Source organism: Mastigoproctus giganteus, chromosome 12, assembly GCF_048544385.1.
Source record: "Mastigoproctus giganteus isolate SK-2022 chromosome 12, ASM4854438v1, whole genome shotgun sequence".
Taxonomy (NCBI): domain Eukaryota; kingdom Metazoa; phylum Arthropoda; class Arachnida; order Uropygi; family Thelyphonidae; genus Mastigoproctus; species Mastigoproctus giganteus.
The window spans coordinates 9,103,082-9,175,170 of NC_143586.1; positions in this window are offsets into that span (position 1 = coordinate 9,103,082).

A 72,089-nucleotide genomic window follows, 5' to 3' on the forward strand; every position below is an offset into this window, starting at 1 on the left:
TATGGAAGTGAAACTTGGGCACTCACCAAAAGAATGGAAGAGAAGCTGAGAACTACACAGCGAAGAATGGAACGCATTATATTGGGAATCAGACTGTTAGATAAGAAGAGAAACACATGGATTAGGAAGCAAACTGAAGTAAAGGACATTCTTATGAAAACTAAAGGACTAAAATGATCTTGGGCAGGACACATAGCTCGAAGACATGATGAGAGATGGACTAAGAAAATAATAGAATGGTACCCAAGGGGAGCTAGAAGAAAACCTGGAAGACAAAGGCGGAAAGGGATAGATGAAATTCATGAGTTTTTGGGTAGTAAATGGATGGCCAGTGCTCAAAACAGAAGGAACTGTAAAGTTGCTGGAGAGGCCTTCATCATGCAGTGCATTGAAAATGGCTGATGATGATGAATACTATTACGTTAACTTGTCATTTCAGTTTGTACACGTAAATTCAATAAAATGTGTGCTTGGGTTGTCATAATTGCCGTTTGCATAATTTCTCATATTTCCATTAATTACGAATTTTCCCTTTGGGATCTTCTGCAATCTGTTTGTAGGCTAAAACGGTTGATGAGAGGAAATAATAGCGTTTAGAAACCAGCTCTTTTTCTGGTTTCTCTCTCTCTCTCTCTCTCTCTCTCTCTCTCTCCTGACACTAATTTCTTCGTGCCGAAATGTTGACAGAGTCTATAAGATTAGCTTTAGGTATCACTGCATGACATATTAAGTCAATGTGCCACCCCCGCCTGCGACTGCCAGCTTCGAGTCATCCAACGGCCCGCCCTCTCAAAGAATCTTGCAGACGACGATGGCTTGCTATGTTGAGTACTGGAGTTATGGCTATCCCACTGAGCAAGCCAGAAATCAGCAATGGAGTGGTGTGCTCGCAGCCCGTGATTTTATAGCCATTAATAATTTGCATAATGTACGCTTCTGTCTGGTGGTTGATCGATTCCTATTCGATACTCGGAATTTGCATGCCAGGATGTCTATTACATCAAATAATATTCGCCATCGGCGACACTGTTCACAATAAAATATTAAAACAATTTGTTTCTGATTACTGGACGAAAACCTCAAGTTTCCAGAAAAACGAAATCCAAGCTACCCCTCTCACGAGCCCGACTAACCCAACCACTTTGTGAAAAAGCCTGGTAAAAATTACTCATGTCATCGACGGAACTCGAACTCAGAACATTTCCACCCGGTGTGGGGAGGACGGCGAGTCTGCTATATCTGCCATTCACTAGGGCATAACCTGTGGGAGTTTGTTTTTCTGGGCTGTGTGTTCAGAATAACAAAAAGCACACCAAATTTTAGATACAAAATTGTTTGTTTTTATATTTCCAATTTTTATATACATTAACACAAAAGATATACTTTAAACACATTGACAAAATTATTAAATCTCAAACGCAGGACGTAATAAATATCATCTTATCTATTGTTATATATATCTATATCAATCATCATCAAGAATTTTCCTTTCAAAAAACTATAATTTTTTTTTCTTTTTGAATAATATTAGATCATAATACATATTTACAATTTATATATCAAAACCAAAGTGATTAAACACAAATACATGACAACATGATCTAATCTCATCTGCTTATATATATATCATAATAAAAATTCCCCTTTCAAGAATTGATAATGTTTCTTCCTCCTTACACCTGAGCTCAAATAATTTTCAAAAATCTGTTAACATTCTCTTTCCATTGCAAAATGAAATTCTTACTCCAAAATTAGATTAAACTCCTATTCTCTTAATTTCTGGATACATCGTTACCACCTTTTCTAACAAATTATAATTTACAACCTTCTTCCATCCAGGTAATCATGCCACTACCAATTTCCACAAATAACTACTTTATAATTTGATTTGATAGCTATGATCATTTATCCATCTCTTCACATTTCTTTCCAAAAATTTCTTTAATCATAAATGTTACACAGGGACTACTAGCGAATATCAATCTTCTCCTTATTCCTTCCTACATATATCTAATCATGCATCATTTAAAACCATTAATAACAAATATCAATCCCTTTCTATTCCTTTCTACATATATTTAATCATGCACCATTTAAAACCACTAATAACATGTATCCATCCCTTTTTATCCCCTTCCAAAATATCATATATCTAATATTTTCCCCTTTGTTAATGTCTTTCCTTCCTGACTCTTCTCTAGCCTATCTTTACAATCAATTATTTCTAGTACATATCTCACAGTATCTTTTAAAAGTCCTGCTGATCAATTATCGGGGTTCCTACAGTTCTTTGTGTTTGTGAGAGTACTTAAGTAAACTAATCACTTACTTCGTTATCTTGACGGGCTCTGCGGCATGTCTTTCGTCTTTCTTGGGGTGAATAATAGGTCTGTTCCATCTGGACCGCATCTCACAAATCCTTGGACTGTTCGACAGGAGTTATCAGGTTTGCTTCTTGGGTTTCGGTTACCTTTGCTCCTTAAAAGCGATTCATTTCATCTGGTTAGAACGGTTGTTCTCACTTTTGTTTGGTTCCGGGCTTTATCGGCTTCAGCACCATTTATCTCCTGGGTATGAGACATCTCGTTACTTGATAATGGATTTTATTTCTTCTCATCCTTTGTGAGAGATCCTGCAATGAACTGACTTCTACCGTATTCTGCCTCCTCAACTATTTTAATTGTCTTCTGCCCTTTACTGGCAATGCGTCGGGCTTCCTTTCTCGTCAAACAATTTTAATTTTTCTCTACGACCCTTTTTCCGCCCCTTTCACTCCTTCACTCAAAAATACTGTCTGCTACTGACTTACTGACGGATTGACTGACAGACTGACTCACTGCTATATTTTAACTTAATATTTTAACTCTGCTCTGCCAAACTCTCTCCTTCCAGCCCGTCATTCCCTCACTCCAAAAAAAAAAAAAAAACTCTGTCTGCTTCTGACTGACCCCCATTTACTAACACGGACAATTATCTCAACCTTGTCTCTGAATAAACCATTCTCACTAGCACCGACCAAAAAATCTCAAATTTGTGTCTACTAAACCATTTTCACTCACAATGAAAAAAATTTCAACTCTGTGTGTCTACCCAAATCCTTCACTCTCTTTTCGTTCTAGCTTCCTTCATCTTACTCCCGAGTCCGCCACGCCTATTACCAGTGACTCCTTCGAATCCTATACTCATCCTCGGATTCTTCTCCGTTCATTTCTTAGAAGATCCTTACTCAGCCTGCCCGGTAGCGCGTGTTACCGGGCGTATAATACACCCACCTTTACTGTTTTACCGGATCTGCTAACATACGGTGTGTCCTTTGATGTTTGCCGATTATCCCAAATAAGAACGCTCCCCTCTGATCTAACGCCTTGACCCTGTAACGTTTTAAAAACACGAAACTCCCATTTAGTGACCACAGCATCTATTTAAAGAAACTTAGATGCTGGTCAAGAAACCACTTCCTGTTTGCGCCTTTGAAATGGCTTTCACCTCTAAGTACGACCCCGAATAAATCTTAATTCGTCTGTTTGTGCTTGGACGCATGCTGCTTTACAGTAGTTTTCTACATTTATTCCCCGCTTATAATAGGAGTTAATGGATAACGGCTCTTGCCTTTATTTCTTACCACCCGTGAAATTTATCTTTCATACAGAATAATTCGTATTATTGACATCAGACGATATTACTATTTAATTCCGCTAGCAACAAGAATTCCTATTCATTAATTAATAAAACCCACTTCTATTCTGTAAGATTTCGTGTCTTACAAACCCAACGAGTATAATTGCATAGTGGATTTAAGAGAAACAGCAAGGTTAAAATAGTTTGTATAAAAATATAGATAACTTCGATAACCAACACCATTCTCAGTGCACTAGAAGCGAAAGCAGAGCTTTCTGTCACCTACATCGACCTGGAAGCTGCCTTCGACTCCATCAGTATCCCCTCACTTGTTCACCTCCTAGAAAACTACTTCTACATAAAAGGTGACATGTTGTGGTTTATCACAGCCCTGCTCTCTGACAGAACCATTCTTCTCAAAATGGATCAACATACAATCCGAGAAAGATCACTGCGGGAGTCCCCCAAGGTGGAGTTCTCTCCGGAGCATTATTCACCGCAGTTATTCTTCCGTTTGTGCAACAGAGAGAAGACATACTCTGCTATGCCGATGATATTAAAATATACACTCAGATTAACCCTGGCGAACATCTCTCAAACATCAATAAAAAGATCTGTGAAAAGTTACACGACTTAGGATCCTATCTCCATAAATTTGGCCTCCTGATTAACCCCGCCAAATCAGCCCAAATGGTCTTTTCTCTGAAGCGCCAACCCGCTGAAATCCAAGCTCCTCTAGACGGCATTCCCTTCCCAGTGGTCAAGATGCATAGAGACTTGGGAGTCGTCTCCGACTATAAACTGAGCTTCAACCCCCACATCGACAAGCTCATAGCAAAATTCTGTCAAATGCGCTGGACCTCAAAACAACAACTGCTCCACGTTAGGGATCTGGATGTGACTCGTCGGTACGTATACACCTCAGTATACTCCGTCGTACTGTATGCCTCGGAAATTTGGGGGTCCGCGGCCCCTACCAACATCAAGCGCGTGTACTCCGCCGAATACTGGCTCCTTCGTTGGATCACGCAAAAACATCGTCGTCCACCCCAGCAAAGGACAACTGCGATGGCAACGTCACTTCACTTTGCCCGACTTCCAGATCTTGTATTTGAAAAACGCCTTGTTCTCACTGTCAAGATGACAACCGGAATGGTCTCGGAGCCAAGCATCTGGGAACTGTGTGGCTGGAGGATCCCTCTACCCGGACTGAGGTCAGCTCCCACTCTCACAGCTAACTATAACAGACTATCGCTTAGTGACCGCTTTCTCCCCAGGGAGATGCTCCCCACAATCCTTTCAATTGACGGCGACCTCTGTAGGTTTGTGAAGGATCGGAGGTACCGAAGAGAGATCCTTAAGAGCCTGACCTTGGCCAGGCAAAATGCACATTGATAAGGGCAGCATAATAATGCCCAATGTATTGTAAATAATGTTCAAAGCACGATGTCTTTATGAATGTGTTGTAAATAAAGTCAACAATATCTTTATGAATATAAATATTAATATAACATAATGTAAATACGAATATCTTTATTATTTCATTGTAAATACTGTCAAAAGCATAAAATGTCCTGTAAATAATCGGACACTGATTCTATTTTATTGTTGGCTCCGGGGGATGAGCCCGAACTTCGATGTGGGCCCTGTCTCCCCAAGGCCATTATTCTCCACAATCCAATGTAAAACCCCTGGCATTGCTGCTGTGAAGGGTCTATTGTATATACCATGTTTGTATACAATAAAGATTATATATATATATATATATATAAACTTTGAGTTTATTGAAGTTGGAATCACTGTACAAGTTAACGAACTCTCTATTTGTGAGAGCCGAATTTTTTGAAAACAGACCATTGAATGTGAGACTTGTTGGTTTAAATAATAATAGAGGGGAAAAGGAAAAATATTATTATTTAACTAGTTTTGGCGTTATGGGTTTGAATTTGAAAGAGGGAACATGTTGCTTAAAGTATATACCGTACTAAAGGTATGCCATCTACTCTTGGTTCAGATAAAAAAAAAACATATGATTATTGTTCATCAGTGGGCGGAATCTGACTTGATGCAGATAACCACAATGATGAGACACCTGAAAAATTTTATGACATCACAATAGATACAATAGATATATTTTTTCAGAGTTTTACGTCACAATCAAATGGATTCTATAAAAGAACGAACTCACGAATAGAAATTCACTCTGGGCTTTCTTTCTTGGTGCACTGTCCAGGGTCGTAAAATTTAATATTTTGATTGAAGAATTAATTTTAATTCAAACTACTTTTTTAAATTTAAAATTCGGATTTAATTTTGAGATAAAGTCTAAGAATCAATTCAGTTCAAAAGTAATTGTTAACTAATATCGAAAATTAATTTTAAAAATTAGATCGAAAGCCGGGATGCTAACGAATTATACGCACTGTGGGAACATTCGCAGTTTACGAATAGAGATATACGCAAATTGCGAGTGTCGACCCAACATTAATGTTGCGTTCACTTCTTCATGAACAAGTCTAGGCAGTTTCCTTGTGCACTGGTCCACAGGACGAACGGACAATGCAATTGCCCAGAGTTAGTTATACATAGAAAACATTTGCGCTTGCATCTCACGAATAGTGCTGGATCACCACTCTTGACCGCTCTCTATGCTTAGTTGGGGTCAGAGATTTTGGCCCGTTCAATAATAAGAGAAGACGGAGGAACATTAAATTTTTATTTATTAGATAGTATGAATCAGAACTGTAAATTGCGATTATTTTACGATTATTTATTTATTATCTTATTTTTTTATCATTGCTTTTTTTTTTTTTTTCCGCCGGTGCAGCGAAAGCACCATGCGGTCATTATTAATACTTGCACCACGCGACGGTTACTAATACTAATACTTGCACCATGCGACGGATACTAAATACTAACGTTGAAGGAGGTTGACTTATAATTGAAAATTCCGGTGAGAAAGGTGGTGAGGCAGGGCAGAGGTCTTATCGGAGTGCCAAAGGAATTGGGGTGGTTTGAAAGTGCTGGGATGAGGCGAGATGTTCAGGTGGGTATGTGCGGGTGGGATTTAACAATAGTTGCATTACATATCTGGGAACTCTGAACTATAAAACGAAAATTTATTTTTAATTTTTGAGAAAATAATGTCGTTTAATTAGCTTTTATATAATAAAATAAATAAATATATAAATCTTTATTGAGGTGTTGTTTTGATACGTACAGAGTAAAAGCCCATCACGGCGAAAATTGTTAGGGGTTCACATACACAAAGTTGAATAACATAAAATGATTACAGAGCATTAACACTGAGCGAACATGGTCTTCATAAATTCCAGGTGTCCTTCAGCCGTCGAAGTCAGCATCTAGTGTCGGAAGGAACCTGATAGGAAATGCAAGCCTGTTATGGTGGCCACGTAATACGAATGTCACTCGAAAGCGAAGAATGACAATCACATCCACTCTAAGGTGTCTTGTTAACAAGATCTGTATATCCGTAGTCTTTCTTTGTATGGGCGCCCTTTTCCGATCTCACCAAACGCGTTTCCCATCTTTGGATCCATTCAAGAAGCTCGTTCTTTTTTCTTTAGGTGAGTATCCAAAAGCATGGGCCTTGAGTGCCAAGCGTTCTTCCTGTGCAATTTATAGAGCTGAACTTTCTAGGCGGATTAGTTACATTTCCTTTCTAGCGTCTTTTCTCCCTGTTTGGTCCAAGTGATTCTTTATTTAAAAGGTTTCAAGTAGAAATTCGGAATGGAAATACACGTTTCATTTCTTTTACGTATTTATCACCCGTATTAACCCAACTAGTTTTCTCAACTGGTTTATCAAATAGCCGCAGCCCTCCTCCCTCATAAAGGGGCGGTAAACGTGGGAGAAGGAAATGCCTCTACGTGGACTAAACCAAGCAATAATAATAATAATTAATATTATTTTTATTTTCTCCCAAGAGACACCCGCTTATGGCTATTAACCAGGGCGTGCGCATTCATACATATAAATATAAGTTATATACATAATTATCCATTTTTAAATTATAGTTAACCTTGTCTTAATAAATTATACAAATTTTACTAATTAATTAGCATATCATTGCCTTATTTTTAAATGACAGGCAGATAGAAAGAGAGCATAAGCATAATTTGCAATTTTACAAGGAATTAGAGAATGGTCGCATCTACACCACTATTTACAGCGAGATAACAGAAAGACAAGACCTATAAGGTAAGCATAACGGGAGCACCAGTGCGGAGCGGAAACAGTCCCGACCAGTTCAATCTTCATTTCCTTCATTCTCATTTGTTTCTATCCGTGCGCTTCACTTCCTCTCAGCATTTATAGGTGGAGTAATGCATTCTGAAACATTTCAATCCTGTACCTCTTCTCTGTGCAAGATTTTTCTGTACCTCCCTGAAGATCGTTGCACATCTTAATGGGGTTAGAAGGAAAAAATCGCTGAAGGCTTCCCAGCTGCGTGAGCATGCTACTGAGTGGAGGAGTTGGTGTCCTGTTCGCCCACCTTTGCGTCATTCGGGGCCGAGACAACAGGTAGTCAGTTTTCGGCGAGTCGAGGCTCCCGGTCAGCAATTTTGCAAGCGTGAGAATGTTCTTGGTGACAATAATGTGAGGCCAAGGCGTGAAATTCAAGTTGCCATTTAAAACAGCACTTGAGATTGTAAATGGCTGCGTAGTGATGCTGTTTAACCATCTCAGCATCGAGTACTCTAAACCGAGGAAAGCCTTTGAGTGTAGTACCTGGGACAGAAGACCAAATCTGAGATGCGTAACGAGGGATGGGGATGATGCATCTTTAAATATATTGTTTAACGATTTCGGTGTTGCTGATACCTACCAACTGTCTGGAGGTCCATAGCCGCGTGTGATTTCTTCTTAACATGTCCAAAATGCGGTGTGAACTTTAGGTTTTTGGACCGATTTCAGACCAAGATCGGTATGTGTCCTGACTTTCATCACTGCCATTCACGCTTATTGATATGTGGTTCTTTATTACGTTGTTTGTGAAAACCATTTGTGCTGTGTTGTGTTCGTTTATTCGGTGCCCCATGCAATTCAGATATTCTTGAAACTTGGCGATTTTGGAATTTGCTTCGTTGTTGCGTTGTTGGGATGTGTTTTGTTCATTCAAAGTGGTGAAGAATTTCAAGTCGTCTGCATATACAACAAATCGTTTTCGATTTTGGGTCAGGAAAGGATGAAGTGCTATTGCAAAGAGGGTAGCAGAGAGGACGCCACCTTCTGGGACTCCCCTGCTGAATTCGAAGGTCTCTTTGGAAATTCCATTTATAGCAGTGATGTGTCTCTCCCTCAACGAACTTGTTATTATTGCTAATACGTGCCCAATTATATGGAAATATTCCTCCAAGATGCATGCAGGCCAAACTGTATAGTTCGTGCACTTGTTTCAATAGCAGAGGCCGTCTCAAAGTCCCATTTCAGATCACATTCACTGGCATGGCGATTACGAAGGCGTTTCAGTTTATATAAATACAGCCTTGGAAGAGAATACACGCTCATTAGTATTCTGTTTTTCTGCGTTGAAAGCAGGGCTGCATATGTTCACTTGACACCAAGAAAAAAGTGTAACCCTCCCTGTGTCCCAGCAAGGGCTTTCTGCGCGTGCTGTCGCTCATAAAATAGGCTGCCACCAGACAACAGTATCCTGGGGGCTGAAATTAAAGTGTCATGGCTTGGATCAGGCAGTAAGAGAGTTACTACGCCTTCATAATATCGATATTTCAAACGCCTATGCCTCCGTAATCGCCATGCTAGTGCTCCTGATCTAAAATGGGGCTTTCAGACGGCCTCCGGTTTTGGAACAAGTGCATGCCTATCGGCCCAACAAGAAGCCTTTGTTGATCCAACAAATGAGGAAGAAACGACTTGCTTGGGCAAAAACGACGCATGTTTCATGGACAAAAGAGCAATGGAATACCGTCATAATTTCTGTTGTATTGGGCGGCGCCTCGCATCTCTGTGAAGAACGGTACCACTGCAGATGGGCCAGATATGAATAGTGCATGTTTGCGTGTATCATGTGTGTTTTGTTGTCGTGTCTGACCTTGGATCAGGCCGTAAGAGAGTTTCTACTCCTTCTCTAGACCGATATTTGAAATAGCTATGCCTCCGTAATCGCCATGCTAGTGCTCCTGATCTAAAGTGGGACTTTGAGACGGCCTCTGGTATAGAAACAAGTGCACGGGATATACAGTGTGGTCTGCATGCGTATAAGAAACCAGCATAAGAAAGGACTGCAGGTATCCTATTATGGGAATTACTACAGACACAGTTAGTAACTTGAAGGCAGAGTGGAAAAGAATATGGAGTGAAATAGTTAGTATTTGGCAAAGTAGATGGAATAAGTCTGTGCATGATGAAGTCACAAAGAAGTATATTGAAAATGTTGTTTGCTTCTATTTTTAGGATAAAAACAAATGATACCATTAATGTACTTCACCCATGAGGTATGTTTAACGAGAGAATGTCCTGTTGTCAGATATGTACTTATTGTTAATGTACGACCCTGTCTTTATATTTCGTTTTTGTGCCCTCGGCGCAAGGTGAAAAGATTAAGGGTTTCTCTGCGAACAACAGCTCTGACAGTTTGTTGTGTTTGGAAGATAGCCACTAATGTTACCATCTAGGGGGAGTCACCGAGTTTAGGTACAATATTAAAAGAAAAAATGCGCAAAAACATTTAATCGATGATACATTCCTGAGGTGGTACTTAAAAGAGAAAGAAATAAAGTTGTTACCCGATCACTTACAAAGCCAAAATCTTTTACATATATATATATATAGCTTTTAACCAATTTCCAATCAGAATTGGATCGCTACATAGAAGGTTCGAAGGCGTCGTAAAAACCTGGTCATCTTGGGTGTTAAATTTATCGCATTTGTTAGCAGAAATCTGGTGTTTCCCTAGAATTTTGGTTTAAAAAACACTGTTGTGAGTGCTGCTTAAAGTATTTGTATATATAACTTGAGTACTGCATACTGAACTTCATTTTAGGAAGGATGTAGAATGCTTAAACGGGTACTGAGAAGGACAATGAGACTGGTGAGGGGAACAAAGGTGTACTCTTATCAAGAAAGGCTTCAGTTCTGCAAATTGCAGCTGTTGTTGTAGTGGGGTTTTAGCAGCATCGGCAACTAAGGCCATATTGCTCCGTCTGTACTATCTGTAAATTGCATGTGTTCATTAATACACCACAATTTATATAATATAAATTATGGTGCATTAATTATTATTAAAATATTTAGTAAATAATTTAAAAATAACTTACTACCATACTATAAATTTATTATACACAAGTTATTATATACATAATATATAGAGTAAATATCATTAAGTATAAATTAAATTGATAGATATAAATTGCGTCTTATTGCATAATCGTTTCAAATCTAAAATCTTCCATCTTCCCATATCCATTAGTCTCCGAAATCATCTATCATAATTTTCCTCAAGCTCCCTCTGGGCCTCTTTTCCTTCTCTTACATCCTTCATCAATCCCTTATCCCCCAACACGTGTCCAATTCAATTTCTCTTCTTCATTGATTATTTCAAACATCCTTTCTCATCCACCTTTATTTAAAACCTCCTCATTTCTCACTTTATCAACCCATCTTGCTCCACACCCAGATCTAAAAACTTTCCCTTCTTTTAATAACTTCCATTTTCAGCGTCAATCTTCCTGCTGCATAAAGTACCATTCTCCAAACTGGAATTTTTAATTTAATTTTAAAATAGCTAATTGTCAGTAATATTTTAAAAATCAGAGTTTATTTCTTTCTTTCTCTAAAATTCCTCTTTCTGGTAACAACACTCCCTTTTTCACGTGTTCTCGTTTTTCCTCTTCCTCTGTGAGTCCAACCCTTCGTTGTCATCCTTCATCTGTGTCTCTGTATGCAGATCAGATCGACAGCGCGATAAAAAGAAATGGAAGAGCGCGAGAGGAATTCACTGTGGTATGGAGTGATGCGTATGTGTGCACAGAAGGATGCAATCAGTGATTGTCAACAGTTGTACATCTGATCAAAACGAATTAGCAGATGGATGTCGTATCTATGCTTCATCACAAGAGAAGGTCACGCCAAAGGAGAAAAGGTCTTCTGTTCGAAGTCCTAACGTAGTTATCATCGGACTGTTGTAGAAGGTCTTCGTTATTAAATAAATCCTCTCGAGTTACAGGAGAAGTTCACCACCTGCGCACAAGAACTGGTTAGCCGAGAAGATTCTTTACAATACTGCCGAAACGTAAATTTACGTTTTAAAAGAATAGAACATTTCTTCTCGCGTTTTTAACTTCTTTTCTTAACTTTTTTATGATTTCAAAATTTTTTTGTGTCTTTTTATGATTTAAAGAAAAGGAGTTCTAAATGTTATTTAAAATTTAAGATCTTTTTAACAAACTTTAAAGGCGAAGTGTTAGTCAAAGAAGACAAAGTTTTGTCTACGTAAGCCTGAGACAATGAGTTCATAGGCATTGGAGATCCCCAGTTTAATGAAGCACAATATCAACAGATGTGTTATTCCTATTCTTCTATACGTATCACAAATCCAGTGTTCAGCTTCTGAAAGCAGTTTAAAAGCCTTTCTAGGACTCGAATGAGACAGCTATACAATTACAGCTAAGCCTTTTTCTATCACCCGTGTTGCCCGGTGCTCGGGCCAGTACTGCTCCCAAATGCTCCAATCTATAGAAGGAAGAAATCTATGCAAGGAAGGTCCCAAATGCTCCAATCTATAGAAGGTAGATAGAAATCTCTTATGGATCAACAGAAGAAATCCATGGAAGGAAATAAAATGCGCTAATAAGACATTCAACTTGATGTGCGAACACAGAACGTTGAAGAACTATTGTTGACAATCGAGCTCTGTGATACAAAAGACAATCAAACATATAACAATATAATTTCACTGAAAAACAAAAATTCCAACAATAGTCAAGGGAATTGATTGTTGGCATTGTTGTTGTCTTGTATAAAATGAAAAAGGTCACGATGAGTGTTGCAGACGCATGAGGGTGGTTGGAGGGATTGTCACCATGAGTGACAGGTACATGAGAACTACCGACCAACCGTCACGATGAGTGACGTTCTGAACTTCATTTCCAGTGTGGAAACACCACCTTTCCTGCAGAGTGGTTCCATTTACCTACGTGTCCAGATCGTGGGATGCCTTACGTCGGTGAGCTTCTAGTAGGCTGAGACCATATTTCAGAGTTTCAGGCTCAGAAACATGATCTCTTACTCTCTGCACTGTCAACTTTGAATGTGTGGGGGTGGGGCTTTTTATTCTTATTTATTATTTCTTTTATTTTAATAATATATCCCCTTAATCACCTCTCCCACTTTGCCACCTGACTTGTTTTGATTTCAGAAAAATCCCAGACTCCAGGGGACCCCAATTATATTAGATATTCTTCCACTGGAGTGGCTGAGTTTCGGAATGACAGACACACACACACATGAATGTAGAATAATACAATGTTTATTAACATATCATACATAAAAACTTGCAATAACATCTAACTAAACATAATATTTGGTTGGAAACTTGTTATTTTACTAATTTTTAAATGTGTATATATCGTGATCTCAACCCAATTATTTTACCAACAATTATCCAATTCTAATACATTTTATTATACATTATATCGTGGTGTCTCTTCATGTTTTACATGGGCTTCGATAGGTCGTAGTATTCATCTCACACAATCCGTCTCACTCTACTCCTAAACAGTCTGTATAATTGAACAACAAACTACCAGCCAATGAACTGGCTAAAAAAATCATTAAGAGTTCGTTTTCCAAAATTGTAAGGAAAGTACATTTATTCAATCAAACATTTTCTTGCAGCCAGGTTAACAGTAAACATTAATCAACTCAATTAAATAGTACCCTTCAGATCAATTAATCCACAACTCCTTAATAGTTCACCTGTTAGTCAGCTCCTACTCCAATCAGATATACTCACAATAAATCAACACTCATAATAAATTAAAGTTCAACCTTTAACTTCACACTAGTTAGAAAACCTTTGCCCAATCGTTAACAATTCTTAGTTACTTATTAGATCCTTTCTTTCTATCAAACATTAATATATAGGACTTCACTTCCAATTACAGACTAGTTACGCCTTAATTACATTACACTTATTTCACCCACTAGGCTGATTATCTTTCTTTATGTATTGCGTTAGTACCCTTATATACATATATTCATCACTTAGACATCCCTTCTTAACTATATAGCATTCTCCTATAGTCCTTCCCTTATTAATTTAGGTACATTTATTCTTAGTAAACTTCCTAACACTCACGTGATTGTCTGGACCTTTTCTCCCTGCTCGGTTTCCTTTCCTATCTGCCCTTCGTGAACTGGAATGCAGAAGGCGCCCATCCGGGGATCACGGTAATCTTTCTGATGTTTCCCTACCGGGTACTGCGCGGCTGGATTTAAATCTGGATCCTATATTCCTTCCTAGTCGTCATTTTTTTCTTCCGTGGACTGAGGTGCTTTCCGAGTAGGCCAGTAGTTCGACTACTCATTTGATTAACTTTGCCTATAGAATTCTCAGAGTGTGTTTCTCCCTTCTCTCTCCATACTGCTTCAATGTCTACAGGTGAACATTCCTTCCTACTGTAGTCGTACGCAGAGTTCTTATGACTACTTCCATCTACCCCAGGACTGCAGCCACCACCCAAACTAGACCACGACTCTGCTTCGAATCACTCTCCAAACTGATATTTTCGACCCTTCTCTACGTTCCCTCCAAAATTCCCTCCACTTTCTTCCTGGCCAATAGCAGATCTGCACATCATTTTCCCTGTATTCTCATTTGTCTCCACTCCTCTTCCGTGGGCGTGTCTTCCATCCTCTTTCTGTCCGAACTTCCGTGGGTCTCGAAATTACGGGAACATTCCAGAAAGTAAAACGGAAGTTCCGGTCAACTAAGACAGTTCCAGGCCTTCTTTGTGACCTCACTCTCACATCCATTACTACGTCGCCCACACCTGCTAGTGTCGCACCGTGAAATTTTTAAGAGGGCCACTTCCGCACTCAGTGCCCTTTCTACAGGGTGTTTCAGTTAAACGTTTCAGAACTTCTAAGAGGGGTAGGGTACATCCTGACAACTCGAAATCATATAGCAATGTGGGGTCGGAAATGCTTTCCTGAAGCGGTGTTGTACACAGAAGCACCATAAAGAAAAGAGACCCGTAAGTGAGAAATCGTTTTTAATAATACATGAAAAGAAGCAAAAGGTACATGGATTAAAGTAAGTGTTCGAAGTTTCTTCCACGGGCTACAATGCACGCCACACATCTCCGACGCATGGACATCCGAACATTCTGGAATACTCCAGGCGAATTTCGAATTTCTTTGGCAGCTACTGCGATTCTTGCAACCAGCTACAGGGGAATCCAAGAACGAGTACACGAAGTCTAGCAAACGCAGTCGGGGTTTCCCATTGCAGCGTCTAGAGGATTCTCCGAGAACAAGACATGCATCCGTTTCACGTGCAGCGTGTCCAGACACAGCAACCGGAGGATTATGCACCTCGTATTGCTTTCGCACAGTGGTACCTTGGAAAATGTCCTACAAATCCCATTTTTCCTGCTGAAGTGTTGTTTTCCGATGAGGCATCCTTCACAAGGGAAGGAATTTTCAACACGCATAACGACCATATCTGGGCGGTCGAGAACCCGCATGCAATACGACGTCGTGCAGCTCAGATTCGATTTTCGGTCAATGTATGGGCCGGTATTATGGGAGATCACCTCATCGGACCTTACCTGTTACCGAGTCGTCTAACCGGACCTATCTACTTGATCTTTCTGCAGCAAGTATTGCCACAACTTTTGAGAGATGAACAGATTTCTGCATCAACGCAACAGACAATGTGGTTCCAACACGATGGAGCCCCTGCCCATTATAGCGGGGATGTTCGGAGCTACCTGGATGTCACATTTGGTCAACAGTGGATCGGACGTGGTGGTCCCGTGCGTTGGCCTGCTCGGTCACCCGACCTATCATGTCTTGATTTTTATTTCTGGGGTCATATGAAATCGCTAGTTTATGACACCCCTGTTGACAATGCTGAGGAGCTGGTTGCAAGAATCGCAGTAGCTGCCGAAGAAATTCGAAATTCGCCTGGAGTATTCCAGAATGTTCGGATGTCCATGCGTCGGAGATGTGAGGCGTGCATTGTAGCCTGTGGAAGAAACTTCGAACACATACTTTATTCCCTGTACCTTTTGCTTCTTTTCATGTATTATTAAAAACGATTTCTCACTTACGGTCTCTTTTCTTTATGGTGCTTCCTTCTGTGTACAACACCGTTTCAGGAAAGCATTTCCGACCCCACATTGCTATATGATTTCGAGTTGTCAGGATGTACCCTACCCCTCTTAGAAATTCTGAAACGTTTAACTGAAACACCATGTATAGTGTATATGCTCCTGTCTTAAGTGATATTTGTTACGGTCTATTACTCTTAACGACTCACTTAAGGAATCCATTACAAGCGAGCTATAACTAAACTGGGAGTGTCTTGAATGAACTTTCGAATTCCAGTGTTTCTTAACACATGTTATTTTGATCTGAAAGCTACTGTTCACATTACAAATAACTCTCCCAATATTTAACAACTTTGTTAAATTATTGTAAGGATGGGTCCTTACAAATGCTCTGCTATTGCTGAGCATTACTGAGTCGAGCAACATGATCCCCGTCGGGACACTGAAACCGTCGACTTCTAACGTGATTACTGCCAGCCCTCGTGGCTCGAGGCACCCTCCATTGAAGTGTACTATGAATCGTTCTCTGGCGATTCATATACACCCCATTAGAGAGTTTACCACCCTACAGCGCGATGAGCGCTGGCAGCACTGCGTATGCGTAGTGTTGCGTCGGCAGTTGTGATCTTATGATGATGCCCAGTCTTTTTTTATTATTCCCAATGTGCATATACTCAGTGCACCGTGCACCGACTAGCCGATGAAGGCATACCTCGCCCCGAAAGCTACTAAATTATTCAGAAAGCCCCTGGGGAAGTTGACGTTAGTGAAGAGTTGTTACAATTGGGAGGAAGAGACATAACACCAAAACTCGCAAGACTCTTCACAAAGTGCATTAGAAAAGGTGTAACGCCTAAGCCTAAGCAGCGGAATAATGCAATCATAGTTTCGCTGCATAAGGAAAGATAAATCAGAAATTGAAAATTATAGACCAATTAGCTTGTTATCCCACATCTACAAGTTGTTCACAAGGGTCATTACGAACAGATTAGAAAGAATAGTTGATGAGAATCAACAAAAAGAGCAAGCTGGCTTTAGGACAGGATTCTCAACTATGGATCACCTTCACGTAATGTCAGAGCTAAGGGAGAAAGCAAATGAATATAAAACACCATTATGCCTCGCATTTGTTTATTATGAAAACGCATTTGTCTGCATACAGCATAAGGCAATGTTTCGGGCACTGGAAAGACAAGGCATAGATACCTCATATATTATGATTTTGAAGAAAATATATGGGAGTGCTACCTCCTTTATTAGACTAGACAAAAACAGTAGGAAATTTAAAATCGAGAAAGGGGTTCGACAAAGAGACACAATATCTACGAATCTGTTTACTGCTACCCTTGATGAAGCTTTCAGAAGATTAGACGGGTAGCAGAAAGGAGTCAATGTGAACGGAGAGTACCTAAACCATTTACGATTTGCAGTTGACATTGTGGTCTTAAGCGACGGTCCCAAAGAATTAGAGGAAAATCTTAATCAGTTATGCAGAGTTAGTAAGGATTTTGGACTAAAGTGAATATGGCTAAAACAAAACTAATGATGAACAAGTATGTCACAGAAAGGGAAATAAAGATTGAAGGAGCAGTAATTGAAAGGGTGGAGTCATATACTTATCTGGGACAAGTGGTTAGCTGTAATAAGGATAAATGGCTGGAAGTCAAGAGAAGAATAAATTTTGGATGGATAGCATTCAGGAAATATAGTCACATACCGAAGAGCAATATCCCAGTTTGTCTGAAACGTAAAATAATGAACCAATGTATACTCCCCACCATGACTTATGGAAGTGAAACTTGGGCACTCACCAAAAGAATGGAAGAGAAGCTGAGAACTACACAGCGAAGAATGGAACGCATTATATTGGGAATCAGACTGTTAGATAAGAAGAGAAACACATGGATTAGGAAGCAAACTGAAGTAAAGGACATTCTTATGAAAACTAAAGGACTAAAATGATCTTGGGCAGGACACATAGCTCGAAGACATGATGAGAGATGGACTAAGAAAATAATAGAATGGTACCCAAGGGGAGCTAGAAGAAAACCTGGAAGACAAAGGCGGAAAGGGATAGATGAAATTCATGAGTTTTTGGGTAGTAAATGGATGGCCAGTGCTCAAAACAGAAGGAACTGTAAAGTTGCTGGAGAGGCCTTCATCATGCAGTGCATTGAAAATGGCTGATGATGATGAATACTATTACGTTAACTTGTCATTTCAGTTTGTACACGTAAATTCAATAAAATGTGTGCTTGGGTTGTCATAATTGCCGTTTGCATAATTTCTCATATTTCCATTAATTACGAATTTTCCCTTTGGGATCTTCTGCAATCTGTTTGTAGGCTAAAACGGTTGATGAGAGGAAATAATAGCGTTTAGAAACCAGCTCTTTTTCTGGTTTCTCTCTCTCTCTCTCTCTCTCTCTCTCTCTCTCCTGACACTAATTTCTTCGTGCCGAAATGTTGACAGAGTCTATAAGATTAGCTTTAGGTATCACTGCATGACATATTAAGTCAATGTGCCACCTCCGCCTGCGACTGCCAGCTTCGAGTCATCCAACGGCCCGCCCTCTCAAAGAATCTTGCAGACGACGATGGCTTGCTATGTTGAGTACTGGAGTTATGGCTATCCCACTGAGCAAGCCAGAAATCAGCAATGGAGTGGTGTGCTCGCAGCCCGTGATTTTATAGCCATTAATAATTTGCATAATGTACGCTTCTGTCTGGTGGTTGATCGATTCCTATTCGATACTCGGAATTTGCATGCCAGGATGTCTATTACATCAAATAATATTCGCCATCGGCGACACTGTTCACAATAAAATATTAAAACAATTTGTTTCTGATTACTGGACGAAAACCTCAAGTTTCCAGAAAAAAGAAATCCAAGCTACCCCTCTCACGAGCCCGACTAACCCAACCACTTTGTGAAAAAGCCTGGTAAAAATTACTCATGTCATCGACGGAACTCGAACTCAGAACATTTCCACCCGGTGTGGGGAGGACGGCGAGTCTGCTATATCTGCCATTCACTAGGGCATAACCTGTGGGAGTTTGTTTTTCTGGGCTGTGTGTTCAGAATAACAAAAAGCACACCAAATTTTAGATACAAAATTGTTTGTTTTTATATTTCCAATTTTTATATACATTAACACAAAAGATATACTTTAAACACATTGACAAAATTATTAAATCTCAAACGCAGGACGTAATAAATATCATCTTATCTATTGTTATATATATCTATATCAATCATCATCAAGAATTTTCCTTTCAAAAAACTATAATTTTTTTTTTCTTTTTGAATAATATTAGATCATAATACATATTTACAATTTATATATCAAAACCAAAGTGATTAAACACAAATACATGACAACATGATCTAATCTCATCTGCTTATATATATATCATAATAAAAATTCCCCTTTCAAGAATTGATAATGTTTCTTCCTCCTTACACCTGAGCTCAAATAATTTTCAAAAATCTGTTAACATTCTCTTTCCATTGCAAAATGAAATTCTTACTCCAAAATTAGATTAAACTCCTATTCTCTTAATTTCTGGATACATCGTTACCACCTTTTCTAACAAATTATAATTTACAACCTTCTTCCATCCAGGTAATCATGCCACTACCAATTTCCACAAATAACTACTTTATAATTTGATTTGATAGCTATGATCATTTATCCATCTCTTCACATTTCTTTCCAAAAATTTCTTTAATCATAAATGTTACACAGGGACTACTAGCGAATATCAATCTTCTCCTTATTCCTTCCTACATATATCTAATCATGCATCATTTAAAACCATTAATAACAAATATCAATCCCTTTCTATTCCTTTCTACATATATTTAATCATGCACCATTTAAAACCACTAATAACATGTATCCATCCCTTTTTATCCCCTTCCAAAATATCATATATCTAATATTTTCCCCTTTGTTAATGTCTTTCCTTCCTGACTCTTCTCTAGCCTATCTTTACAGTCAATTATTTCTAGTACATATCTCACAGTATCTTTTAAAAGTCCTGCTGATCAATTATCGGGGTTCCTACAGTTCTTTGTGTTTGTGAGAGTACTTAAGTAAACTAATCACTTACTTCGTTATCTTGACGGGCTCTGCGGCATGTCTTTCGTCTTTCTTGGGGTGAATAATAGGTCTGTTCCATCTGGACCGCATCTCACAAATCCTTGGACTGTTCGACAGGAGTTATCAGGTTTGCTTCTTGGGTTTCGGTTACCTTTGCTCCTTAAAAGCGATTCATTTCATCTGGTTAGAACGGTTGTTCTCACTTTTGTTTGGTTCCGGGCTTTATCGGCTTCAGCACCATTTATCTCCTGGGTATGAGACATCTCGTTACTTGATAATGGATTTTATTTCTTCTCATCCTTTGTGAGAGATCCTGCAATGAACTGACTTCTACCGTATTCTGCCTCCTCAACTATTTTAATTGTCTTCTGCCCTTTACTGGCAATGCGTCGGGCTTCCTTTCTCGTCAAACAATTTTAATTTTTCTCTACGACCCTTTTTCCGCCCCTTTCACTCCTTCACTCAAAAATACTGTCTGCTACTGACTTACTGACGGATTGACTGACAGACTGACTCACTGCTATATTTTAACTTAATATTTTAACTCTGCTCTGCCAAACTCTCTCCTTCCAGCCCGTCATTCCCTCACTCCAAAAAAAAAAAAAAAACTCTGTCTGCTTCTGACTGACCCCCATTTACTAACACGGACAATTATCTCAACCTTGTCTCTGAATAAACCATTCTCACTAGCACCGACCAAAAAATCTCAAATTTGTGTCTACTAAACCATTTTCACTCACAATGAAAAAAATTTCAACTCTGTGTGTCTACCCAAATCCTTCACTCTCTTTTCGTTCTAGCTTCCTTCATCTTACTCCCGAGTCCGCCACGCCTATTACCAGTGACTCCTTCGAATCCTATACTCATCCTCGGATTCTTCTCCGTTCATTTCTTAGAAGATCCTTACTCAGCCTGCCCGGTAGCGCGTGTTACCGGGCGTATAATACACCCACCTTTACTGTTTTACCGGATCTGCTAACATACGGTGTGTCCTTTGATGTTTGCCGATTATCCCAAATAAGAACGCTCCCCTCTGATCTAACGCCTTGACCCTGTAACGTTTTAAAAACACGAAACTCCCATTTAGTGACCACAGCATCTATTTAAAGAAACTTAGATGCTGGTCAAGAAACCACTTCCTGTTTGCGCCTTTGAAATGGCTTTCACCTCTAAGTACGACCCCGAATAAATCTTAATTCGTCTGTTTGTGCTTGGACGCATGCTGCTTTACAGTAGTTTTCTACATTTATTCCCCGCTTATAATAGGAGTTAATGGATAACGGCTCTTGCCTTTATTTCTTACCACCCGTGAAATTTATCTTTCATACAGAATAATTCGTATTATTGACATCAGACGATATTACTATTTAATTCCGCTAGCAACAAGAATTCCTATTCATTAATTAATAAAACCCACTTCTATTCTGTAAGATTTCGTGTCTTACAAACCCAACGAGTATAATTGCATAGTGGATTTAAGAGAAACAGCAAGGTTAAAATAGTTTGTATAAAAATATAGATAACTTCGATAACCAACACCATTCTCAGTGCACTAGAAGCGAAAGCAGAGCTTTCTGTCACCTACATCGACCTGGAAGCTGCCTTCGACTCCATCAGTATCCCCTCACTTGTTCACCTCCTAGAAAACTACTTCTACATAAAAGGTGACATGTTGTGGTTTATCACAGCCCTGCTCTCTGACAGAACCATTCTTCTCAAAATGGATCAACATACAATCCGAGAAAGATCACTGCGGGAGTCCCCCAAGGTGGAGTTCTCTCCGGAACATTATTCACCGCAGTTATTCTTCCGTTTGTGCAACAGAGAGAAGACATACTCTGCTATGCCGATGATATTAAAATATACACTCAGATTAACCCCGGCGAACATCTCTCAAACATCAATAAAAAGATCTGTGAAAAGTTACACGACTTAGGATCCTATCTCCATAAATTTGGCCTCCTGATTAACCCCGCCAAATCAGCCCAAATGGTCTTTTCTCTGAAGCGCCAACCCGCTGAAATCCAAGCTCCTCTAGACGGCATTCCCTTCCCAGTGGTCAAGATGCATAGAGACTTGGGAGTCGTCTCCGACTATAAACTGAGCTTCAACCCCCACATCGACAAGCTCATAGCAAAATTCTGTCAAATGCGCTGGACCTCAAAACAACAACTGCTCCACGTTAGGGATCTGGATGTGACTCGTCGGTACGTATACACCTCAGTATACTCCGTCGTACTGTATGCCTCGGAAATTTGGGGGTCCGCGGCCCCTACCAACATCAAGCGCGTGTACTCCGCCGAATACTGGCTCCTTCGTTGGATCACGCAAAAACATCGTCGTCCACCCCAGCAAAGGACAACTGCGATGGCAACGTCACTTCACTTTGCCCGACTTCCAGATCTTGTATTTGAAAAACGCCTTGTTCTCACTGTCAAGATGACAACCGGAATGGTCTCGGAGCCAAGCATCTGGGAACTGTGTGGCTGGAGGATCCCTCTACCCGGACTGAGGTCAGCTCCCACTCTCACAGCTAACTATAACAGACTATCGCTTAGTGACCGCTTTCTCCCCAGGGAGATGCTCCCCACAATCCTTTCAATTGACGGCGACCTCTGTAGGTTTGTGAAGGATCGGAGGTACCGAAGAGAGATCCTTAAGAGCCTGACCTTGGCCAGGCAAAATGCACATTGATAAGGGCAGCATAATAATGCCCAATGTATTGTAAATAATGTTCAAAGCACGATGTCTTTATGAATGTGTTGTAAATAAAGTCAACAATATCTTTATGAATATAAATATTAATATAACATAATGTAAATACGAATATCTTTATTATTTCATTGTAAATACTGTCAAAAGCATAAAATGTCCTGTAAATAATCGGACACTGATTCTATTTTATTGTTGGCTCCGGGGGATGAGCCCGAACTTCGATGTGGGCCCTGTCTCCCCAAGGCCATTATTCTCCACAATCCAATGTAAAACCCCTGGCATTGCTGCTGTGAAGGGTCTATTGTATATACCATGTTTGTATACAATAAAGATTATATATATATATATATATATAAACTTTGAGTTTATTGAAGTTGGAATCACTGTACAAGTTAACGAACTCTCTATTTGTGAGAGCCGAATTTTTTGAAAACAGACCATTGAATGTGAGACTTGTTGGTTTAAATAATAATAGAGGGGAAAAGGAAAAATATTATTATTTAACTAGTTTTGGCGTTATGGGTTTGAATTTGAAAGAGGGAACATGTTGCTTAAAGTATATACCGTACTAAAGGTATGCCATCTACTCTTGGTTCAGATAAAAAAAAAACATATGATTATTGTTCATCAGTGGGCGGAATCTGACTTGATGCAGATAACCACAATGATGAGACACCTGAAAAATTTTATGACATCACAATAGATACAATAGATATATTTTTTCAGAGTTTTACGTCACAATCAAATGGATTCTATAAAAGAACGAACTCACGAATAGAAATTCACTCTGGGCTTTCTTTCTTGGTGCACTGTCCAGGGTCGTAAAATTTAATATTTTGATTGAAGAATTAATTTTAATTCAAACTACTTTTTTAAATTTAAAATTCGGATTTAATTTTGAGATAAAGTCTAAGAATCAATTCAGTTCAAAAGTAATTGTTAACTAATATCGAAAATTAATTTTAAAAATTAGATCGAAAGCCGGGATGCTAACGAATTATACGCACTGTGGGAACATTCGCAGTTTACGAATAGAGATATACGCAAATTGCGAGTGTCGACCCAACATTAATGTTGCGTTCACTTCTTCATGAACAAGTCTAGGCAGTTTCCTTGTGCACTGGTCCACAGGACGAACGGACAATGCAATTGCCCAGAGTTAGTTATACATAGAAAACATTTGCGCTTGCATCTCACGAATAGTGCTGGATCACCACTCTTGACCGCTCTCTATGCTTAGTTGGGGTCAGAGATTTTGGCCCGTTCAATAATAAGAGAAGACGGAGGAACATTAAATTTTTATTTATTAGATAGTATGAATCAGAACTGTAAATTGCGATTATTTTACGATTATTTATTTATTATCTTATTTTTTTATCATTGCTTTTTTTTTTTTTTTCCGCCGGTGCAGCGAAAGCACCAGCGGTCATTATTAATACTTGCACCACGCGACGGTTAAAAAAAAAGTAAAGTGCAGCCATTATCAACCCACTGCAGGATGGTTACTAATACTAATACTTGCACCACGCGACGGTTACTAATACTAATACTTGCACCATGCGACGGATACTAAATACTAACGTTGAAGGAGGTTGACTTATAATTGAAAATTCCGGTGAGAAAGGTGGTGAGGCAGGGCAGAGGTCTTATCGGAGTGCCAAAGGAATTGGGGTGGTTTGAAAGTGCTGGGATGGGGCGAGATGTTCAGGTGGGTATGTGCGGGTGGGATTTAACAATAGTTGCATTACATATCTGGGAACTCTGAACTATAAAACGAAAATTTATTTTTAATTTTTGAGAAAATAATGTCGTTTAATTAGCTTTTATATAATAAAATAAATAAATATATAAATCTTTATTGAGGTGTTGTTTTGATACGTACAGAGTAAAAGCCCATCACGGCGAAAATTGTTAGGGGTTCACATACACAAAGTTGAATAACATAAAATGATTACAGAGCATTAACACTGAGCGAACATGGTCTTCATAAATTCCAGGTGTCCTTCAGCCGTCGAAGTCAGCATCTAGTGTCGGAAGGAACCTGATAGTAAATGCAAGCCTGTTATGGTGGCCACGTAATACGAATGTCACTCGAAAGCGAAGAATGACAATCACATCCACTCTAAGGTGTCTTGTTAACAAGATCTGTATATCCGTAGTCTTTCTTTGTATGGGCGCCCTTTTCCGATCTCACCAAACGCGTTTCCCATCTTTGGATCCATTCAAGAAGCTCGTTGTTTTTTCTTTAGGTGAGTATCCAAAAGCATGGGCCTTGAGTGCCAAGCGTTCTTCCTGTGCAATTTATAGAGCTGAACTTTCTAGGCGGATTAGTTACATTTCCTTTCTAGCGTCTTTTCTCCCTGTTTGGTCCAAGTGATTCTTTATTTAAAAGGTTTCAAGTAGAAATTCGGAATGGAAATACACGTTTCATTTCTTTTACGTATTTATCACCCGTATTAACCCAACTAGTTTTCTCAACTGGTTTATCAAATAGCCGCAGCCCTCCTCCCTCATAAAGGGGCGGTAAACGTGGGAGAAGGAAATGCCTCTACGTGGACTAAACCAAGCAATAATAATAATAATTAATATTATTTTTATTTTCTCCCAAGAGACACCCGCTTATGGCTATTAACCAGGGCGTGCGCATTCATACATATAAATATAAGTTATATACATAATTATCCATTTTTAAATTATAGTTAACCTTGTCTTAATAAATTATACAAATTTTACTAATTAATTAGCATATCATTGCCTTATTTTTAAATGACAGGCAGATAGAAAGAGAGCATAAGCATAATTTGCAATTTTACAAGGAATTAGAGAATGGTCGCATCTACACCACTATTTACAGCGAGATAACAGAAAGACAAGACCTATAAGGTAAGCATAACGGGAGCACCAGTGCGGAGCGGAAACAGTCCCGACCAGTTCAATCTTCATTTCCTTCATTCTCATTTGTTTCTATCCGTGCGCTTCACTTCCTCTCAGCATTTATAGGTGGAGTAATGCATTCTGAAACATTTCAATCCTGTACCTCTTCTCTGTGCAAGATTTTTCTGTACCTCCCTGAAGATCGTTGCACATCTTAATGGGGTTAGAAGGAAAAAATCGCTGAAGGCTTCCCAGCTGCGTGAGCATGCTACTGAGTGGAGGAGTTGGTGTCCTGTTCGCCCACCTTTGCGTCATTCGGGGCCGAGACAACAGGTAGTCAGTTTTCGGCGAGTCGAGGCTCCCGGTCAGCAATTTTGCAAGCGTGAGAATGTTCTTGGTGACAATAATGTGAGGCCAAGGCGTGAAATTCAAGTTGCCATTTAAAACAGCACTTGAGATTGTAAATGGCTGCGTAGTGATGCTGTTTAACCATCTCAGCATCGAGTACTCTAAACCGAGGAAAGCCTTTGAGTGTAGTACCTGGGACAGAAGACCAAATCTGAGATGCGTAACGAGGGATGGGGATGATGCATCTTTAAATATATTGTTTAACGATTTCGGTGTTGCTGATACCTACCAACTGTCTGGAGGTCCATAGCCGCGTGTGATTTCTTCTTAACATGTCCAAAATGCGGTGTGAACTTTAGGTTTTTGGACCGATTTCAGACCAAGATCGGTATGTGTCCTGACTTTCATCACTGCCATTCACGCTTATTGATATGTGGTTCTTTATTACGTTGTTTGTGAAAACCATTTGTGCTGTGTTGTGTTCGTTTATTCGGTGCCCCATGCAATTCAGATATTCTTGAAACTTGGCGATTTTGGAATTTGCTTCGTTGTTGCGTTGTTGGGATGTGTTTTGTTCATTCAAAGTGGTGAAGAATTTCAAGTCGTCTGCATATACAACAAATCGTTTTCGATTTTGGGTCAGGAAAGGATGAAGTGCTATTGCAAAGAGGGTAGCAGAGAGGACGCCACCTTCTGGGACTCCCCTGCTGAATTCGAAGGTCTCTTTGGAAATTCCATTTATAGCAGTGATGTGTCTCTCCCTCAACGAACTTGTTATTATTGCTAATACGTGCCCAATTATATGGAAATATTCCTCCAAGATGCATGCGGGCCAAACTGTATAGTTCGTGCACTTGTTTCAATAGCAGAGGCCGTCTCAAAGTCCCATTTCAGATCACATTCACTGGCATGGCGATTACGAAGGCGTTTCAGTTTATATAAATACAGCCTTGGAAGAGAATACACGCTCATTAGTATTCTGTTTTTCTGCGTTGAAAGCATGGCTGCATATGTTCACTTGACACCAAGAAAAAAGTGTAACCCTCCCTGTGTCCCAGCAAGGGCTTTCTGCGCGTGCTGTCGCTCATAAAATAGGCTGCCACCAGACAACAGTATCCTGGGGGCTGAAATTAAAGTGTCATGGCTTGGATCAGGCAGTAAGAGAGTTACTACGCCTTCATAATATCGATATTTCAAACGCCTATGCCTCCGTAATCGCCATGCTAGTGCTCCTGATCTAAAATGGGGCTTTCAGACGGCCTCCGGTTTTGGAACAAGTGCATGCCTATCGGCCCAACAAGAAGCCTTTGTTGATCCAACAAATGAGGAAGAAACGACTTGCTTGGGCAAAAACGACGCATGTTTCATGGACAAAAGAGCAATGGAATACCGTCATAATTTCTGTTGTATTGGGCGGCGCCTCGCATCTCTGTGAAGAACGGTACCACTGCAGATGGGCCAGATATGAATAGTGCATGTTTGCGTGTATCATGTGTGTTTTGTTGTCGTGTCTGACCTTGGATCAGGCCGTAAGAGAGTTTCTACTCCTTCTCTAGACCGATATTTGAAATAGCTATGCCTCCGTAATCGCCATGCTAGTGCTCCTGATCTAAAATGGGACTTTGAGACGGCCTCTGGTATAGAAACAAGTGCACGGGATATACAGTGTGGTCTGCATGCGTATAAGAAACCAGCATAAGAAAGGACTGCAGGTATCCTATTATGGGAATTACTACAGACACAGTTAGTAACTTGAAGGCAGAGTGGAAAAGAATATGGAGTGAAATAGTTAGTATTTGGCAAAGTAGATGGAATAAGTCTGTGCATGATGAAGTCACAAAGAAGTATATTGAAAATGTTGTTTGCTTCTATTTTTAGGATAAAAACAAATGATACCATTAATGTACTTCACCCATGAGGTATGTTTAACGAGAGAATGTCCTGTTGTCAGATATGTACTTATTGTTAATGTACGACCCTGTCTTTATATTTCGTTTTTGTGCCCTCGGCGCAAGGTGAAAAGATTAAGGGTTTCTCTGCGAACAACAGCTCTGACAGTTTGTTGTGTTTGGAAGATAGCCACTAATGTTACCATCTAGGGGGAGTCACCGAGTTTAGGTACAATATTAAAAGAAAAAATGCGCAAAAACATTTAATCGATGATACATTCCTGAGGTGGTACTTAAAAGAGAAAGAAATAAAGTTGTTACCCGATCACTTACAAAGCCAAAATCTTTTACATATATATATATATATAGCTTTTAACCAATTTCCAATCAGAATTGGATCGCTACATAGAAGGTTCGAAGGCGTCGTAAAAACCTGGTCATCTTGGGTGTTAAATTTATCGCATTTGTTAGCAGAAATCTGGTGTTTCCCTAGAATTTTGGTTTAAAAAACACTGTTGTGAGTGCTGCTTAAAGTATTTGTATATATAACTTGAGTACTGCATACTGAACTTCATTTTAGGAAGGATGTAGAATGCTTAAACGGGTACTGAGAAGGACAATGAGACTGGTGAGGGGAACAAAGGTGTACTCTTATCAAGAAAGGCTTCAGTTCTGCAAATTGCAGCTGTTGTTGTAGTGGGGTTTTAGCAGCATCGGCAACTAAGGCCATATTGCTCCGTCTGTACTATCTGTAAATTGCATGTGTTCATTAATACACCACAATTTATATAATATAAATTATGGTGCATTAATTATTATTAAAATATTTAGTAAATAATTTAAAAATAACTTACTACCATACTATAAATTTATTATACACAAGTTATTATATACATAATATATAGAGTAAATATCATTAAGTATAAATTAAATTGATAGATATAAATTGCGTCTTATTGCATAATCGTTTCAAATCTAAAATCTTCCATCTTCCCATATCCATTAGTCTCCGAAATCATCTATCATAATTTTCCTCAAGCTCCCTCTGGGCCTCTTTTCCTTCTCTTACATCCTTCATCAATCCCTTATCCCCCAACACGTGTCCAATTCAATTTCTCTTCTTCATTGATTATTTCAAACATCCTTTCTCATCCACCTTTATTTAAAACCTCCTCATTTCTCACTTTATCAACCCATCTTGCTCCACACCCAGATCTAAAAACTTTCCCTTCTTTTAATAACTTCCATTTTCAGCGTCAATCTTCCTGCTGCATAAAGTACCATTCTCCAAACTGGAATTTTTAATTTAATTTTAAAATAGCTAATTGTCAGTAATATTTTAAAAATCAGAGTTTATTTCTTTCTTTCTCTAAAATTCCTCTTTCTGGTAACAACACTCCCTTTTTCACGTGTTCTCGTTTTTCCTCTTCCTCTGTGAGTCCAACCCTTCGTTGTCATCCTTCATCTGTGTCTCTGTATGCAGATCAGATCGACAGCGCGATAAAAAGAAATGGAAGAGCGCGAGAGGAATTCACTGTGGTATGGAGTGATGCGTATGTGTGCACAGAAGGATGCAATCAGTGATTGTCAACAGTTGTACATCTGATCAAAACGAATTAGCAGATGGATGTCGTATCTATGCTTCATCACAAGAGAAGGTCACGCCAAAGGAGAAAAGGTCTTCTGTTCGAAGTCCTAACGTAGTTATCATCGGACTGTTGTAGAAGGTCTTCGTTATTAAATAAATCCTCTCGAGTTACAGGAGAAGTTCACCACCTGCGCACAAGAACTGGTTAGCCGAGAAGATTCTTTACAATACTGCCGAAACGTAAATTTACGTTTTAAAAGAATAGAACATTTCTTCTCGCGTTTTTAACTTCTTTTCTTAAGGTTTTTATGATTTCAAAATTTTTTTGTGTCTTTTTATGATTTAAAGAAAAGGAGTTCTAAATGTTATTTAAAATTTAAGATCTTTTTAACAAACTTTAAAGGCGAAGTGTTAGTCAAAGAAGACAAAGTTTTGTCTACGTAAGCCTGAGACAATGAGTTCATAGGCATTGGAGATCCCCAGTTTAATGAAGCACAATATCAACAGATGTGTTATTCCTATTCTTCTATACGTATCACAAATCCAGTGTTCAGCTTCTGAAAGCAGTTTAAAAGCCTTTCTAGGACTCGAATGAGACAGCTATACAATTACAGCTAAGCCTTTTTCTATCACCCGTGTTGCCCGGTGCTCGGGCCAGTACTGCTCCCAAATGCTCCAATCTATAGAAGGAAGAAATCTATGCAAGGAAGGTCCCAAATGCTCCAATCTATAGAAGGTAGATAGAAATCTCTTATGGATCAACAGAAGAAATCCATGGAAGGAAATAAAATGCGCTAATAAGACATTCAACTTGATGTGCGAACACAGAACGTTGAAGAACTATTGTTGACAATCGAGCTCTGTGATACAAAAGACAATCAAACATATAACAATATAATTTCACTGAAAAACAAAAATTCCAACAATAGTCAAGGGAATTGATTGTTGGCATTGTTGTTGTCTTGTATAAAATGAAAAAGGTCACGATGAGTGTTGCAGACGCATGAGGGTGGTTGGAGGGATTGTCACCATGAGTGACAGGTACATGAGAACTACCGACCAACCGTCACGATGAGTGACGTTCTGAACTTCATTTCCAGTGTGGAAACACCACCTTTCCTGCAGAGTGGTTCCATTTACCTACGTGTCCAGATCGTGGGATGCCTTACGTCGGTGAGCTTCTAGTAGGCTGAGACCATATTTCAGAGTTTCAGGCTCAGAAACATGATCTCTTACTCTCTGCACTGTCAACTTTGAATGTGTGGGGGTGGGGCTTTTTATTCTTATTTATTATTTCTTTTATTTTAATAATATATCCCCTTATTCACCTCTCCCACTTTGCCACCTGACTTGTTTTGATTTCAGAAAAATCCCAGACTCCAGGGGACCCCAATTATATTAGATATTCTTCCACTGGAGTGGCTGAGTTTCGGAATGGCAGACACACACACACATGAATGTAGAATAATACAATGTTTATTAACATATCATACATAAAAACTTGCAATAACATCTAACTAAACATAATATTTGGTTGGAAACTTGTTATTTTACTAATTTTTAAATGTGTATATATCGTGATCTCAACCCAATTATTTTACCAACAATTATCCAATTCTAATACATTTTATTATACATTATATCGTGGTGTCTCTTCATGTTTTACATGGGCTTCGATAGGTCGTAGTATTCATCTCACACAATCCGTCTCACTCTACTCCTAAACAGTCTGTATAATTGAACAACAAACTACCAGCCAATGAACTGGCTAAAAAAATCATTAAGAGTTCGTTTTCCAAAATTGTAAGGAAAGTACATTTATTCAATCAAACATTTTCTTGCAGCCAGGTTAACAGTAAACATTAATCAACTCAATTAAATAGTACCCTTCAGATCAATTAATCCACAACTCCTTAATAGTTCACCTGTTAGTCAGCTCCTACTCCAATCAGATATACTCACAATAAATCAACACTCATAATAAATTAAAGTTCAACCTTTAACTTCACACTAGTTAGAAAACCTTTGCCCAATCGTTAACAATTCTTAGTTACTTATTAGATCCTTTCTTTCTATCAAACATTAATATATAGGACTTCACTTCCAATTACAGACTAGTTACGCCTTAATTACATTACACTTATTTCACCCACTAGGCTGATTATCTTTCTTTATGTATTGCGTTAGTACCCTTATATACATATATTCATCACTTAGACATCCCTTCTTAACTATATAGCATTCTCCTATAGTCCTTCCCTTATTAATTTAGGTACATTTATTCTTAGTAAACTTCCTAACACTCACGTGATTGTCTGGACCTTTTCTCCCTGCTCGGTTTCCTTTCCTATCTGCCCTTCGTGAACTGGAATGCAGAAGGCGCCCATCCGGGGATCACGGTAATCTTTCTGATGTTTCCCTACCGGGTACTGCGCGGCTGGATTTAAATCTGGATCCTATATTCCTTCCTAGTCGTCATTTTTTTCTTCCGTGGACTGAGGTGCTTTCCGAGTAGGCCAGTAGTTCGACTACTCATTTGATTAACTTTGCCTATAGAATTCTCAGAGTGTGTTTCTCCCTTCTCTCTCCATACTGCTTCAATGTCTACAGGTGAACATTCCTTCCTACTGTAGTCGTACGCAGAGTTCTTATGACTACTTCCATCTACCCCAGGACTGCAGCCACCACCCAAACTAGACCACGACTCTGCTTCGAATCACTCTCCAAACTGATATTTTCGACCCTTCTCTAAGTTCCCTCCAAAATTCCCTCCACTTTCTTCCTGGCCAATAGCAGATCTGCACATCATTTTCCCTGTATTCTCATTTGTCTCCACTCCTCTTCCGTGGGCGTGTCTTCCATCCTCTTTCTGTCCGAACTTCCGTTGGTCTCGAAATTACGGGAACATTCCAGAAAGTAAAACGGAAGTTCCGGTCAACTAAGACAGTTCCAGGCCTTCTTTGTGACCTCACTCTCACATCCATTACTACGTCGCCCACACCTGCTAGTGTCGCACCGTGAAATTTTTAAGAGGGCCACTTCCGCACTCAGTGCCCTTTCTACAGGGTGTTTCAGTTAAACGTTTCAGAACTTCTAAGAGGGGTAGGGTACATCCTGACAACTCGAAATCATATAGCAATGTGGGGTCGGAAATGCTTTCCTGAAGCGGTGTTGTACACAGAAGCACCATAAAGAAAAGAGACCCGTAAGTGAGAAATCGTTTTTAATAATACATGAAAAGAAGCAAAAGGTACATGGATTAAAGTAAGTGTTCGAAGTTTCTTCCACGGGCTACAATGCACGCCACACATCTCCGACGCATGGACATCCGAACATTCTGGAATACTCCAGGCGAATTTCGAATTTCTTTGGCAGCTACTGCGATTCTTGCAACCAGCTACAGGGGAATCCAAGAACGAGTACACGAAGTCTAGCAAACGCAGTCGGGGTTTCCCATTGCAGCGTCTAGAGGATTCTCCGAGAACAAGACATGCATCCGTTTCACGTGCAGCGTGTCCAGACACAGCAACCGGAGGATTATGCACCTCGTATTGCTTTCGCACAGTGGTACCTTGGAAAATGTCCTACAAATCCCCTTTTTCCTGCTGAAGTGTTGTTTTCCGATGAGGCATCCTTCACAAGGGAAGGAATTTTCAACACGCATAACGACCATATCTGGGCGGTCGAGAACCCGCATGCAATACGACGTCGTGCAGCTCAGATTCGATTTTCGGTCAATGTATGGGCCGGTATTATGGGAGATCACCTCATCGGACCTTACCTGTTACCGAGTCGTCTAACCGGACCTATCTACTTGATCTTTCTGCAGCAAGTATTGCCACAACTTTTGAGAGATGAACAGATTTCTGCATCAACGCAACAGACAATGTGGTTCCAACACGATGGAGCCCCTGCCCATTATAGCGGGGATGTTCGGAGCTACCTGGATGTCACATTTGGTCAACAGTGGATCGGACGTGGTGGTCCCGTGCGTTGGCCTGCTCGGTCACCCGACCTATCATGTCTTGATTTTTATTTCTGGGGTCATATGAAATCGCTAGTTTATGACACCCCTGTTGACAATGCTGAGGAGCTGGTTGCAAGAATCGCAGTAGCTGCCGAAGAAATTCGAAATTCGCCTGGAGTATTCCAGAATGTTCGGATGTCCATGCGTCGGAGATGTGAGGCGTGCATTGTAGCCTGTGGAAGAAACTTCGAACACTTACTTTATTCCCTGTACCTTTTGCTTCTTTTCATGTATTATTAAAAACGATTTCTCACTTACGGTCTCTTTTCTTTATGGTGCTTCCTTCTGTGTACAACACCGTTTCAGGAAAGCATTTCCGACCCCACATTGCTATATGATTTCGAGTTGTCAGGATGTACCCTACCCCTCTTAGAAATTCTGAAACGTTTAACTGAAACACCATGTATAGTGTATATGCTCCTGTCTTAAGTGATATTTGTTACGGTCTATTACTCTGAACGACTCACTTAAGGAATCCATTACAAGCGAGCTATAACTAAACTGGGAGTGTCTTGAATGAACTTTCGAATTCCAGTGTTTCTTAACACATGTTATTTTGATCTGAAAGCTACTGTTCACATTACAAATAACTCTCCCAATATTTAACAACTTTGTTAAATTATTGTAAGGATGGGTCCTTACAAATGCTCTGCTATTGCTGAGCATTACTGAGTCGAGCAACATGATCCCCGTCGGGACACTGAAACCGTCGACTTCTAACGTGATTACTGCCAGCCCTCGTGGCTCGAGGCACCCTCCATTGAAGTGTACTATGAATCGTTCTCTGGCGATTCATATACACCCCATTAGAGAGTTTACCACCCTACAGCGCGATGAGCGCTGGCAGCACTGCGTATGCGTAGTGTTGCGTCGGCAGTTGTGATCTTATGATGATGCCCAGTCTTTTTTTATTATTCCCAATGTGCATATACTCAGTGCACCGTGCACCGACTAGCCGATGAAGGCATACCTCGCCCCGAAAGCTACTAAATTATTCAGAAAGCCCCTGGGGAAGTTGACGTTAGTGAAGAGTTGTTACAATTGGGAGGAAGAGACATAACACCAAAACTCGCAAGACTCTTCACAAAGTGCATTAGAAAAGGTGTAACGCCTAAGCCTAAGCAGCGGAATAATGCAATCATAGTTTCGCTGCATAAGGAAAGATAAATCAGAAATTGAAAATTATAGACCAATTAGCTTGTTATCCCACATCTACAAGTTGTTCACAAGGGTCATTACGAACAGATTAGAAAGAATAGTTGATGAGAATCAACAAAAAGAGCAAGCTGGCTTTAGGACAGGATTCTCAACTATGGATCACCTTCACGTAATGTCAGAGCTAAGGGAGAAAGCAAATGAATATAAAACACCATTATGCCTCGCATTTGTTTATTATGAAAACGCATTTGTCTGCATACAGCATAAGGCAATGTTTCGGGCACTGGAAAGACAAGGCATAGATACCTCATATATTATGATTTTGAAGAAAATATATGGGAGTGCTACCTCCTTTATTAGACTAGACAAAAACAGTAGGAAATTTAAAATCGAGAAAGGGGTTCGACAAAGAGACACAATATCTACGAATCTGTTTACTGCTACCCTTGATGAAGCTTTCAGAAGATTAGACGGGTAGCAGAAAGGAGTCAATGTGAACGGAGAGTACCTAAACCATTTACGATTTGCAGTTGACATTGTGGTCTTAAGCGACGGTCCCAAAGAATTAGAGGAAAATCTTAATCAGTTATGCAGAGTTAGTAAGGATTTTGGACTAAAGTGAATATGGCTAAAACAAAACTAATGATGAACAAGTATGTCACAGAAAGGGAAATAAAGATTGAAGGAGCAGTAATTGAAAGGGTGGAGTCATATACTTATCTGGGACAAGTGGTTAGCTGTAATAAGGATAAATGGCTGGAAGTCAAGAGAAGAATAAATTTTGGATGGATAGCATTCAGGAAATATAGTCACATACCGAAGAGCAATATCCCAGTTTGTCTGAAACGTAAAATAATGAACCAATGTATACTCCCCACCATGACTTATGGAAGTGAAACTTGGGCACTCACCAAAAGAATGGAAGAGAAGCTGAGAACTACACAGCGAAGAATGGAATGCATTATATTGGGAATCAGACTGTTAGATAAGAAGAGAAACACATGGATTAGGAAGCAAACTGAAGTAAAGGACATTCTTATGAAAACTAAAGGACTAAAATGATCTTGGGCAGGACACATAGCTCGAAGACATGATGAGAGATGGACTAAGAAAATAATAGAATGGTACCCAAGGGGAGCTAGAAGAAAACCTGGAAGACAAAGGCGGAAAGGGATAGATGAAATTCATGAGTTTTTGGGTAGTAAATGGATGGCCAGTGCTCAAAACAGAAGGAACTGTAAAGTTGCTGGAGAGGCCTTCATCATGCAGTGCATTGAAAATGGCTGATGATGATGAATACTATTACGTTAACTTGTCATTTCAGTTTGTACACGTAAATTCAATAAAATGTGTGCTTGGGTTGTCATAATTGCCGTTTGCATAATTTCTCATATTTCCATTAATTACGAATTTTCCCTTTGGGATCTTCTGCAATCTGTTTGTAGGCTAAAACGGTTGATGAGAGGAAATAATAGCGTTTAGAAACCAGCTCTTTTTCTGGTTTCTCTCTCTCTCTCTCTCTCTCTCTCTCTCTCTCCTGACACTAATTTCTTCGTGCCGAAATGTTGACAGAGTCTATAAGATTAGCTTTAGGTATCACTGCATGACATATTAAGTCAATGTGCCACCTCCGCCTGCGACTGCCAGCTTCGAGTCATCCAACGGCCCGCCCTCTCAAAGAATCTTGCAGACGACGATGGCTTGCTATGTTGAGTACTGGAGTTATGGCTATCCCACTGAGCAAGCCAGAAATCAGCAATGGAGTGGTGTGCTCGCAGCCCGTGATTTTATAGCCATTAATAATTTGCATAATGTACGCTTCTGTCTGGTGGTTGATCGATTCCTATTCGATACTCGGAATTTGCATGCCAGGATGTCTATTACATCAAATAATATTCGCCATCGGCGACACTGTTCACAATAAAATATTAAAACAATTTGTTTCTGATTACTGGACGAAAACCTCAAGTTTCCAGAAAAAAGAAATCCAAGCTACCCCTCTCACGAGCCCGACTAACCCAACCACTTTGTGAAAAAGCCTGGTAAAAATTACTCATGTCATCGACGGAACTCGAACTCAGAACATTTCCACCCGGTGTGGGGAGGACGGCGAGTCTGCTATATCTGCCATTCACTAGGGCATAACCTGTGGGAGTTTGTTTTTCTGGGCTGTGTGTTCAGAATAACAAAAAGCACACCAAATTTTAGATACAAAATTGTTTGTTTTTATATTTCCAATTTTTATATACATTAACACAAAAGATATACTTTAAACACATTGACAAAATTATTAAATCTCAAACGCAGGACGTAATAAATATCATCTTATCTATTGTTATATATATCTATATCAATCATCATCAAGAATTTTCCTTTCAAAAAACTATAATTTTTTTTTTCTTTTTGAATAATATTAGATCATAATACATATTTACAATTTATATATCAAAACCAAAGTGATTAAACACAAATACATGACAACATGATCTAATCTCATCTGCTTATATATATATCATAATAAAAATTCCCCTTTCAAGAATTGATAATGTTTCTTCCTCCTTACACCTGAGCTCAAATAATTTTCAAAAATCTGTTAACATTCTCTTTCCATTGCAAAATGAAATTCTTACTCCAAAATTAGATTAAACTCCTATTCTCTTAATTTCTGGATACATCGTTACCACCTTTTCTAACAAATTATAATTTACAACCTTCTTCCATCCAGGTAATCATGCCACTACCAATTTCCACAAATAACTACTTTATAATTTGATTTGATAGCTATGATCATTTATCCATCTCTTCACATTTCTTTCCAAAAATTTCTTTAATCATAAATGTTACACAGGGACTACTAGCGAATATCAATCTTCTCCTTATTCCTTCCTACATATATCTAATCATGCATCATTTAAAACCATTAATAACAAATATCAATCCCTTTCTATTCCTTTCTACATATATTTAATCATGCACCATTTAAAACCACTAATAACATGTATCCATCCCTTTTTATCCCCTTCCAAAATATCATATATCTAATATTTTCCCCTTTGTTAATGTCTTTCCTTCCTGACTCTTCTCTAGCCTATCTTTACAATCAATTATTTCTAGTACATATCTCACAGTATCTTTTAAAAGTCCTGCTGATCAATTATCGGGGTTCCTACAGTTCTTTGTGTTTGTGAGAGTACTTAAGTAAACTAATCACTTACTTCGTTATCTTGACGGGCTCTGCGGCATGTCTTTCGTCTTTCTTGGGGTGAATAATAGGTCTGTTCCATCTGGACCGCATCTCACAAATCCTTGGACTGTTCGACAGGAGTTATCAGGTTTGCTTCTTGGGTTTCGGTTACCTTTGCTCCTTAAAAGCGATTCATTTCATCTGGTTAGAACGGTTGTTCTCACTTTTGTTTGGTTCCGGGCTTTATCGGCTTCAGCACCATTTATCTCCTGGGTATGAGACATCTCGTTACTTGATAATGGATTTTATTTCTTCTCATCCTTTGTGAGAGATCCTGCAATGAACTGACTTCTACCGTATTCTGCCTCCTCAACTATTTTAATTGTCTTCTGCCCTTTACTGGCAATGCGTCGGGCTTCCTTTCTCGTCAAACAATTTTAATTTTTCTCTACGACCCTTTTTCCGCCCCTTTCACTCCTTCACTCAAAAATACTGTCTGCTACTGACTTACTGACGGATTGACTGACAGACTGACTCACTGCTATATTTTAACTTAATATTTTAACTCTGCTCTGCCAAACTCTCTCCTTCCAGCCCGTCATTCCCTCACTCCAAAAAAAAAAAAAAACTCTGTCTGCTTCTGACTGACCCCCATTTACTAACACGGACAATTATCTCAACCTTGTCTCTGAATAAACCATTCTCACTAGCACCGACCAAAAAATCTCAAATTTGTGTCTACTAAACCATTTTCACTCACAATGAAAAAAATTTCAACTCTGTGTGTCTACCCAAATCCTTCACTCTCTTTTCGTTCTAGCTTCCTTCATCTTACTCCCGAGTCCGCCACGCCTATTACCAGTGACTCCTTCGAATCCTATACTCATCCTCGGATTCTTCTCCGTTCATTTCTTAGAAGATCCTTACTCAGCCTGCCCGGTAGCGCGTGTTACCGGGCGTATAATACACCCACCTTTACTGTTTTACCGGATCTGCTAACATACGGTGTGTCCTTTGATGTTTGCCGATTATCCCAAATAAGAACGCTCCCCTCTGATCTAACGCCTTGACCCTGTAACGTTTTAAAAACACGAAACTCCCATTTAGTGACCACAGCATCTATTTAAAGAAACTTAGATGCTGGTCAAGAAACCACTTCCTGTTTGCGCCTTTGAAATGGCTTTCACCTCTAAGTACGACCCCGAATAAATCTTAATTCGTCTGTTTGTGCTTGGACGCATGCTGCTTTACAGTAGTTTTCTACATTTATTCCCCGCTTATAATAGGAGTTAATGGATAACGGCTCTTGCCTTTATTTCTTACCACCGGTGAAATTTATCTTTCATACAGAATAATTCGTATTATTGACATCAGACGATATTACTATTTAATTCCGCTAGCAACAAGAATTCCTATTCATTAATTAATAAAACCCACTTCTATTCTGTAAGATTTCGTGTCTTACAAACCCAACGAGTATAATTGCATAGTGGATTTAAGAGAAACAGCAAGGTTAAAATAGTTTGTATAAAAATATAGATAACTTCGATAACCAACACCATTCTCAGTGCACTAGAAGCGAAAGCAGAGCTTTCTGTCACCTACATCGACCTGGAAGCTGCCTTCGACTCCATCAGTATCCCCTCACTTGTTCACCTCCTAGAAAACTACTTCTACATAAAAGGTGACATGTTGTGGTTTATCACAGCCCTGCTCTCTGACAGAACCATTCTTCTCAAAATGGATCAACATACAATCCGAGAAAGATCACTGCGGGAGTCCCCCAAGGTGGAGTTCTCTCCGGAGCATTATTCACCGCAGTTATTCTTCCGTTTGTGCAACAGAGAGAAGACATACTCTGCTATGCCGATGATATTAAAATATACACTCAGATTAACCCCGGCGAACATCTCTCAAACATCAATAAAAAGATCTGTGAAAAGTTACACGACTTAGGATCCTATCTCCATAAATTTGGCCTCCTGATTAACCCCGCCAAATCAGCCCAAATGGTCTTTTCTCTGAAGCGCCAACCCGCTGAAATCCAAGCTCCTCTAGACGGCATTCCCTTCCCAGTGGTCAAGATGCATAGAGACTTGGGAGTCGTCTTCGACTATAAACTGAGCTTCAACCCCCACATCGACAAGCTCATAGCAAAATTCTGTCAAATGCGCTGGACCTCAAAACAACAACTGCTCCACGTTAGGGATCTGGATGTGACTCGTCGGTACGTATACACCTCAGTATACTCCGTCGTACTGTATGCCTCGGAAATTTGGGGGTCCGCGGCCCCTACCAACATCAAGCGCGTGTACTCCGCCGAATACTGGCTCCTTCGTTGGATCACGCAAAAACATCGTCGTCCACCCCAGCAAAGGACAACTGCGATGGCAACGTCACTTCACTTTGCCCGACTTCCAGATCTTGTATTTGAAAAACGCCTTGTTCTCACTGTCAAGATGACAACCGGAATGGTCTCGGAGCCAAGCATCTGGGAACTGTGTGGCTGGAGGATCCCTCTACCCGGACTGAGGTCAGCTCCCACTCTCACAGCTAACTATAACAGACTATCGCTTAGTGACCGCTTTCTCCCCAGGGAGATGCTCCCCACAATCCTTTCAATTGACGGCGACCTCTGTAGGTTTGTGAAGGATCGGAGGTACCGAAGAGAGATCCTTAAGAGCCTGACCTTGGCCAGGCAAAATGCACATTGATAAGGGCAGCATAATAATGCCCAATGTATTGTAAATAATGTTCAAAGCACGATGTCTTTATGAATGTGTTGTAAATAAAGTCAACAATATCTTTATGAATATAAATATTAATATAACATAATGTAAATATGAATATCTTTATTATTTCATTGTAAATACTGTCAAAAGCATAAAATGTCCTGTAAATAATCGGACACTGATTCTATTTTATTGTTGGCTCCGGGGGATGAGCCCGAACTTCGATGTGGGCCCTGTCTCCCCAAGGCCATTATTCTCCACAATCCAATGTAAAACCCCTGGCATTGCTGCTGTGAAGGGTCTATTGTATATACCATGTTTGTATACAATAAAGATTATATATATATATATATATATATATATAAACTTTGAGTTTATTGAAGTTGGAATCACTGTACAAGTTAACGAACTCTCTATTTGTGAGAGCCGAGTTTTTTTTGAAAACAGACCATTGAATGTGAGACTTGTTGGTTTAAATAATAATAGAGGGGAAAAGGAAAAATATTATTATTTAACTAGTTTTGGCGTTATGGGTTTGAATTTGAAAGAGGGAACATGTTGCTTAAAGTATATACCGTACTAAAGGTATGCCATCTACTCTTGGTTCAGATAAAAAAAAAACATATGATTATTGTTCATCAGTGGGCGGAATCTGACTTGATGCAGATAACCACAATGATGAGACACCTGACAAATTTTATGACATCACAATAGATACAATAGATATATTTTTTCAGAGTTTTACGTCACAATCAAATGGATTCTATAAAAGAACGAACTCACGAATAGAAATTCACTCTGGGCTTTCTTTCTTGGTGCACTGTCCAGAGTCGTAAAATTTAATATTTTGATTGAAGAATTAATTTTAATTCAAACTACTTTTTTAAATTTAAAATTCGGATTTAATTTTGAGATAAAGTCTAAGAATCAATTCAGTTCAAAAGTAATTGTTAACTAATATCGAAAATTAATTTTAAAAATTAGATCGAAAGCCGGGATGCTAACGAATTATACGCACTGTGGGAACATTCGCAGTTTACGAATAGAGATATACGCAAATTGCGAGTGTCGACCCAACATTAATGTTGCGTTCACTTCTTCATGAACAAGTCTAGGCAGTTTCCTTGTGCACTGGTCCACAGGACGAACGGACAATGCAATTGCCCAGAGTTAGTTATACATAGAAAACATTTGCGCTTGCATCTCACGAATAGTGCTGGATCACCACTCTTGACCGCTCTCTATGCTTAGTTGGGGTCAGAGATTTTGGCCCGTTCAATAATAAGAGAAGACGGAGGAACATTAAATTTTTATTTATTAGATAGTATGAATCAGAACTGTAAATTGCGATTATTTTACGATTATTTATTTATTATCTTATTTTTTTATCATTGCTTTTTTTTTTATTTTCCGCCGGTGCAGCGAAAGCACCATGCGGTCATTATTAATACTTGCACCACGCGACGGTTACTAATACTAATACTTGCACCATGCGACGGATACTAAATACTAACGTTGAAGGAGGTTGACTTATAATTGAAAATTCCGGTGAGAAAGGTGGTGAGGCAGGGCAGAGGTCTTATCGGAGTGCCAAAGGAATTGGGGTGGTTTGAAAGTGCTGGGATGAGGCGAGATGTTCAGGTGGGTATGTGCGGGTGGGATTTAACAATAGTTGCATTACATATCTGGGCACTCTGAACTATAAAACGAAAATTTATTTTTAATTTTTGAGAAAATAATGTCGTTTAATTAGCTTTTATATAATAAAATAAATAAATATATAAATCTTTATTGAGGTGTTGTTTTGATACGTACAGAGTAAAAGCCCATCACGGCGAAAATTGTTAGGGGTTCACATACACAAAGTTGAATAACATAAAATGATTACAGAGCATTAACACTGAGCGAACATGGTCTTCATAAATTCCAGGTGTCCTTCAGCCGTCGAAGTCAGCATCTAGTGTCGGAAGGAACCTGATAGTAAATGCAAGCCTGTTATGGTGGCCACGTAATACGAATGTCACTCGAAAGCGAAGAATGACAATCACATCCACTCTAAGGTGTCTTGTTAACAAGATCTGTATATCCGTAGTCTTTCTTTGTATGGGCGCCCTTTTCCGATCTCACCAAACGCGTTTCCCATCTTTGGATCCATTCAAGAAGCTCGTTGTTTTTTCTTTAGGTGAGTATCCAAAAGCATGGGCCTTGAGTGCCAAGCGTTCTTCCTGTGCAATTTATAGAGCTGAACTTTCTAGGCGGATTAGTTACATTTCCTTTCTAGCGTCTTTTCTCCCTGTTTGGTCCAAGTGATTCTTTATTTAAAAGGTTTCAAGTAGAAATTCGGAATGGAAATACACGTTTCATTTCTTTTACGTATTTATCACCCGTATTAACCCAACTAGTTTTCTCAACTGGTTTATCAACTAGCCGCAGCCCTCCTCCCTCATAAAGGTGCGGTAAACGTGGGAGAAGGAAATGCCTCTACGTGGACTAAACCAAGCAATAATAATAATAATTAATATTATTTTTATTTTCTCCCAAGAGACACCCGCTTATGGCTATTAACCAGGGCGTGCGCATTCATACATATAAATATAAGTTATATACATAATTATCCATTTTTAAATTATAGTTAACCTTGTCTTAATAAATTATACAAATTTTACTAATTAATTAGCATATCATTGCCTTATTTTTAAATGACAGGCAGATAGAAAGAGAGCATAAGCATAATTTGCAATTTTACAAGGAATTAGAGAATGGTCGCATCTACACCACTATTTACAGCGAGATAACAGAAAGACAAGACCTATAAGGTAAGCATAACGGGAGCACCAGTGCGGAGCGGAAACAGTCCCGACCAGTTCAATCTTCATTTCCTTCATTCTCATTTGTTTCTATCCGTGCGCTTCACTTCCTCTCAGCATTTATAGGTGGAGTAATGCATTCTGAAACATTTCAATCCTGTACCTCTTCTCTGTGCAAAATTTTTCTGTACCTCCCTGAAGATCGTTGCACATCTTAATGGGGTTAGAAGGAAAAAATCGCTGAAGGCTTCCCAGCTGCGTGAGCATGCTACTGAGTGGAGGAGTTGGTGTCCTGTTCGCCCACCTTTGCGTCATTCGGGGCCGAGACAACAGGTAGTCAGTTTTCGGCGAGTCGAGGCTCCCGGTCAGCAATTTTGCAAGCGTGAGAATGTTCTTGGTGACAATAATGTGAGGCCAAGGCGTGAAATTCAAGTTGCCATTTAAAACAGCACTTGAGATTGTAAATGGCTGCGTAGTGATGCTGTTTAACCATCTCAGCATCGAGTACTCTAAACCGAGGAAAGCCTTTGAGTGTAGTACCTGGGACAGAAGACCAAATCTGAGATGCGTAACGAGGGATGGGGATGATGCATCTTTAAATATATTGTTTAACGATTTCGGTGTTGCTGATACCTACCAACTGTCTGGAGGTCCATAGCCGCGTGTGATTTCTTCTTAACATGTCCAAAATGCGGTGTGAACTTTAGGTTTTTGGACCGATTTCAGACCAAGATCGGTATGTGTCCTGACTTTCATCACTGCCATTCACGCTTATTGATATGTGGTTCTTTATTACGTTGTTTGTGAAAACCATTTGTGCTGTGTTGTGTTCGTTTATTCGGTGCCCCATGCAATTCAGATATTCTTGAAACTTGGCGATTTTGGAATTTGCTTCGTTGTTGCGTTGTTGGGATGTGTTTTGTTCATTCAAAGTGGTGAAGAATTTCAAGTCGTCTGCATATACAACAAATCGTTTTCGATTTTGGGTCAGGAAAGGATGAAGTGCTATTGCAAAGAGGGTAGCAGAGAGGACGCCACCTTCTGGGACTCCCCTGCTGAATTCGAAGGTCTCTTTGGAAATTCCATTTATAGCAGTGATGTGTCTCTCCCTCAACGAACTTGTTATTATTGCTAATACGTGCCCAATTATATGGAAATATTCCTCCAAGATGCATGCAGGCCAAACTGTATAGTTCGTGCACTTGTTTCAATAGCAGAGGCCGTCTCAAAGTCCCATTTCAGATCACATTCACTGGCATGGCGATTACGAAGGCGTTTCAGTTTATATAAATACAGCCTTGGAAGAGAATACACGCTCATTAGTATTCTGTTTTTCTGCGTTGAAAGCAGGGCTGCATATGTTCACTTGACACCAAGAAAAAAGTGTAACCCTCCCTGTGTCCCAGCAAGGGCTTTCTGCGCGTGCTGTCGCTCATAAAATAGGCTGCCACCAGACAACAGTATCCTGGGGGCTGAAATTAAAGTGTCATGGCTTGGATCAGGCAGTAAGAGAGTTACTACGCCTTCATAATATCGATATTTCAAACGCCTATGCCTCCGTAATCGCCATGCTAGTGCTCCTGATCTAAAATGGGGCTTTCAGACGGCCTCCGGTTTTGGAACAAGTGCATGCCTATCGGCCCAACAAGAAGCCTTTGTTGATCCAACAAATGAGGAAGAAACGACTTGCTTGGGCAAAAACGACGCATGTTTCATGGACAAAAGAGCAATGGAATACCGTCATAATTTCTGTTGTATTGGGCGGCGCCTCGCATCTCTGTGAAGAACGGTACCACTGCAGATGGGCCAGATATGAATAGTGCATGTTTGCGTGTATCATGTGTGTTTTGTTGTCGTGTCTGACCTTGGATCAGGCCGTAAGAGAGTTTCTACTCCTTCTCTAGACCGATATTTGAAATAGCTATGCCTCCGTAATCGCCATGCTAGTGCTCCTGATCTAAAGTGGGACTTTGAGACGGCCTCTGGTATAGAAACAAGTGCACGGGATATACAGTGTGGTCTGCATGCGTATAAGAAACCAGCATAAGAAAGGACTGCAGGTATCCTATTATGGGAATTACTACAGACACAGTTAGTAACTTGAAGGCAGAGTGGAAAAGAATATGGAGTGAAATAGTTAGTATTTGGCAAAGTAGATGGAATAAGTCTGTGCATGATGAAGTCACAAAGAAGTATATTGAAAATGTTGTTTGCTTCTATTTTTAGGATAAAAACAAATGATACCATTAATGTACTTCACCCATGAGGTATGTTTAACGAGAGAATGTCCTGTTGTCAGATATGTACTTATTGTTAATGTACGACCCTGTCTTTATATTTCGTTTTTGTGCCCTCGGCGCAAGGTGAAAAGATTAAGGGTTTCTCTGCGAACAACAGCTCTGACAGTTTGTTGTGTTTGGAAGATAGCCACTAATGTTACCATCTAGGGGGAGTCACCGAGTTTAGGTACAATATTAAAAGAAAAAATGCGCAAAAACATTTAATCGATGATACATTCCTGAGGTGGTACTTAAAAGAGAAAGAAATAAAGTTGTTACCCGATCACTTACAAAGCCAAAATCTTTTACATATATATATATATAGCTTTTAACCAATTTCCAATCAGAATTGGATCGCTACATAGAAGGTTCGAAGGCGTCGTAAAAACCTGGTCATCTTGGGTGTTAAATTTATCGCATTTGTTAGCAGAAATCTGGTGTTTCCCTAGAATTTTGGTTTAAAAAACACTGTTGTGAGTGCTGCTTAAAGTATTTGTATATATAACTTGAGTACTGCATACTGAACTTCATTTTAGGAAGGATGTAGAATGCTTAAACGGGTACTGAGAAGGACAATGAGACTGGTGAGGGGAACAAAGGTGTACTCTTATCAAGAAAGGCTTCAGTTCTGCAAATTGCAGCTGTTGTTGTAGTGGGGTTTTAGCAGCATCGGCAACTAAGGCCATATTGCTCCGTCTGTACTATCTGTAAATTGCATGTGTTCATTAATACACCACAATTTATATAATATAAATTATGGTGCATTAATTATTATTAAAATATTTAGTAAATAATTTAAAAATAACTTACTACCATACTATAAATTTATTATACACAAGTTATTATATACATAATATATAGAGTAAATATCATTAAGTATAAATTAAATTGATAGATATAAATTGCGTCTTATTGCATAATCGTTTCAAATCTAAAATCTTCCATCTTCCCATATCCATTAGTCTCCGAAATCATCTATCATAATTTTCCTCAAGCTCCCTCTGGGCCTCTTTTCCTTCTCTTACATCCTTCATCAATCCCTTATCCCCCAACACGTGTCCAATTCAATTTCTCTTCTTCATTGATTATTTCAAACATCCTTTCTCATCCACCTTTATTTAAAACCTCCTCATTTCTCACTTTATCAACCCATCTTGCTCCACACCCAGATCTAAAAACTTTCCCTTCTTTTAATAACTTCCATTTTCAGCGTCAATCTTCCTGCTGCATAAAGTACCATTCTCCAAACTGGAATTTTTAATTTAATTTTAAAATAGCTAATTGTCAGTAATATTTTAAAAATCAGAGTTTATTTCTTTCTTTCTCTAAAATTCCTCTTTCTGGTAACAACACTCCCTTTTTCACGTGTTCTCGTTTTTCCTCTTCCTCTGTGAGTCCAACCCTTCGTTGTCATCCTTCATCTGTGTCTCTGTATGCAGATCAGATCGACAGCGCGATAAAAAGAAATGGAAGAGCGCGAGAGGAATTCACTGTGGTATGGAGTGATGCGTATGTGTGCACAGAAGGATGCAATCAGTGATTGTCAACAGTTGTACATCTGATCAAAACGAATTAGCAGATGGATGTCGTATCTATGCTTCATCACAAGAGAAGGTCACGCCAAAGGAGAAAAGGTCTTCTGTTCGAAGTCCTAACGTAGTTATCATCGGACTGTTGTAGAAGGTCTTCGTTATTAAATAAATCCTCTCGAGTTACAGGAGAAGTTCACCACCTGCGCACAAGAACTGGTTAGCCGAGAAGATTCTTTACAATACTGCCGAAACGTAAATTTACGTTTTAAAAGAATAGAACATTTCTTCTCGCGTTTTTAACTTCTTTTCTTAACTTTTTTATGATTTCAAAATTTTTTTGTGTCTTTTTATGATTTAAAGAAAAGGAGTTCTAAATGTTATTTAAAATTTAAGATCTTTTTAACAAACTTTAAAGGCGAAGTGTTAGTCAAAGAAGACAAAGTTTTGTCTACGTAAGCCTGAGACAATGAGTTCATAGGCATTGGAGATCCCCAGTTTAATGAAGCACAATATCAACAGATGTGTTATTCCTATTCTTCTATACGTATCACAAATCCAGTGTTCAGCTTCTGAAAGCAGTTTAAAAGCCTTTCTAGGACTCGAATGAGACAGCTATACAATTACAGCTAAGCCTTTTTCTATCACCCGTGTTGCCCGGTGCTCGGGCCAGTACTGCTCCCAAATGCTCCAATCTATAGAAGGAAGAAATCTATGCAAGGAAGGTCCCAAATGCTCCAATCTATAGAAGGTAGATAGAAATCTCTTATGGATCAACAGAAGAAATCCATGGAAGGAAATAAAATGCGCTAATAAGACATTCAACTTGATGTGCGAACACAGAACGTTGAAGAACTATTGTTGACAATCGAGCTCTGTGATACAAAAGACAATCAAACATATAACAATATAATTTCACTGAAAAACAAAAATTCCAACAATAGTCAATGGAATTGATTGTTGGCATTGTTGTTGTCTTGTATAAAATGAAAAAGGTCACGATGAGTGTTGCAGACGCATGAGGGTGGTTGGAGGGATTGTCACCATGAGTGACAGGTACATGAGAACTACCGACCAACCGTCACGATGAGTGACGTTCTGAACTTCATTTCCAGTGTGGAAACACCACCTTTCCTGCAGAGTGGTTCCATTTACCTACGTGTCCAGATCGTGGGATGCCTTACGTCGGTGAGCTTCTAGTAGGCTGAGACCATATTTCAGAGTTTCAGGCTCAGAAACATGATCTCTTACTCTCTGCACTGTCAACTTTGAATGTGTGGGGGTGGGGCTTTTTATTCTTATTTATTATTTCTTTTATTTTAATAATATATCCCCTTATTCACCTCTCCCACTTTGCCACCTGACTTGTTTTGATTTCAGAAAAATCCCAGACTCCAGGGGACCCCAATTATATTAGATATTCTTCCACTGGAGTGGCTGAGTTTCGGAATGACAGACACACACACACATGAATGTAGAATAATACAATGTTTATTAACATATCATACATAAAAACTTGCAATAACATCTAACTAAACATAATATTTGGTTGGAAACTTGTTATTTTACTAATTTTTAAATGTGTATATATCGTGATCTCAACCCAATTATTTTACCAACAATTATCCAATTATAATACATTTTATTATACATTATATCGTGGTGTCTCTTCATGTTTTACATGGGCTTCGATAGGTCGTAGTATTCATCTCACACAATCCGTCTCACTCTACTCCTAAACAGTCTGTATAATTGAACAACAAACTACCAGCCAATGAACTGGCTAAAAAAATCATTAAGAGTTCGTTTTCCAAAATTGTAAGGAAAGTACATTTATTCAATCAAATATTTTCTTGCAGCCAGGTTAACAGTAAACATTAATCAACTCAATTAAATAGTACCCTTCAGATCAATTAATCCACAACTCCTTAATAGTTCACCTGTTAGTCAGCTCCTACTCCAATCAGATATACTCACAATAAATCAACACTCATAATAAATTAAAGTTCAACCTTTAACTTCACACTAGTTAGAAAACCTTTGCCCAATCGTTAACAATTCTTAGTTACTTATTAGATCCTTTCTTTCTATCAAACATTAATATATAGGACTTCACTTCCAATTACAGACTAGTTACGCCTTAATTACATTACACTTATTTCACCCACTAGGCTGATTATCTTTCTTTATGTATTGCGTTAGTACCCTTATATACATATATTCATCACTTAGACATCCCTTCTTAACTATATAGCATTCTCCTATAGTCCTTCCCTTATTAATTTAGGTACATTTATTCTTAGTAAACTTCCTAACACTCACGTGATTGTCTGGACCTTTTCTCCCTGCTCGGTTTCCTTTCCTATCTGCCCTTCGTGAACTGGAATGCAGAAGGCGCCCATCCGGGGATCACGGATGAGCGCCTTCTGCCCTGACTTGAGACTCATGATATATGCTGGAGAATCTGCTGATGTGGTCCATCCACGCTTCTTTGTCAAGCCTCTGATTTGTGTCACTTTTATGTGTGCAACGAGGTAGCTTTCCCCTGTCAAGTGTGTCTTTTATGTAGCGGTTGACTGCTCTCGATTTTTCCCTATTAAATATTGCTCTGGCCCTCGAGTAGTTAATTCTATCTTGTGTGTCATTAGACAGTTTCCATTTTCTGTGCAGAGTTTGCTTTAGTTTAAACAATGTAGATAGGCTAGAGTTCCACCAGGTTTTAGATTTTGATGACATCCTTACTACTTTAGAAGCCGCAAATTCTGTAATAGAGTTGATCCAACTTGTTAAGAGAGTTGTTGCAAATAAGGCATCACATTTGAGTAGACATTCCCACGGGATACAGCTGGCAGCAAATAAGCATTTATTTGGGTCCAGAAAGGCTGGCGAAGTGACAAGCTGGCTCTTAATTTTTTCCTTGACATTGAAGTCCACATACGGTAGCATTATGAGCATTGCAATTGGGCTATGATCGGATGGAAAGAACATTTCGGGGGGTACATCAATTATACATTTACCAGAAGACAGAATTAGGTCAAGTCTATTTTCACCTCTTGTAGGTTGGTCATTGATAAGAGAGATGGAACATAACTACGTCGCCCACACCTGCTGGTGTCGCACCGTGAAATTTTTAAGAGGGCCACTTCCGCACTCAGTGCCCTTTCTACAGGGTGTTTCAGTTAAACGTTTCAGAACTTCTAAGAGGGGTAGGGTACATCCTGACAACTCGAAATCATATAGCAATGTGGGGTCGGAAATGCTTTCCTGAAGCGGTGTTGTACACAGAAGCACCATAAAGAAAAGAGACCCGTAAGTGAGAAATCGTTTTTAATAATACATGAAAAGAAGCAAAAGGTACATGGATTAAAGTAAGTGTTCGAAGTTTCTTCCACGGGCTACAATGCACGCCACACATCTCCGACGCATGGACATCCGAACATTCTGGAATACTCCAGGCGAATTTCGAATTTCTTTGGCAGCTACTGCGATTCTTGCAACCAGCTACAGGGGAATCCAAGAACGAGTACACGAAGTCTAGCAAACGCAGTCGGGGTTTCCCATTGCAGCGTCTAGAGGATTCTCCGAGAACAAGACATGCATCCGTTTCACGTGCAGCGTGTCCAGACACAGCAACCGGAGGATTATGCACCTCGTATTGCTTTCGCACAGTGGTACCTTGGAAAATGTCCTACAAATCCCCTTTTTCCTGCTGAAGTGTTGTTTTCCGATGAGGCATCCTTCACAAGGGAAGGAATTTTCAACACGCATAACGACCATATCTGGGCGGTCGAGAACCCGCATGCAATACGACGTCGTGCAGCTCAGATTCGATTTTCGGTCAATGTATGGGCCGGTATTATGGGAGATCACCTCATCGGACCTTACCTGTTACCGAGTCGTCTAACCGGACCTATCTACTTGATCTTTCTGCAGCAAGTATTGCCACAACTTTTGAGAGATGAACAGATTTCTGCATCAACGCAACAGACAATGTGGTTCCAACACGATGGAGCCCCTGCCCATTATAGCGGGGATGTTCGGAGCTACCTGGATGTCACATTTGGTCAACAGTGGATCGGACGTGGTGGTCCCGTGCGTTGGCCTGCTCGGTCACCCGACCTATCATGTCTTGATTTTTATTTCTGGGGTCATATGAAATCGCTAGTTTATGACACCCCTGTTGACAATGCTGAGGAGCTGGTTGCAAGAATCGCAGTAGCTGCCGAAGAAATTCGAAATTCGCCTGGAGTATTCCAGAATGTTCGGATGTCCATGCGTCGGAGATGTGAGGCGTGCATTGTAGCCTGTGGAAGAAACTTCGAACACTTACTTTATTCCCTGTACCTTTTGCTTCTTTTCATGTATTATTAAAAACGATTTCTCACTTACGGTCTCTTTTCTTTATGGTGCTTCCTTCTGTGTACAACACCGTTTCAGGAAAGCATTTCCGACCCCACATTGCTATATGATTTCGAGTTGTCAGGATGTACCCTACCCCTCTTAGAAATTCTGAAACGTTTAACTGAAACACCATGTATAGTGTATATGCTCCTGTCTTAAGTGATATTTGTTACGGTCTATTACTCTTAACGACTCACTTAAGGAATCCATTACAAGCGAGCTATAACTAAACTGGGAGTGTCTTGAATGAACTTTCGAATTCCAGTGTTTCTTAACACATGTTATTTTGATCTGAAAGCTACTGTTCACATTACAAATAACTCTCCCAATATTTAACAACTTTGTTAAATTATTGTAAGGATGGGTCCTTACAAATGCTCTGCTATTGCTGAGCATTACTGAGTCGAGCAACATGATCCCCGTCGGGACACTGAAACCGTCGACTTCTAACGTGATTACTGCCAGCCCTCGTGGCTCGAGGCACCCTCCATTGAAGTGTACTATGAATCGTTCTCTGGCGATTCATATACACCCCATTAGAGAGTTTACCACCCTACAGCGCGATGAGCGCTGGCAGCACTGCGTATGCGTAGTGTTGCGTCGGCAGTTGTGATCTTATGATGATGCCCAGTCTTTTTTTATTATTCCCAATGTGCATATACTCAGTGCACCGTGCACCGACTAGCCGATGAAGGCATACCTCGCCCCGAAAGCTACTAAATTATTCAGAAAGCCCCTGGGGAAGTTGACGTTAGTGAAGAGTTGTTACAATTGGGAGGAAGAGACATAACACCAAAACTCGCAAGACTCTTCACAAAGTGCATTAGAAAAGGTGTAACGCCTAAGCCTAAGCAGCGGAATAATGCAATCATAGTTTCGCTGCATAAGGAAAGATAAATCAGAAATTGAAAATTATAGACCAATTAGCTTGTTATCCCACATCTACAAGTTGTTCACAAGGGTCATTACGAACAGATTAGAAAGAATAGTTGATGAGAATCAACAAAAAGAGCAAGCTGGCTTTAGGACAGGATTCTCAACTATGGATCACCTTCACGTAATGTCAGAGCTAAGGGAGAAAGCAAATGAATATAAAACACCATTATGCCTCGCATTTGTTTATTATGAAAACGCATTTGTCTGCATACAGCATAAGGCAATGTTTCGGGCACTGGAAAGACAAGGCATAGATACCTCATATATTATGATTTTGAAGAAAATATATGGGAGTGCTACCTCCTTTATTAGACTAGACAAAAACAGTAGGAAATTTAAAATCGAGAAAGGGGTTCGACAAAGAGACACAATATCTACGAATCTGTTTACTGCTACCCTTGATGAAGCTTTCAGAAGATTAGACGGGTAGCAGAAAGGAGTCAATGTGAACGGAGAGTACCTAAACCATTTACGATTTGCAGTTGACATTGTGGTCTTAAGCGACGGTCCCAAAGAATTAGAGGAAAATCTTAATCAGTTATGCAGAGTTAGTAAGGATTTTGGACTAAAGTGAATATGGCTAAAACAAAACTAATGATGAACAAGTATGTCACAGAAAGGGAAATAAAGATTGAAGGAGCAGTAATTGAAAGGGTGGAGTCATATACTTATCTGGGACAAGTGGTTAGCTGTAATAAGGATAAATGGCTGGAAGTCAAGAGAAGAATAAATTTTGGATGGATAGCATTCAGGAAATATAGTCACATACCGAAGAGCAATATCCCAGTTTGTCTGAAACGTAAAATAATGAACCAATGTATACTCCCCACCATGACTTATGGAAGTGAAACTTGGGCACTCACCAAAAGAATGGAAGAGAAGCTGAGAACTACACAGCGAAGAATGGAACGCATTATATTGGGAATCAGACTGTTAGATAAGAAGAGAAACACATGGATTAGGAAGCAAACTGAAGTAAAAGACATTCTTATGAAAACTAAAGGACTAAAATGATCTTGGGCAGGACACATAGCTCGAAGACATGATGAGAGATGGACTAAGAAAATAATAGAATGGTACCCAAGGGGAGCTAGAAGAAAACCTGGAAGACAAAGGCCGAAAGGGATAGATGAAATTCATGAGTTTTTGGGTAGTAAATGGATGGCCAGTGCTCAAAACAGAAGGAACTGTAAAGTTGCTGGAGAGGCCTTCATCATGCAGTGCATTGAAAATGGCTGATGATGATGAATACTATTACGTTAACTTGTCATTTCAGTTTGTACACGTAAATTCAATAAAATGTGTGCTTGGGTTGTCATAATTGCCGTTTGCATAATTTCTCATATTTCCATTAATTACGAATTTTCCCTTTGGGATCTTCTGCAATCTGTTTGTAGGCTAAAACGGTTGATGAGAGGAAATAATAGCGTTTAGAAACCAGCTCTTTTTCTGGTTTCTCTCTCTCTCTCTCTCTCTCTCTCTCTCTCTCTCTCTCTCTCTCCTGACACTAATTTCTTCGTGCCGAAATGTTGACAGAGTCTATAAGATTAGCTTTAGGTATCACTGCATGACATATTAAGTCAATGTGCCACCTCCGCCTGCGACTGCCAGCTTCGAGTCATCCAACGGCCCGCCCTCTCAAAGAATCTTGCAGACGACGATGGCTTGCTATGTTGAGTACTGGAGTTATGGCTATCCCACTGAGCAAGCCAGAAATCAGCAATGGAGTGGTGTGCTCGCAGCCCGTGATTTTATAGCCATTAATAATTTGCATAATGTACGCTTCTGTCTGGTGGTTGATCGATTCCTATTCGATACTCGGAATTTGCATGCCAGGATGTCTATTACATCAAATAATATTCGCCATCGGCGACACTGTTCACAATAAAATATTAAAACAATTTGTTTCTGATTACTGGACGAAAACCTCAAGTTTCCAGAAAAAAGAAATCCAAGCTACCCCTCTCACGAGCCCGACTAACCCAACCACTTTGTGAAAAAGCCTGGTAAAAATTACTCATGTCATCGACGGAACTCGAACTCAGAACATTTCCACCCGGTGTGGGGAGGACGGCGAGTCTGCTATATCTGCCATTCACTAGGGCATAACCTGTGGGAGTTTGTTTTTCTGGGCTGTGTGTTCAGAATAACAAAAAGCACACCAAATTTTAGATACAAAATTGTTTGTTTTTATATTTCCAATTTTTATATACATTAACACAAAAGATATACTTTAAACACATTGACAAAATTATTAAATCTCAAACGCAGGACGTAATAAATATCATCTTATCTATTGTTATATATATCTATATCAATCATCATCAAGAATTTTCCTTTCAAAAAACTATAATTTTTTTTTTTCTTTTTGAATAATATTAGATCATAATACATATTTACAATTTATATATCAAAACCAAAGTGATTAAACACAAATACATGACAACATGATCTAATCTCATCTGCTTATATATATATCATAATAAAAATTCCCCTTTCAAGAATTGATAATGTTTCTTCCTCCTTACACCTGAGCTCAAATAATTTTCAAAAATCTGTTAACATTCTCTTTCCATTGCAAAATGAAATTCTTACTCCAAAATTAGATTAAACTCCTATTCTCTTAATTTCTGGATACATCGTTACCACCTTTTCTAACAAATTATAATTTACAACCTTCTTCCATCCAGGTAATCATGCCACTACCAATTTCCACAAATAATTACTTTATAATTTGATTTGATAGCTATGATCATTTATCCATCTCTTCACATTTCTTTCCAAAAATTTCTTTAATCATAAATGTTACACAGGGACTACTAGCGAATATCAATCTTCTCCTTATTCCTTCCTACATATATCTAATCATGCATCATTTAAAACCATTAATAACAAATATCAATCCCTTTCTATTCCTTTCTACATATATTTAATCATGCACCATTTAAAACCACTAATAACATGTATCCATCCCTTTTTATCCCCTTCCAAAATATCATATATCTAATATTTTCCCCTTTGTTAATGTCTTTCCTTCCTGACTCTTCTCTAGCCTATCTTTACAATCAATTATTTCTAGTACATATCTCACAGTATCTTTTAAAAGTCCTGCTGATCAATTATCGGGGTTCCTACAGTTCTTTGTGTTTGTGAGAGTACTTAAGTAAACTAATCACTTACTTCGTTATCTTGACGGGCTCTGCGGCATGTCTTTCGTCTTTCTTGGGGTGAATAATAGGTCTGTTCCATCTGGACCGCATCTCACAAATCCTTGGACTGTTCGACAGGAGTTATCAGGTTTGCTTCTTGGGTTTCGGTTACCTTTGCTCCTTAAAAGCGATTCATTTCATCTGGTTAGAACGGTTGTTCTCACTTTTGTTTGGTTCCGGGCTTTATCGGCTTCAGCACCATTTATCTCCTGGGTATGAGACATCTCGTTACTTGATAATGGATTTTATTTCTTCTCATCCTTTGTGAGAGATCCTGCAATGAACTGACTTCTACCGTATTCTGCCTCCTCAACTATTTTAATTGTCTTCTGCCCTTTACTGGCAATGCGTCGGGCTTCCTTTCTCGTCAAACAATTTTAATTTTTCTCTACGACCCTTTTTCCGCCCCTTTCACTCCTTCACTCAAAAATACTGTCTGCTACTGACTTACTGACGGATTGACTGACAGACTGACTCACTGCTATATTTTAACTTAATATTTTAACTCTGCTCTGCCAAACTCTCTCCTTCCAGCCCGTCATTCCCTCACTCCAAAAAAAAAAAAAAACTCTGTCTGCTTCTGACTGACCCCCATTTACTAACACGGACAATTATCTCAACCTTGTCTCTGAATAAACCATTCTCACTAGCACCGACCAAAAAATCTCAAATTTGTGTCTACTAAACCATTTTCACTCACAATGAAAAAAATTTCAACTCTGTGTGTCTACCCAAATCCTTCACTCTCTTTTCGTTCTAGCTTCCTTCATCTTACTCCCGAGTCCGCCACGCCTATTACCAGTGACTCCTTCGAATCCTATACTCATCCTCGGATTCTTCTCCGTTCATTTCTTAGAAGATCCTTACTCAGCCTGCCCGGTAGCGCGTGTTACCGGGCGTATAATACACCCACCTTTACTGTTTTACCGGATCTGCTAACATACGGTGTGTCCTTTGATGTTTGCCGATTATCCCAAATAAGAACGCTCCCCTCTGATCTAACGCCTTGACCCTGTAACGTTTTAAAAACACGAAACTCCCATTTAGTGACCACAGCATCTATTTAAAGAAACTTAGATGCTGGTCAAGAAACCACTTCCTGTTTGCGCCTTTGAAATGGCTTTCACCTCTAAGTACGACCCCGAATAAATCTTAATTCGTCTGTTTGTGCTTGGACGCATGCTGCTTTACAGTAGTTTTCTACATTTATTCCCCGCTTATAATAGGAGTTAATGGATAACGGCTCTTGCCTTTATTTCTTACCACCCGTGAAATTTATCTTTCATACAGAATAATTCGTATTATTGACATCAGACGATATTACTATTTAATTCCGCTAGCAACAAGAATTCCTATTCATTAATTAATAAAACCCACTTCTATTCTGTAAGATTTCGTGTCTTACAAACCCAACGAGTATAATTGCATAGTGGATTTAAGAGAAACAGCAAGGTTAAAATAGTTTGTATAAAAATATAGATAACTTCGATTACCAACACCATTCTCAGTGCACTAGAAGCGAAAGCAGAGCTTTCTGTCACCTACATCGACCTGGAAGCTGCCTTCGACTCCATCAGTATCCCCTCACTTGTTCACCTCCTAGAAAACTACTTCTACATAAAAGGTGACATGTTGTGGTTTATCACAGCCCTGCTCTCTGACAGAACCATTCTTCTCAAAATGGATCAACATACAATCCGAGAAAGATCACTGCGGGAGTCCCCCAAGGTGGAGTTCTCTCCGGAGCATTATTCACCGCAGTTATTCTTCCGTTTGTGCAACAGAGAGAAGACATACTCTGCTATGCCGATGATATTAAAATATACACTCAGATTAACCCCGGCGAACATCTCTCAAACATCAATAAAAAGATCTGTGAAAAGTTACACGACTTAGGATCCTATCTCCATAAATTTGGCCTCCTGATTAACCCCGCCAAATCAGCCCAAATGGTCTTTTCTCTGAAGCGCCAACCCGCTGAAATCCAAGCTCCTCTAGACGGCATTCCCTTCCCAGTGGTCAAGATGCATAGAGACTTGGGAGTCGTCTTCGACTATAAACTGAGCTCAACCCCCACATCGACAAGCTCATAGCAAAATTCTGTCAAATGCGCTGGACCTCAAAACAACAACTGCTCCACGTTAGGGATCTGGATGTGACTCGTCGGTACGTATACACCTCAGTATACTCCGTCGTACTGTATGCCTCGGAAATTTGGGGGTCCGCGGCCCCTACCAACATCAAGCGCGTGTACTCCGCCGAATACTGGCTCCTTCGTTGGATCACGCAAAAACATCGTCGTCCACCCCAGCAAAGGACAACTGCGATGGCAACGTCACTTCACTTTGCCCGACTTCCAGATCTTGTATTTGAAAAACGCCTTGTTCTCACTGTCAAGATGACAACCGGAATGGTCTCGGAGCCAAGCATCTGGGAACTGTGTGGCTGGAGGATCCCTCTACCCGGACTGAGGTCAGCTCCCACTCTCACAGCTAACTATAACAGACTATCGCTTAGTGACCGCTTTCTCCCCAGGGAGATGCTCCCCACAATCCTTTCAATTGACGGCGACCTCTGTAGGTTTGTGAAGGATCGGAGGTACCGAAGAGAGATCCTTAAGAGCCTGACCTTGGCCAGGCAAAATGCACATTGATAAGGGCAGCATAATAATGCCCAATGTATTGTAAATAATGTTCAAAGCACGATGTCTTTATGAATGTGTTGTAAATAAAGTCAACAATATCTTTATGAATATAAATATTAATATAACATAATGTAAATATGAATATCTTTATTATTTCATTGTAAATACTGTCAAAAGCATAAAATGTCCTGTAAATAATCGGACACTGATTCTATTTTATTGTTGGCTCCGGGGGATGAGCCCGAACTTCGATGTGGGCCCTGTCTCCCCAAGGCCATTATTCTCCACAATCCAATGTAAAACCCCTGGCATTGCTGCTGTGAAGGGTCTATTGTATATACCATGTTTGTATACAATAAAGATTATATATATATATATATATATATAAACTTTGAGTTTATTGAAGTTGGAATCACTGTACAAGTTAACGAACTCTCTATTTGTGAGAGCCGAATTTTTTGAAAACAGACCATTGAATGTGAGACTTGTTGGTTTAAATAATAATAGAGGGGAAAAGGAAAAATATTATTATTTAACTAGTTTTGGCGTTATGGGTTTGAATTTGAAAGAGGGAACATGTTGCTTAAAGTATATACCGTACTAAAGGTATGCCATCTACTCTTGGTTCAGATAAAAAAAAAACATATGATTATTGTTCATCAGTGGGCGGAATCTGACTTGATGCAGATAACCACAATGATGAGACACCTCAAAAATTTTATGACATCACAATAGATACAATAGATATATTTTTTCAGAGTTTTACGTCACAATCAAATGGATTCTATAAAAGAACGAACTCACGAATAGAAATTCACTCTGGGCTTTCTTTCTTGGTGCACTGTCCAGAGTCGTAAAATTTAATATTTTGATTGAAGAATTAATTTTAATTCAAACTACTTTTTTAAATTTAAAATTCGGATTTAATTTTGAGATAAAGTCTAAGAATCAATTCAGTTCAAAAGTAATTGTTAACTAATATCGAAAATTAATTTTAAAAATTAGATCGAAAGCCGGGATGCTAACGAATTATACGCACTGTGGGAACATTCGCAGTTTACGAATAGAGATATACGCAAATTGCGAGTGTCGACCCAACATTAATGTTGCGTTCACTTCTTCATGAACAAGTCTAGGCAGTTTCCTTTTGCACTGGTCCACAGGACGAACGGACAATGCAATTGCCCAGAGTTAGTTATACATAGAAAACATTTGCGCTTGCATCTCACGAATAGTGCTGGATCACCACTCTTGACCGCTCTCTATGCTTAGTTGGGGTCAGAGATTTTGGCCCGTTCAATAATAAGAGAAGACGGAGGAACATTAAATTTTTATTTATTAGATAGTATGAATCAGAACTGTAAATTGCGATTATTTTACGATTATTTATTTATTATCTTATTTTTTTATCATTGCTTTTTTTTTTTTTTTCCGCCGGTGCAGCGAAAGCACCATGCGGTCATTATTAATACTTGCACCACGCGACGGTTACTAATACTAATACTTGCACCATGCGACGGATACTAAATACTAACGTTGAAGGAGGTTGACTTATAATTGAAAATTCCGGTGAGAAAGGTGGTGAGGCAGGGCAGAGGTCTTATCGGTGTGCCAAAGGAATTGGGGTGGTTTGAAAGTGCTGGGATGAGGCGAGATGTTCAGGTGGGTATGTGCGGGTGGGATTTAACAATAGTTGCATTACATATCTGGGCACTCTGAACTATAAAACGAAAATTTATTTTTAATTTTTGAGAAAATAATGTCGTTTAATTAGCTTTTATATAATAAAATAAATAAATATATAAATCTTAATTGAGGTGTTGTTTTGATACGTACAGAGTAAAAGCCCATCACGGCGAAAATTGTTAGGGGTTCACATACACAAAGTTGAATAACATAAAATGATTACAGAGCATTAACACTGAGCGAACATGGTCTTCATAAATTCCAGGTGTCCTTCAGCCGTCGAAGTCAGCATCTAGTGTCGGAAGGAACCTGATAGTAAATGCAAGCCTGTTATGGTGGCCACGTAATACGAATGTCACTCGAAAGCGAAGAATGACAATCACATCCACTCTAAGGTGTCTTGTTAACAAGATCTGTATATCCGTAGTCTTTCTTTGCATGGGCGCCCTTTTCCGATCTCACCAAACGCGTTTCCCATCTTTGGATCCATTCAAGAAGCTCGTTGTTTTTTCTTTAGGTGAGTATCCAAAAGCATGGGCCTTGAGTGCCAAGCGTTCTTCCTGTGCAATTTATAGAGCTGAACTTTCTAGGCGGATTAGTTACATTTCCTTTCTAGCGTCTTTTCTCCCTGTTTGGTCCAAGTGATTCTTTATTTAAAAGGTTTCAAGTAGAAATTCGGAATGGAAATACACGTTTCATTTCTTTTACGTATTTATCACCCGTATTAACCCAACTAGTTTTCTCAACTGGTTTATCAACTAGCCGCAGCCCTCCTCCCTCATAAAGGGGCGGTAAACGTGGGAGAAGGAAATGCCTCTACGTGGACTAAACGAAGCAATAATAATAATAATTAATATTATTTTTATTTTCTCCCAAGAGACACCCGCTTATGGCTATTATTTATTTATTTATTTATTAAATCAGTTTATTTCCCAAGAAACCTTGGGTCACCCTGGGACGGCTCTGTGCCAGAAGGGCGTGAATATTTACAGACTAAGGTGCGAGGAACACATGCACAATAAACAAGAGTACATGCGTGCTCGACCCGAGACATTTACAGGATTAAATATACAATAATATACAAGATATACAGTAATATACAAAAAAAAAACAAAAAAAAAAAAAAAAAAAAACAACAACAGTCTGTCATATCCAGGAGCAGGTAAGTATTATAATTTCATAATCTGGTAGCAGTTCTTCAGGATTTCCTTCCTGTAGGGCTTGTCTTCACAGAACCTATCAGGGTGGATCCTAAATTTATTGAATATCTGAAGACAATTGGCTGGAAACATGTTCCTCAGGGAATCAATGTTTGATAGCATAAGACGTAGAGGGAGACAGGAGTCGGGGTGCTCCCCCCTTGCCCTCCTCGGGCCAGAGATTAATGTGGTTACCGATGGAGCATCAATTCGCCTCGTTAGAAGCCGTGCGAGCGTGAAGACATTTTTTGTCATGATGATATGTCTCCAGGGAGTGGTGCCCAGATTTGCTTGTAGGATAGATCTGGAGATAGTTAGGGGGTGGCCTACCACCCTGTTCATCCATCTAAGCAACCAGTACTCTAAACTGAGATACTTCTGAAGGTATGAGGCAGGGGCAGATGACCAAATTTCTGAAGCATAGAGAGGAATCGGCGAAATACACCTCAGGATGTGCCGAACAAGCAGCGCTGGCTGATGCACACCAAGGGCGTGCGCATTCATACATATAAATATAAGTTATATACATAATTATCCATTTTTAAATTATAGTTAACCTTGTCTTAATAAATTATACAAATTTTACTAATTAATTAGCATATCATTGCCTTATTTTTAAATGACAGGCAGATAGAAAGAGAGCATAAGCATAATTTGCAATTTTACAAGGAATTAGAGAATGGTCGCATCTACACCACTATTTACAGCGAGATAACAGAAAGACAAGACCTATAAGGTAAGCATAACGGGAGCACCAGTGCGGAGCGGAAACAGTCCCGACCAGTTCAATCTTCATTTCCTTCATTCTCATTTGTTTCTATCCGTGCGCTTCACTTCCTCTCAGCATTTATAGGTGGAGTAATGCATTCTGAAACATTTCAATCCTGTACCTCTTCTCTGTGCAAGATTTTTCTGTACCTCCCTGAAGATCGTTGCACATCTTAATGGGGTTAGAAGGAAAAAATCGCTGAAGGCTTCCCAGCTGCGTGAGCATGCTACTGAGTGGAGGAGTTGGTGTCCTGTTCGCCCACCTTTGCGTCATTCGGGGCCGAGACAACAGGTAGTCAGTTTTCGGCGAGTCGAGGCTCCCGGTCAGCAATTTTGCAAGCGTGAGAATGTTCTTGGTGACAATAATGTGAGGCCAAGGCGTGAAATTCAAGTTGCCATTTAAAACAGCACTTGAGATTGTAAATGGCTGCGTAGTGATGCTGTTTAACCATCTCAGCATCGAGTACTCTAAACCGAGGAAAGCCTTTGAGTGTAGTACCTGGGACAGAAGACCAAATCTGAGATGCGTAACGAGGGATGGGGATGATGCATCTTTAAATATATTGTTTAACGATTTCGGTGTTGCTGATACCTACCAACTGTCTGGAGGTCCATAGCCGCGTGTGATTTCTTCTTAACATGTCCAAAATGCGGTGTGAACTTTAGGTTTTTGGACCGATTTGTGTCCTGACTTTCATCACTGCCATTCACGCTTATTGATATGTGGTTCTTTATTACGTTGTTTGTGAAAACCATTTGTGCTGTGTTGTGTTCGTTTATTCGGTGCCCCATGCAATTCAGATATTCTTGAAACTTGGCGATTTTGGAATTTGCTTCGTTGTTGCGTTGTTGGGATGTGTTTTGTTCATTCAAAGTGGTGAAGAATTTCAAGTCGTCTGCATATACAACAAATCGTTTTCGATTTTGGGTCAGGAAAGGATGAAGTGCTATTGCAAAGAGGGTAGCAGAGAGGACGCCACCTTCTGGGACTCCCCTGCTGAATTCGAAGGTCTCTTTGGAAATTCCATTTATAGCAGTGATGTGTCTCTCCCTCAACGAACTTGTTATTATTGCTAATACGTGCCCAATTATATGGAAATATTCCTCCAAGATGCATGCAGGCCAAACTGTATAGTTCGTGCACTTGTTTCAATAGCAGAGGCCGTCTCAAAGTCCCATTTCAGATCACATTCACTGGCATGGCGATTACGAAGGCGTTTCAGTTTATATAAATACAGCCTTGGAAGAGAATACACGCTCATTAGTATTCTGTTTTTCTGCGTTGAAAGCAGGGCTGCATATGTTCACTTGACACCAAGAAAAAAGTGTAACCCTCCCTGTATCCCAGCAAGGGCTTTCTGCGCGTGCTGTCGCTCATAAAATAGGCTGCCACCAGACAACAGTATCCTGGGGGCTGAAATTAAAGTGTCATGGCTTGGATCAGGCAGTAAGAGAGTTACTACGCCTTCATAATATCGATATTTCAAACGCCTATGCCTCCGTAATCGCCATGCTAGTGCTCCTGATCTAAAATGGGGCTTTCAGACGGCCTCCGGTTTTGGAACAAGTGCATGCCTATCGGCCCAACAAGAAGCCTTTGTTGATCCAACAAATGAGGAAGAAACGACTTGCTTGGGCAAAAACGACGCATGTTTCATGGACAAAAGAGCAATGGAATACCGTCATAATTTCTGTTGTATTGGGCGGCGCCTCGCATCTCTGTGAAGAACGGTACCACTGCAGATGGGCCAGATATGAATAGTGCATGTTTGCGTGTATCATGTGTGTTTTGTTGTCGTGTCTGACCTTGGATCAGGCCGTAAGAGAGTTTCTACTCCTTCTCTAGACCGATATTTGAAATAGCTATGCCTCCGTAATCGCCATGCTAGTGCTCCTGATCTAAAATGGGACTTTGAGACGGCCTCTGGTATAGAAACAAGTGCACGGGATATACAGTGTGGTCTGCATGCGTATAAGAAACCAGCATAAGAAAGGACTGCAGGTATCCTATTATGGGAATTACTACAGACACAGTTAGTAACTTGAAGGCAGAGTGGAAAAGAATATGGAGTGAAATAGTTAGTATTTGGCAAAGTAGATGGAATAAGTCTGTGCATGATGAAGTCACAAAGAAGTATATTGAAAATGTTGTTTGCTTCTATTTTTAGGATAAAAACAAATGATACCATTAATGTACTTCACCCATGAGGTATGTTTAACGAGAGAATGTCCTGTTGTCAGATATGTACTTATTGTTAATGTACGACCCTGTCTTTATATTTCGTTTTTGTGCCCTCGGCGCAAGGTGAAAAGATTAAGGGTTTCTCTGCGAACAACAGCTCTGACAGTTTGTTGTGTTTGGAAGATAGCCACTAATGTTACCATCTAGGGGGAGTCACCGAGTTTAGGTACAATATTAAAAGAAAAAATGCGCAAAAACATTTAATCGATGATACATTCCTGAGGTGGTACTTAAAAGAGAAAGAAATAAAGTTGTTACCCGATCACTTACAAAGCCAAAATCTTTTACATATATATATATATAGCTTTTAACCAATTTCCAATCAGAATTGGATCGCTACATAGAAGGTTCGAAGGCGTCGTAAAAACCTGGTCATCTTGGGTGTTAAATTTATCGCATTTGTTAGCAGAAATCTGGTGTTTCCCTAGAATTTTGGTTTAAAAAACACTGTTGTGAGTGCTGCTTAAAGTATTTGTATATATAACTTGAGTACTGCATACTGAACTTCATTTTAGGAAGGATGTAGAATGCTTAAACGGGTACTGAGAAGGACAATGAGACTGGTGAGGGGAACAAAGGTGTACTCTTATCAAGAAAGGCTTCAGTTCTGCAAATTGCAGCTGTTGTTGTAGTGGGGTTTTAGCAGCATCGGCAACTAAGGCCATATTGCTCCGTCTGTACTATCTGTAAATTGCATGTGTTCATTAATACACCACAATTTATATAATATAAATTATGGTGCATTAATTATTATTAAAATATTTAGTAAATAATTTAAAAATAACTTACTACCATACTATAAATTTATTATACACAAGTTATTATATACATAATATATAGAGTAAATATCATTAAGTATAAATTAAATTGATAGATATAAATTGCGTCTTATTGCATAATCGTTTCAAATCTAAAATCTTCCATCTTCCCATATCCATTAGTCTCCGAAATCATCTATCATAATTTTCCTCAAGCTCCCTCTGGGCCTCTTTTCCTTCTCTTACATCCTTCATCAATCCCTTATCCCCCAACACGTGTCCAATTCAATTTCTCTTCTTCATTGATTATTTCAAACATCCTTTCTCATCCACCTTTATTTAAAACCTCCTCATTTCTCACTTTATCAACCCATCTTGCTCCACACCCAGATCTAAAAACTTTCCCTTCTTTTAATAACTTCCATTTTCAGCGTCAATCTTCCTGCTGCATAAAGTACCATTCTCCAAACTGGAATTTTTAATTTAATTTTAAAATAGCTAATTGTCAGTAATATTTTAAAAATCAGAGTTTATTTCTTTCTTTCTCTAAAATTCCTCTTTCTGGTAACAACACTCCCTTTTTCACGTGTTCTCGTTTTTCCTCTTCCTCTGTGAGTCCAACCCTTCGTTGTCATCCTTCATCTGTGTCTCTGTATGCAGATCAGATCGACAGCGCGATAAAAAGAAATGGAAGAGCGCGAGAGGAATTCACTGTGGTATGGAGTGATGCGTATGTGTGCACAGAAGGATGCAATCAGTGATTGTCAACAGTTGTACATCTGATCAAAACGAATTAGCAGATGGATGTCGTATCTATGCTTCATCACAAGAGAAGGTCACGCCAAAGGAGAAAAGGTCTTCTGTTCGAAGTCCTAACGTAGTTATCATCGGACTGTTGTAGAAGGTCTTCGTTATTAAATAAATCCTCTCGAGTTACAGGAGAAGTTCACCACCTGCGCACAAGAACTGGTTAGCCGAGAAGATTCTTTACAATACTGCCGAAACGTAAATTTACGTTTTAAAAGAATAGAACATTTCTTCTCGCGTTTTTAACTTCTTTTCTTAACTTTTTTATGATTTCAAAATTTTTTTGTGTCTTTTTATGATTTAAAGAAAAGGAGTTCTAAATGTTATTTAAAATTTAAGATCTTTTTAACAAACTTTAAAGGCGAAGTGTTAGTCAAAGAAGACAAAGTTTTGTCTACGTAAGCCTGAGACAATGAGTTCATAGGCATTGGAGATCCCCAGTTTAATGAAGCACAATATCAACAGATGTGTTATTCCTATTCTTCTATACGTATCACAAATCCAGTGTTCAGCTTCTGAAAGCAGTTTAAAAGCCTTTCTAGGACTCGAATGAGACAGCTATACAATTACAGCTAAGCCTTTTTCTATCACCCGTGTTGCCCGGTGCTCGGGCCAGTACTGCTCCCAAATGCTCCAATCTATAGAAGGAAGAAATCTATGCAAGGAAGGTCCCAAATGCTCCAATCTATAGAAGGTAGATAGAAATCTCTTATGGATCAACAGAAGAAATCCATGGAAGGAAATAAAATGCGCTAATAAGACATTCAACTTGATGTGCGAACACAGAACGTTGAAGAACTATTGTTGACAATCGAGCTCTGTGATACAAAAGACAATCAAACATATAACAATATAATTTCACTGAAAAACAAAAATTCCAACAATAGTCAAGGGAATTGATTGTTGGCATTGTTGTTGTCTTGTATAAAATGAAAAAGGTCACGATGAGTGTTGCAGACGCATGAGGGTGGTTGGAGGGATTGTCACCATGAGTGACAGGTACATGAGAACTACCGACCAACCGTCACGATGAGTGACGTTCTGAACTTCATTTCCAGTGTGGAAACACCACCTTTCCTGCAGAGTGGTTCCATTTACCTACGTGTCCAGATCGTGGGATGCCTTACGTCGGTGAGCTTCTAGTAGGCTGAGACCATATTTCAGAGTTTCAGGCTCAGAAACATGATCTCTTACTCTCTGCACTGTCAACTTTGAATGTGTGGGGGTGGGGCTTTTTATTCTTATTTATTATTTCTTTTATTTTAATAATATATCCCCTTAATCACCTCTCCCACTTTGCCACCTGACTTGTTTTGATTTCAGAAAAATCCCAGACTCCAGGGGACCCCAATTATATTAGATATTCTTCCACTGGAGTGGCTGAGTTTCGGAATGACAGACACACACACACATGAATGTAGAATAATACAATGTTTATTAACATATCATACATAAAAACTTGCAATAACATCTAACTAAACATAATATTTGGTTGGAAACTTGTTATTTTACTAATTTTTAAATGTGTATATATCGTGATCTCAACCCAATTATTTTACCAACAATTATCCAATTCTAATACATTTTATTATACATTATATCGTGGTGTCTCTTCATGTTTTACATGGGCTTCGATAGGTCGTAGTATTCATCTCACACAATCCGTCTCACTCTACTCCTAAACAGTCTGTATAATTGAACAACAAACTACCAGCCAATGAACTGGCTAAAAAAATCATTAAGAGTTCGTTTTCCAAAATTGTAAGGAAAGTACATTTATTCAATCAAACATTTTCTTGCAGCCAGGTTAACAGTAAACATTAATCAACTCAATTAAATAGTACCCTTCAGATCAATTAATCCACAACTCCTTAATAGTTCACCTGTTAGTCAGCTCCTACTCCAATCAGATATACTCACAATAAATCAACACTCATAATAAATTAAAGTTCAACCTTTAACTTCACACTAGTTAGAAAACCTTTGCCCAATCGTTAACAATTCTTAGTTACTTATTAGATCCTTTCTTTCTATCAAACATTAATATATAGGACTTCACTTCCAATTACAGACTAGTTACGCCTTAATTACATTACACTTATTTCACCCACTAGGCTGATTATCTTTCTTTATGTATTGCGTTAGTACCCTTATATACATATATTCATCACTTAGACATCCCTTCTTAACTATATAGCATTCTCCTATAGTCCTTCCCTTATTAATTTAGGTACATTTATTCTTAGTAAACTTCCTAACACTCACGTGATTGTCTGGACCTTTTCTCCCTGCTCGGTTTCCTTTCCTATCTGCCCTTCGTGAACTGGAATGCAGAAGGCGCCCATCCGGGGATCACGGTAATCTTTCTGATGTTTCCCTACCGGGTACTGCGCGGCTGGATTTAAATCTGGATCCTATATTCCTTCCTAGTCGTCATTTTTTTCTTCCGTGGACTGAGGTGCTTTCCGAGTAGGCCAGTAGTTCGACTACTCATTTGATTAACTTTGCCTATAGAATTCTCAGAGTGTGTTTCTCCCTTCTCTCTCCATACTGCTTCAATGTCTACAGGTGAACATTCCTTCCTACTGTAGTCGTACGCAGAGTTCTTATGACTACTTCCATCTACCCCAGGACTGCAGCCACCACCCAAACTAGACCACGACTCTGCTTCGAATCACTCTCCAAACTGATATTTTCGACCCTTCTCTACGTTCCCTCCAAAATTCCCTCCACTTTCTTCCTGGCCAATAGCAGATCTGCACATCATTTTCCCTGTATTCTCATTTGTCTCCACTCCTCTTCCGTGGGCGTGTCTTCCATCCTCTTTCTGTCCGAACTTCCGTGGGTCTCGAAATTACGGGAACATTCCAGAAAGTAAAACGGAAGTTCCGGTCAACTAAGACAGTTCCAGGCCTTCTTTGTGACCTCACTCTCACATCCATTACTACGTCGCCCACACCTGCTAGTGTCGCACCGTGAAATTTTTAAGAGGGCCACTTCCGCACTCAGTGCCCTTTCTACAGGGTGTTTCAGTTAAACGTTTCAGAACTTCTAAGAGGGGTAGGGTACATCCTGACAACTCGAAATCATATAGCAATGTGGGGTCGGAAATGCTTTCCTGAAGCGGTGTTGTACACAGAAGCACCATAAAGAAAAGAGACCCGTAAGTGAGAAATCGTTTTTAATAATACATGAAAAGAAGCAAAAGGTACATGGATTAAAGTAAGTGTTCGAAGTTTCTTCCACGGGCTACAATGCACGCCACACATCTCCGACGCATGGACATCCGAACATTCTGGAATACTCCAGGCGAATTTCGAATTTCTTTGGCAGCTACTGCGATTCTTGCAACCAGCTACAGGGGAATCCAAGAACGAGTACACGAAGTCTAGCAAACGCAGTCGGGGTTTCCCATTGCAGCGTCTAGAGGATTCTCCGAGAACAAGACATGCATCCGTTTCACGTGCAGCGTGTCCAGACACAGCAACCGGAGGATTATGCACCTCGTATTGCTTTCGCACAGTGGTACCTTGGAAAATGTCCTACAAATCCCATTTTTCCTGCTGAAGTGTTGTTTTCCGATGAGGCATCCTTCACAAGGGAAGGAATTTTCAACACGCATAACGACCATATCTGGGCGGTCGAGAACCCGCATGCAATACGACGTCGTGCAGCTCAGATTCGATTTTCGGTCAATGTATGGGCCGGTATTATGGGAGATCACCTCATCGGACCTTACCTGTTACCGAGTCGTCTAACCGGACCTATCTACTTGATCTTTCTGCAGCAAGTATTGCCACAACTTTTGAGAGATGAACAGATTTCTGCATCAACGCAACAGACAATGTGGTTCCAACACGATGGAGCCCCTGCCCATTATAGCGGGGATGTTCGGAGCTACCTGGATGTCACATTTGGTCAACAGTGGATCGGACGTGGTGGTCCCGTGCGTTGGCCTGCTCGGTCACCCGACCTATCATGTCTTGATTTTTATTTCTGGGGTCATATGAAATCGCTAGTTTATGACACCCCTGTTGACAATGCTGAGGAGCTGGTTGCAAGAATCGCAGTAGCTGCCGAAGAAATTCGAAATTCGCCTGGAGTATTCCAGAATGTTCGGATGTCCATGCGTCGGAGATGTGAGGCGTGCATTGTAGCCTGTGGAAGAAACTTCGAACACTTACTTTATTCCCTGTACCTTTTGCTTCTTTTCATGTATTATTAAAAACGATTTCTCACTTACGGTCTCTTTTCTTTATGGTGCTTCCTTCTGTGTACAACACCGTTTCAGGAAAGCATTTCCGACCCCACATTGCTATATGATTTCGAGTTGTCAGGATGTACCCTACCCCTCTTAGAAATTCTGAAACGTTTAACTGAAACACCATGTATAGTGTATATGCTCCTGTCTTAAGTGATATTTGTTACGGTCTATTACTCTTAACGACTCACTTAAGGAATCCATTACAAGCGAGCTATAACTAAACTGGGAGTGTCTTGAATGAACTTTCGAATTCCAGTGTTTCTTAACACATGTTATTTTGATCTGAAAGCTACTGTTCACATTACAAATAACTCTCCCAATATTTAACAACTTTGTTAAATTATTGTAAGGATGGGTCCTTACAAATGCTCTGCTATTGCTGAGCATTACTGAGTCGAGCAACATGATCCCCGTCGGGACACTGAAACCGTCGACTTCTAACGTGATTACTGCCAGCCCTCGTGGCTCGAGGCACCCTCCATTGAAGTGTACTATGAATCGTTCTCTGGCGATTCATATACACCCCATTAGAGAGTTTACCACCCTACAGCGCGATGAGCGCTGGCAGCACTGCGTATGCGTAGTGTTGCGTCGGCAGTTGTGATCTTATGATGATGCCCAGTCTTTTTTTATTATTCCCAATGTGCATATACTCAGTGCACCGTGCACCGACTAGCCGATGAAGGCATACCTCGCCCCGAAAGCTACTAAATTATTCAGAAAGCCCCTGGGGAAGTTGACGTTAGTGAAGAGTTGTTACAATTGGGAGGAAGAGACATAACACCAAAACTCGCAAGACTCTTCACAAAGTGCATTAGAAAAGGTGTAACGCCTAAGCCTAAGCAGCGGAATAATGCAATCATAGTTTCGCTGCATAAGGAAAGATAAATCAGAAATTGAAAATTATAGACCAATTAGCTTGTTATCCCACATCTACAAGTTGTTCACAAGGGTCATTACGAACAGATTAGAAAGAATAGTTGATGAGAATCAACAAAAAGAGCAAGCTGGCTTTAGGACAGGATTCTCAACTATGGATCACCTTCACGTAATGTCAGAGCTAAGGGAGAAAGCAAATGAATATAAAACACCATTATGCCTCGCATTTGTTTATTATGAAAACGCATTTGTCTGCATACAGCATAAGGCAATGTTTCGGGCACTGGAAAGACAAGGCATAGATACCTCATATATTATGATTTTGAAGAAAATATATGGGAGTGCTACCTCCTTTATTAGACTAGACAAAAACAGTAGGAAATTTAAAATCGAGAAAGGGGTTCGACAAAGAGACACAATATCTACGAATCTGTTTACTGCTACCCTTGATGAAGCTTTCAGAAGATTAGACGGGTAGCAGAAAGGAGTCAATGTGAACGGAGAGTACCTAAACCATTTACGATTTGCAGTTGACATTGTGGTCTTAAGCGACGGTCCCAAAGAATTAGAGGAAAATCTTAATCAGTTATGCAGAGTTAGTAAGGATTTTGGACTAAAGTGAATATGGCTAAAACAAAACTAATGATGAACAAGTATGTCACAGAAAGGGAAATAAAGATTGAAGGAGCAGTAATTGAAAGGGTGGAGTCATATACTTATCTGGGACAAGTGGTTAGCTGTAATAAGGATAAATGGCTGGAAGTCAAGAGAAGAATAAATTTTGGATGGATAGCATTCAGGAAATATAGTCACATACCGAAGAGCAATATCCCAGTTTGTCTGAAACGTAAAATAATGAACCAATGTATACTCCCCACCATGACTTATGGAAGTGAAACTTGGGCACTCACCAAAAGAATGGAAGAGAAGCTGAGAACTACACAGCGAAGAATGGAACGCATTATATTGGGAATCAGACTGTTAGATAAGAAGAGAAACACATGGATTAGGAAGCAAACTGAAGTAAAGGACATTCTTATGAAAACTAAAGGACTAAAATGATCTTGGGCAGGACACATAGCTCGAAGACATGATGAGAGATGGACTAAGAAAATAATAGAAT